Source organism: Oncorhynchus mykiss, chromosome 2 (genome assembly GCF_013265735.2).
Source record: "Oncorhynchus mykiss isolate Arlee chromosome 2, USDA_OmykA_1.1, whole genome shotgun sequence".
In the NCBI taxonomy this organism is placed as follows: domain Eukaryota; kingdom Metazoa; phylum Chordata; class Actinopteri; order Salmoniformes; family Salmonidae; genus Oncorhynchus; species Oncorhynchus mykiss.
This window is the reverse complement of record NC_048566.1, coordinates 9,434,048-9,506,136: the sequence shown is the minus strand read 5'-3', so window position 1 is coordinate 9,506,136 and position 72,089 is coordinate 9,434,048. Positions and strand designations below refer to the sequence as shown.

Here is a 72,089-nt window from a genome sequence, read left to right as displayed (position 1 = left end):
AAAAAAAAACATTCCTGACGACACAGGACTGGAAAAATGAAGATGAACATGAAGATGTGAATTCATTATTGAATGAGCCGTACACACTGTGTAAACAGGTATTGTAACATGAGTAATGCACTTGCATTAATGTGTGTACAGATGTAGGATCTTAAATTGAGCCAGTAAAATAATCCTGCAGCAACAGGAAATGTGAATTATTATGTTGAATATAGTTAATGGACATTTTGGACAGGTTGATACATTTTTCATAAGGGAAAATAAAGACTGACATTTCAAAGTGTACATTATAAACTTTAGAAGCCATTTTAAACCTCAAATACACTACAAGGAAAGTTCTCCTGCAACAGGGTGATCACATTAAGATCCTACATCTGTATGTGTGTATTTTATGTATGAAACCTGGCTGTGTGGCCTTATGCAGAAAATTTGAACTCAACAAAACTTAGACCCTGACACTACTGTAGTGGCCTACTGTAGGTCTGGGGGGAAATATACTGAGACCTTTAATATGATACATAGACCTAATGTATTTCATGAAGAAAAACAACATACAAAACAAATGCTTTCTTCTCTTTTTGTTCGAGTCATGTCATGTGGAGCTCTAAGGTATGGACAGACAGCCACCATACCTCCTGTTCTAATTAGCTCCTGTTAGCTTGTGGAGACATTCATTATTACTGCGATGAGAAGTGATGTTGGATGTTGCTGCTCCTGAGGTGTTTTTGCACAGACTCTGGTGTCAGTCTGCTCCGAGGGTTTCTTCAGGCATGCAGGCTAACATCTGGGCTGTGACCTCATCAGGGTTGTTGTAACTACGGTAACTCTCATCCAGCGTTCTATTTTGAGACTACGCCTTCTTTACTGTCAGTGTGTTAGCTTAGGATCTCTGTGTCCCAAATAGCACCCTATTCCGTATATAGTGCACCACTTTTGACCAGAGCCCAGCAATAATTAAAAGTATTCCACTGTATGGGGAATAGGGTGCAATTTGGAACACAACTTTAGTTTTGTATAATGAACAAACAAGCATAAACTCTTCTCAAAGAGATTATGAAATAAACGTCAGAATCCAACTTTTGTCCATATTCCTGCTGAGTTGGACAGCAGGCTGCCGTTAGACCACACACTTCTACCATGAAATACACCACTGTCTACACAGCAGGAACATGGTGCGGTTCGGGAAAAAGTTGGATTCAAATGTTTATTTGATAGCGAAGGACACATTTCACTTTACATTTGGTAGTAGAGTTGCTAGACAATATACACATGCCTTTTTTGACAGGAAAAAAAATTGATGTGAAGCAGGCTATATTGTGGTAGAGTTATTTTCTGTTGCCACCCACCAGAACGATGCACAACTCACCAAGTCCCACCAATACACACACTCCCGGTGTTGTCTCCCAAAGCTAGCACTGACCCACTGAGCCATCACTGAGCCATCACTCTTGGTGGTCTCTGAGGCTTGCCACCCCTGCCTTGCCAAGCCAGAAGCACCGTCTTTGAAGCTCTGCCTGGGTTGATGTTGACTTTAAATCCCCTAGTGGAGCCTGGGCCTTGGAGGGCGATGCCACTGCACTGCATGGTCCACCGGTGAACAAACGAGTTCCCCACAGGTATGCTCTGTTGCTCTATGTGGCACCACTCCCTGGGGGAAGGGGGTGTGTGTGTACGTGTGTGTTTGCACAACACAGCAGTGATGAACACACAGGGAGGACACAGAGGGCCCGCAGGCCCCCTGGGGGAATCCGCCACAGTGCCGCCAGTGTGCACGGCAGTGTGACCGAGACAGGGGCGCGGGAAGGTTACTGACGCACCGCACAACGTTGGAAAGGAAGAGGCTGTTTTTACAAGGACAACAAACTGCTTAGACAGGAGAAACACAGAAAGTGGGTTACAGCCCTCTGTGTCCAAACATAGATCCATGTGCTTGGACACACACACACACTCGCCGTGTGTGATATCCATACCCAGATTGAACCAATGGGCAGCAGACTGGGGTTGTGTCCCAAATAGCACCCTATCCCCTACATATTGTAGGGCACATTTGACCAGGGTCCATAGGACTCCAGTCAAAAGTAGTGCACTATATAGGGAATGGGGTGCTATTTGGGCATCAGACTGTCAGTAGGCTGGTCTCTTTACATGGAACAGTCATCTGTAAGGAGGGCTAGCTCCAGCTATGGAACTGTACTGCTGCCGACTAGGGAAGTCACAAGCACTGGCTCCAGAATCACAGATGTGGAATAAATAGCGGCTCCTTTCATTTACATGAATACTAATGGAGGAAAGTGGGTTAGCTAAATGAATGAACAGTCTATCAAAACACATCGGATACCAGGATAACAGAGCAGACAGGATCACCAAACCATGTCTAAATCATTTCACTTCACGTAACACAGGATCTAATAGAACTAAATGGGGGACCGTGCCAACAGCGCAGTACCTTAGTCCTAAACATTAAATGTACAATAGTCATATTTTGATTCCATGGTTTTGCCATAAAGATGTATGATGACAAATCTTGCAGCATTTCAGCAACAACAGAAAGTCTAATTAACATCTGATGATATGATCTGGTCTGTGAATTATGTCTCCAAGTTAGAGTGAATTTACTTTCCCATGTTGTTGATGAACGTTCACACAGCAAAAGCACATTCACACTGTAAAGCCCCTTAAGAAAGTTTTATGGTGCTGAAACAGGCCTTTGACAACTAACCACCTCTGGTCTCACTCAACCAAAGGCCTTCATTTACTTTCTGTTTTCAAATCTAACTCATTATCTGAAGAAAAAAAACTCCCAGCAGCCGATGAACCATATGTGTAACCATGTCCTCTCCTGTCCCACCTCAGGACTTCCCATGCTCCTCTCTGTTAGACAATCCCTGCAATTATTCTAATTAGGCCCTGGCTGAGATGGGTGGGCATGTGGAGCCATCACTAGGGGGACTTTTCACCAGGTGGTCCCTTCTCTGGTTCACTTTGTTTGAGGGCACAGTGAGCTACACTTACAGGGCGCCACGTCCCAAATGGCACCCCATTCCCTTTACAGAGCACTACTTTTGATCAGGGCTCATAAGACTTTGGTCACACGTAGTGCACTATGTATGGAGTAGGGTGCCATTTGGTACACAAACACATGTTTCAGAGCTGCCTTGTGTCTTTAGTTTCCAAGTCCAGCTCCATCACTCCATTCTGGAGGGAAAAACACAGATGAGCCGACAAGTCATTATTTCTCTCGCAGCAACTGTGAGCTGACAAGTTGAATGTCCGTCAGTGTAAATTGGCTGTGTGTAACCCCTGGCCCGGCCTGATCGGAGCAGGAGGGGAGCATGGAGCGGAGCGGGGGGGGGAGCACGGAGCGGAGCGGGGAGCACGGAGCGGAGCGGGGGGGCACGGAGCGGAGCGGGGGGGGGGGGGGGGGGGGGGGGGCGCGGGAGGGGAGCACAGAGCGGAGAGGGAGGGGAGCGCGGAGCAGAGCACAGAGGTGCTAAGGTCCTGGCACACTAACAAGCAGCGGGGAATGTCTGGGGCCGCTGGCATCGACCAGACAGAGCACACACTCTATAACTCTCTCTTATTCTCTCTTATTCTCTCTCTCTCTCTCTCTTTCTTTCTCTCTCTCATTTGCTCTCTCTTATTCTCTCTATCTGTCTCTGTCTCTGCCTCTCTCTTATTCTCTCTCTCTCTCTCTCTTTCTCTCTCTCATTTGCTCTCTCTTATTCTCTCTATCTGTCTCTGTCTCTGTCTCTCTCTTATTCTCTCTCTCTCTCTCCTCTATCAATGCGCTCTCTCTCTCTCTCTTATTCTCTCTCTCTCTCTTTCTCCTCTCTCAATGCGCTCTCTCTCAACATGATGAATTGAGGTGAATTTAGTCAAGAAGGGACAACTGGTTGTAGTTATCCTAGGATCCATTTGAACATGTGCACGTCTCTTTTCAGATATCCATTATAGCCTCTACAGTCTTATTTTACCAGAACTGCTGGCTCTCTTTCTCAGTTGTAAATCTAAGCAGATGGAGACTTGATCTAACACAGTTAGCTGCTAACACTGAAAGATAGGTGAGGATATTCCAACAGACAAATTCAACTATATAGCCACCATACCATTAGACACTAACAGTGTTAACTTGTAATACTAATAATAAAGTCATATTATCAAAATTGATTTCCACATTAATAAATTGACATTTCATTTAGATACACAGCAGCCGATCTTTGAACAGCGTCCTCCTCACCACAACATAATTCACTTTTCCCTGAGGGATGCTTCCTTACTTCATCCAGGACAAAACCATTTAAGTGCTGTCACAATTAAATGGTTCAAGTGGCATTTAATTAAATTTAAGAAGTGGGCGATTGCTGGTTAATTAAGGCTGGTGATTGCTCATTAACATGGGAGCGTATTTAACTAGATAAGACCAGATATTAATGTGCCTCATTTACTATTTGTGAAGCGCTGCATGGTCTCTATCAGGTCTAATGAAATGTGATGACCTATCACGGTGGGTGTTGAGCTAATGTTATTGCAGCACCAGACAGTCAGTCACAGGATCTGTCCCAAATGGCACCCTATTGCCTATATAGTCTACTGCTTTTAACCAGACGTAGTGCACTATGAAGGGAATAGGGTGTTATATGGGATGTACCCGTACGTTTCTGTACAGTGAGCTCTGCTGCTACTTTAAAGAACAGAGTTATCCCAGGATGCAAGTGGAGATAAATGTTCATTCGGTACAATACTAGTGAACCCAGGCCAGAGGTGCAACGTAATCAATCTCCTCACCACTGGAAGGTATAGAACGCCAATCTAGGACATTTGACTGGGAACAAGTACCTTGATTTAATGACCCATCTCCAGAAAGGAACAGATTGCTTTAGTGAAATGAAATGAATTAGCCCATGTGATTCAGTCAGATGGAGTAAGATTTGCACGTACACTCACTAATTAGTATCTCTACGATTAGCCCAATCATTTAGTCTGCAGGCCCAAACAGGTAGTTGGCACAGGAAATCATGTACTGAGGCTACACACCGTTTGCTGATGATTTGTAGCCTAGGATGTTTTTACAGCCATAGGAGCTCAGGGAAATACAGTACCAGGGGAGAGCATGAAAAAAAGACGACCAATCAGAAATCATCCAGCCCAGATGTTATTTCATGTATGTGACTGGATGAGGAACCTGCATGACGTCAGGGAGATATACAGTTGGAAACAGCTTGCTCTTGGAGCTGAACCACTTGGGCTACTGTGCTCCCCTTCACTTCACACATGGCTCTCCCAGACCACTATCCAAGAAATCAATAATACCCTCTGAACTGAAGTGCTGTGTTTCAAATGGCACCCTTTTCCCTATTTAGTGCACTACTTTAGACCAGGCCCCATAGGGTTGTGCACTGTATAGGGAATAGGGTGCCATTTGGGACACAGACCTTCAGTTCAGAGGGAACAGCTTTGACAGTCTTGGTGATCAACAGTGACAGCGTCAGCTCTGTTCAGAGGGAACAGCTTTAACAGTCTTGGTGATCAACAGTGACAGCGTCAGCTCTGTTCAGAGGGAACAGCTTTGACAGTCTTGGTGATCAACAGTGACAGCGTCAGCTCTGTTCAGAGGGAACAGCTTTAACAGTCTTGGTGATCAACAGTGACAGCGTCAGCTCTGTTCAGAGGGAACAGCTTTAACAGTCTTGGTGATCAACAGTGACAGCGTCAGCTCTGTTCAGAGGGAACAGCTTTAACAGTCTTGGTGATCAACAGTGACAGCGTCAGCTCTGTTCAGAGGGAACAGCTTTAACAGTCTTGGTGATCAACAGTGACAGCGTCAGCTCTGTTCAGAGGGAACAGCTTTAACAGTCTTGGTGATCAACAGTGACAGCGTCAGCTCTGTTCAGAGGGAACAGCTTTAACAGTCTTGGTGATCAACAGTGACAGCGTCAGCTCTGTTCAGAGGGAACAGCTTTAACAGTCTTGGTGATCAACAGTGACAGCGTCAGCTCTGTTCAGAGGGAACAGCTTTAACAGTCTTGGTGATCAACAGTGACAGGGTCAGCTCTGTTCAGAGGGAACAGCTTTGACAGTCTTGGTGATCAACAGTGACAGCGTCAGCTCTGTTCAGAGGGAACAGCTTTAACAGTCTTGGTGATCAACAGTGACAGCGTCAGCTCTGTTCAGAGGGAACAGCTTTGACAGTCTTGGTGATCAACAGTGACAGCGTCAGCTCTGTTCAGAGGGAACAGCTTTGACAGTCTTGGTGATCAACAGTGACAGCGTCAGCTCTGTTCAGAGGGAACAGCTTTAACAGTCTTGGTGATCGACAGTGACAGCGTCAGCTCTGTACAGAGGGAACAGCTTTAACAGTCTTGGTGATCGACAGTGACAGCGTCAGCTCTGTTCAGAGGGAACAGCTTTAACAGTCTTGGTGATCAACAGTGACAGCATCAGCTCTGTTCAGAGGGAACAGCTTTAACAGTCTTGGTGATCAACAGTGACAGCGTCAGCTCTGTTCAGAGGGAACAGCTTTAACAGTCTTGGTGATCAACAGTGACAGTGTCAGCTCTGTTCAGAGGGAACAGCTTTAACAGTCTTGGTGATCAACAGTGACAGCGTCAGCTCTGTTCAGAGGGAACAGCTTTAACAGTCTTGGTGATCAACAGTGACAGCGTCAGCTCTGTTCAGAGGGAACAGCTTTGACAGTCTTGGTGATCAACAGTGACAGCGTCAGCTCTGTTCAGAGGGAACAGCTTTAACAGTCTTGGTGATCAACAGTGACAGGGTCAGCTCTGTTCAGAGGGAACAGCTTTAACAGTCTTGGTGATCAACAGTGACAGCGTCAGCTCTGTACAGAGGGAACAGCTTTAACAGTCTTGGTGATCAACAGTGACAGCGTCAGCTCTGTTCAGAGGGAACAGCTTTAACAGTCTTGGTGATCAACAGTGACAGCGTCAGCTCTGTACAGAGGGAACAGCTTTGACAGTCTTGGTGATCAACAGTGACAGCGTCAGCTCTGTACAGAGGGAACAGCTTTAACAGTCTTGGTGATCAACAGTGACAGCGTCAGCTCTGTTCAGAGGGAACAGCTTTAACAGTCTTGGTGATCAACAGTGACAGCGTCAGCTCTGTTCAGAGGGAACAGCTTTGACAGTCTTGGTGATCAACAGTGACAGCGTCAGCTCTGTTCAGAGGGAACAGCTTTAACAGTCTTGGTGATCAACAGTGACAGCGTCAGCTCTGGGTTTTGGAAAGAAGCATGACAGTGGCAGAACAAAACACACCCCAGAAGCTCACAGGTTCCTGCTCCAGCTGTGGTGTTTTAACACCTCACCTCCCAGATTATTCAGTGGTAGTTAGAGAGAGACAGAAAGACACTGCATTCTCTCAACTCATTCAATTCTCTCAGGCTCACACTAACAGGCTCCATATGATCCAGAGGACATTACAACTTAATCCATGATAATATACATACCGTCTGTGCATGCATGGGGGCGGGGCAAACTCATTTGAATATGTGCATGTGTAATGAAGGTTCTCTATGTGACAATTAAGTACTGATTTCCTGGTTTAGCCATAGAAACTCCAGAAAAAAAAATATTTTAGGGTTATTTTGTATATATATATATATATATATATATATATATATATATAAAGGTTAGTTCATTTAGAGATATTTTCAGGTGGAATACTATTTACTACTGTTGTTGCATCAAGCGTTTTTAATTATCAGTCCAGTTTCCCTTGAAATTCTCCCTTTCCCTCATCAAAGAGTTGGTGTCCATTAGCCTTGTTTAAAGGACACCCAGCCCTCCCCCCACCCTCTCCCTCCCTCCCTTTGCCCTAGTGGAGGAGCGGCGAGAGTTTAGCTCATCCTCCCAGTGCCTTCTGAAGAGAATGGCTGGAGGACAGTCCCCTCCTAAAGCCAATGATTCCCACTGGCCTGGAAGGCCTGCTCTTCTCTCCCCCAACATCAGGGTCCCCAGAGAGACTATGTGCTAGCTATCTGTTTCTTCATTTCACGGTTCGTTTGTGATCACACTGACTACACCTTACTATGGTGTGTGTGTTTGTGTGTGCATGTGTGTGTGCGTGTGTGTGCATGTGTGTGTGAGTGTGCATGTGTGTGCATGTGTGTGTGAGTGTGCATGTGTGTGCATGTGTGTGTGCGTGTGTATGCATGTGTGTGTGAGTGTGCGTGTGTGTGTGTGTGTGTGTGTGTGTGTGTGTGTGTGTGTGTGTGTGTGTGTGTGTGTGTGTGTGTGTGTGCGTGCGTGCGTGCGTGCGTGCGTGCGTGCGTGCGTGCGCGCGCGTGCGTGTGTGGTGTGTGTGTGTGTGTGTGTGTGTGTGTGTGTGTGTGTGTGTGTGCTTCTCTTGAACCTGCAGTGAACAACCAGTCACAGAGTATCCTTATGGGGATATCATCCTGATGGGATAGAACACACCCAAGCACCCAAATTGAAAATGATCAACGGAAGGAGCACCCAGTTATTTCAATTTGCGGTAACTGTGATCATTTTCCAAGGGCATGGAAGCTCACAAGTTAAGCCTAGCAACACACTAGGTATTGTTTTGGTTGATGTAGTAGTATGCAATCATCAAGTTCTCCTTCTACTGAGATGTTGTTATGGGTTGGGCTGCAAGACAATGGTCACAATGCAACGATTCGTCATCCACAGTTCATCTTAGCTACTAATTGTATTGAAATCCACATTTGTTTTGACATGACAGTAATTTTATATGTCAGTATGAATATGACACAAACTGTCAATTTAGGACAAGAAAACAAATGGCATAAAAAGTTCCATGAAACATTTTCAAGTTTACTGCAAAGTCAATAAAACTCTTTCAGTCTGCAATTGAAATAGGTTTTCTAATACCAAGCCAGTGTCATCGGACAATTTCCTTGATCCAGACCAGAATCAAGATTACTACAGGATCTCAAATATAATGGTTTCAGAGCACAACACAGGGTTTTCATTGTATCACACCACAGTATAAATTGATGGGAACTATCAAATGTGAGCAAAAGCAATCGAGTCACAAATTAAAGGCATACAGTATGTCCTGAAAGAGTGGGGACAACTCCAGATACATTCCTCTTCTGTCTAGCTTTCCACGCCTGCCAGGTGGGAATGAATGACTGTAATTTCAGAGAGAGCGCGAGAGAGACAGAGAGAGGTGATGGAGGAAAGAGAGAGGTTGTGGAGGACAGAGAGAGGTGGAGAGAGAGAGAGGGAGAGAGAGAGAGATGTGGAGAAAGAGAGAGGTGGTGGAGGAGAGAGAGGTGGGGAGAGAGAGAGGTGGAGAAAGAGAGAGGTGGTGGAGGAGAGAAAGGTGGAGAGAGAGAGAGGGAGGGAGAGGTGGTGGAGGAAAAAGAGAGGTGGAGGAGAGAGAGTGTGGTGAAGGAGAGAGAGGGAGTGAGGTGGAGAGAAAGATAGTGGTGGTGGAAGAGGAGGAAGATGGAGAGGTTGTGGAGGAGAAAGAGATGGAGAAAGAGGTGGAGAGAGAAAGGGAGAGAGGTAGAGAGAGAGAGTGGTGGAGGAAGAGGAGGAAGGAGAGATTGTGGAGGAGATAGAGATGTTGTGGAGGAGAGAGAGAGGTGGTGGAGGAGAGAGATGGTGGTGGGGAGAGAGAGAGGTGGTGGAGGAAGGAGAGAGATGGTGGAGGAGAGAGAGAGAGGTGGTGGAGGACAGAGAGAGAGGGAAAAGGAGAAAGAGAGAGAGAGAGGTGGTGGAGGAGAAAGAGAGAGAGGTGGTGTAAGAGAAAGAGAGAGAGAGGTGGTGGAGGAGAAAGAGAGAGAGGTGGTGTAAGAGAAAGAGAGGTGTGGTGGAGGGGAGAGAGAGAGATGGTGGACGAGAGAGAGCGAGAGAGGTGGTGGAGGAGAGAGAGATGATGGAGGAGAGAGAGGGGGTGGAGGAGAGTGAGAGAGGTGGTGGAGGAGAGAGAGAGAGGTGGTGGAGGAGAGAGAGAGAGGTGGTGGGGAGAGAGAGAGGTGGTGGAGGAAAGAGAGAGATGGTGGTGGGGAGAGAGAGAGGTGGTGGAGGAAAGAGAGAGGTGGTAGAGGAGAGAGAGAGGTGGTGGAGGAGAGAGAGAGTGAAGGTGGATGAGAGAGAGAGATGTGGTGGAGCAGAAAGAGAGAGAGGTGGTGGAGGAGAAAGAGAGAGAGGTGGTGGAGGAGAGAGAGAGATGGTGGAGGAGAGAGAGAGAGGTGGTGGAGAGTGAGAGAGGTGGTGGAGGAGAGAGCGAGGTGGTGGAGGAGAGAGAGAGAGAGAGAGGAGTGGTGGAGGACACAGAGATGGTGGAGGAGAGAGAGATGGTGGAGGAGAGAGAGAGATGGTGGAGGAGAGAGAGAGATGGTGGAGGAGAGAGAGAGATGGTGGAGGAGAGTGAGAGAGGTGGTGGAGGAGAGAGAGAGGTGGTGGAGGAGAGAGAGAGAGAGAGAGAGAGAGAGGTGGTGGGGAGAGAGAGAGGTGGTGGAGGAAAGAGAGAGATGGTGGAGGAAAGAGAGGTGGTAGAGATGAGAGAAAGAGGTGGTGGAGGAGAGAGAGAGGCAGTGGAGGAGAGAGAGAGTGAAGGTGGATGAGAGAGAGAGGTGGTGGAGGAGAGAGAGAGGTAGTGGAGTAGAGAGAGAGATGGTGGTGGGGAGAGAGAGAGGTGGTGGAGGAAAGAGAGAGGTGGTAGAGGAGAGACAAAGTGGTGGTGGAGAAGAGAGAGAGGCAGTGGAGGAGAGAGAGAGTGAAGGTGGAGGAGAGAGAGAGAGGTGGTGGAGGAGAGAGAGAGAGAGGTGGTGGAGGAGAGAGAGAGAGAGGTGGTGGAGGAGAGAGAGAGATGTGGTCAAGGAGAAAGGAGAAAGAGAGAGCGGTGGTGGAGGAGAAAGAGAGGGAGGTGGTGGAGGAGAGAGAGAGAGAGGTGGTGGAGGAGAAAGAGAGAGAGGTGGGGGAGGTTGAGAGAGAGGAGTGGTGGAGGAGAGAGAGATGGTGGTGGAGGAGAGAGAGATGGTGGAGGAGAGAGAGAGATGGTGGAGGAGAGAGAGAGATGGGGGAGGAGAGTGAGAGAAGTGGTGGAGGAGAGAGAGAGGTGGTGGAGGAGAGAGAGAGAGAGAGGTGGTGGGGAGAGAGAGAGGTGGTGGAGGAAAGAGAGAGAGATGTGGTGGAGCAGAAAGAGAGAGAGGTGGTGGAGGAGAAAGAGAGAGAGGTGGTGGAGGAGAGAGAGAGATGGTGGAGGAGAGAGAGAGAGGTGGTGGAGAGTGAGAGAGGTGGTGGAGGAGAGAGCGAGGTGGTGGAGGAGAGAGAGAGAGAGAGAGGAGTGGTGGAGGACACAGAGATGGTGGAGGAGAGAGAGATGGTGGAGGAGAGAGAGAGATGGTGGAGGAGAGAGAGAGATGGTGGAGGAGAGAGAGAGATGGTGGAGGAGAGTGAGAGAGGTGGTGGAGGAGAGAGAGAGGTGGTGGAGGAGAGAGAGAGAGAGAGAGAGAGAGGTGGTGGGGAGAGAGAGAGGTGGTGGAGGAAAGAGAGAGATGGTGGAGGAAAGAGAGGTGGTAGAGATGAGAGAAAGAGGTGGTGGAGGAGAGAGAGAGGCAGTGGAGGAGAGAGAGAGTGAAGGTGGATGAGAGAGAGAGGTGGTGGAGGAGAGAGAGAGGTAGTGGAGTAGAGAGAGAGATGGTGGTGGGGAGAGAGAGAGGTGGTGGAGGAAAGAGAGAGGTGGTAGAGGAGAGACAAAGTGGTGGTGGAGAAGAGAGAGAGGCAGTGGAGGAGAGAGAGAGTGAAGGTGGAGGAGAGAGAGAGAGGTGGTGGAGGAGAGAGAGAGAGAGGTGGTGGAGGAGAGAGAGAGAGAGGTGGTGGAGGAGAGAGAGAGATGTGGTCAAGGAGAAAGGAGAAAGAGAGAGCGGTGGTGGAGGAGAAAGAGAGGGAGGTGGTGGAGGAGAGAGAGAGAGAGGTGGTGGAGGAGAAAGAGAGAGAGGTGGGGGAGGTTGAGAGAGAGGAGTGGTGGAGGAGAGAGAGATGGTGGTGGAGGAGAGAGAGATGGTGGAGGAGAGAGAGAGATGGTGGAGGAGAGAGAGAGATGGGGGAGGAGAGTGAGAGAAGTGGTGGAGGAGAGAGAGAGGTGGTGGAGGAGAGAGAGAGAGAGAGGTGGTGGGGAGAGAGAGAGGTGGTGGAGGAAAGAGAGAGAGAGGTGGTGGAGGAGAAAGAGAGAGAGGTGGGGGAGGTTGAGAGAGAGGAGTGGTGGAGGAGAGAGAGATGGTGGTGGAGGAGAGAGAGATGGTGGAGGAGAGAGAGAGATGGTGGAGGAGAGAGAGAGATGGTGGAGGAGAGTGAGAGAAGTGGTGGAGGAGAGAGAGAGGTGGTGGAGGAGAGAGAGAGAGAGAGGTGGTGGGGAGAGAGAGAGGTGGTGGAGGAAAGAGAGAGATGGTGGAGGAAAGAGAGAGGTGGTAGAGATGAGAGAAAGAGGTGGTGGAGGAGAGAGAGAGGCAGTGGAGGAGAGAGAGAGTGAAGGTGGATGAGAGAGAGAGGTGGTGGAGGAGAGAGAGAGGTGGTGGAGGAAAGAGAGAGGTGGTAGAGGAGAGACAAAGTGGTGGTGGAGAAGAGAGAGAGGCAGTGGAGGAGAGAGAGAGTGGAGGAGAGAGAGAGGTGGTGGAGGAGAGAGAGATAGGTGGTGGGGGAGAGAGAGAGAGAGGGGGTGGAGGAGAGAGAGAGATGTGGTCAAGGAGAAAGAGAGAGCGGTGGTGGAGGAGAAAGAGAGGGAGGTGGTGGAGGAGAGAGAGAGAGAGGTGGTGGAGGAGAGAGAGAGAGAGGTGGTGGAGGAGAAAGAGAGAGAGGTGGGGGAGGTTGAGAGAGAGAGAGGTTTGGTGGAGAAGTGGGAGAGAGAGGTGGTGGAGGAGAGAGAGAGATGGAGGAGAGAGTTAGGTGATGGAGGAAAGCGAGTGATGGTGGTGGAGGAGAGAGAGAGGTGTTGGAGGAGAGAGAGGTTTGGTGGAGAAGTGGGAGAAAGAGTGGTGGTGGAAGAGGAGGAAGATGCAGAGGTTGTGGAGGAGAAATAGATGGAGAACGAGGTGGATAGAGAAAGGGAGAGAGGTGGAGAGAGAGAGTGGTGGAGGAGGAGGAAGGGGAGATTGTGGAGGAGAGAGAGATGTTGTGGAGGAGAGAGAGAGGTGGTGGAGGAGAGAGATTGTGGAGTAGAGAGAGAGAGATGGTGGAGGAGAGGGAGAGATGGTGGAGGAGAATGAGAGAGGTGGTGGAGGAGAAAGAAAGAAAGGTGGTGGGGAGAGAGAGAGATGAAGGAGGTTAGAAAGAGTGGTGGAGGAGAGAGAGATTGTGGAGGAGAGAGAAAGGTGGTGGAGGAGAGAAAGAGAGGTGGTGGGGAGAGAGAGAGGTGGTGGAGGAGAGAGAGAGAGTTTTGGTGGATAAGTGTGAGAGAGAGGTTCCAACGACCTTCCAGTGCCACCTTCAGTCAGTTATCAAAATCCTTCAAATGACCTTCCAGTGTCACCTTCAGTCAGTTATCAAAATCATTCAAATGACCTTCCAGTGTCACCTTCAGTCAGTTATCAAAATCCTTCCAATGACCTTCAAATGACACCTTCAGTCAGTTATCAAAATCCTTCAAATGACCTTCCAGTGTCACCTTCAGTCAGTTATCAAAATCCTTCAAATGACCTTCCAGTGCCACCTTCAGTCAGTTATCAAAAGCCTTCCAATGACCTTCCAGTGCCACCTTCAGTCAGTTATCAAAATCCTTCAAATGACCTTCCAGTGCCACCTTCAGTCAGTTATCAAAATCCTTCAAATGACCTTCCAGTGCCACCTTCAGTCAATTATCAAAATCCTTCCAATGACCTTCCAGTGCCACCTTCAGTCAGTTATCAAAATCCTTCAAATGACCTTCCAGGCCACCTTCAGTCAGTTATCAAAATCCTTCAAACGACCTTCCAGTGTCACCTTCAGTCAGTTATCAAAATCCTTCAAATGACCTTCCAATGACACCTTCAGTCAGTTATCAAAATCCTTCAAACGACCTTCCAGTGTCACCTTCAGTCAGTTATCAAAATCCTTCCAATGACCTTCCAGTGCCACCTTCAGTCAGTTATCAAAATCCTTCAAATGACCTTCCAGTGCCACCTTTAGTCAGTTATCAAAATCCTTCAAACGACCTTCCAGTGTCACCTTCAGTCAGTTATCAAAATCCTTCAAACAACCTTCCAGTGTCACCTTCAGTCAGTTATCAAATCCTTCCAATGACCTTCCAGTGCCACCTTCAGTCAGTTATCAAAATCCGAGAGGGAAAAGGAGAAAGAGAGAGAGAGGTGGTGGAGGAGAAAGAGAGAGAGGTGGTGTAAGAGAAAGAGAGAGAGAGGTGGTGGAGGAGAAAGAGAGAGAGGTGGTGTAAGAGAAAGAGAGGTGTGGTGGAGGGGAGAGAGAGAGGTGGTGGAGGAAAGAGAGAGATGGTGGTGGGGAGAGAGAGAGGTGGTGGAGGAAAGAGAGAGGTGGTAGAGGAGAGAGAGAGGTGGTGGAGGAGAGAGAGAGTGAAGGTGGATGAGAGAGAGAGATGTGGTGGAGCAGAAAGAGAGAGAGGTGGTGGAGGAGAAAGAGAGAGAGGTGGTGGAGGAGAGAGAGAGATGGTGGAGGAGAGAGAGAGAGGTGGTGGAGAGTGAGAGAGGTGGTGGAGGAGAGAGAGAGGTGGTGGAGGAGAGAGAGAGAGGAGTGGTGGAGGACAGAGAGATGGTGGAGGAGAGAGAGATGGTGGAGGAGAGAGAGAGATGGTGGAGGAGAGAGAGAGATGGTGGAGGAGAGAGAGAGATGGTGGAGGAGAGAGAGAGGTGGTGGAGGAGAGAGAGAGAGAGAGAGAGAGAGAGAGAGGTGGTGGGGAGAGAGAGAGGTGGTGGAGGAAAGAGAGAGATGGTGGAGGAAAGAGAGGTGGTAGAGATGAGAGAAAGAGGTGGTGGAGGAGAGAGAGAGGCAGTGGAGGAGAGAGAGAGTGAAGGTGGATGAGAGAGAGAGGTGGTGGAGGAGAGAGAGAGGTAGTGGAGTAGAGAGAGAGATGGTGGTGGGGGAGAGAGAGAGGTGGTGGAGGAAAGAGAGAGGTGGTAGAGGAGAGACAAAGTGGTGGTGGAGAAGAGAGAGAGGCAGTGGAGGAGAGAGAGAGTGAAGGTGGAGGAGAGAGAGAGAGGTGGTGGAGGAGAGAGAGAGAGAGGTGGTGGAGGAGAGAGAGAGAGAGGTGGTGGAGGAGAGAGAGAGATGTGGTCAAGGAGAAAGGAGAAAGAGAGAGCGGTGGTGGAGGAGAAAGAGAGGGAGGTGGTGGAGGAGAGAGAGAGAGGTGGTGGAGGAGAGAGAGAGAGAGGTGGTGGAGGAGAAAGAGAGAGAGGTGGGGGAGGTTGAGAGAGATGAGTGGTGGAGGAGAGAGAGATGGTGGTGGAGGAGAGAGAGATGGTGGAGGAGAGAGAGAGATGGTGGAGGAGAGAGAGAGATGGTGGAGGAGAGTGAGAGAGGTGGTGGAGGAGAGAGAGGTGGTGGAGGAGAGAGAGAGAGAGAGGTGGTGGGGAGAGAGAGAGGTGGTGGAGGAAAGAGAGAGATGGTGGAGGAAAGAGAGAGGTGGTAGAGATGAGAGAAAGAGGTGGTGGAGGAGAGAGAGAGGCAGTGGAGGAGAGAGAGAGTGAAGGTGGATGAGAGAGAGAGGTGGTGGAGGAGAGAGAGAGGTGGTGGAGGAGAGAGAGAGATGGTGGTGGGGAGAGAGAGAGGTGGTGGAGGAAAGAGAGAGGTGGTAGAGGAGAGACAAAGTGGTGGTGGAGAAGAGAGAGAGGCAGTGGAGGAGAGAGAGAGTGAAGGTGGAGGAGAGAGAGAGGTGGTGGAGGAGAGAGAGAGATAGGTGGTGGGGGAGAGAGAGAGAGAGGTGGTGGAGGAGAGAGAGAGATATGGTCAAGGAGAAAGAGAGAGCGGTGGTGGAGGAGAAAGAGAGGGAGGTGGTGGAGGAGAGAGAGAGAGAGGTGGTGGAGGAGAGAGAGAGAGAGGTGGTGGAGGAGAAAGAGAGCGAGGTGGGGGAGGTTGAGAGAGAGAGAGGGGTTTGGTGGAGAAGTGGGAGAGAGAGGTGGTGGAGGAGAGAGAGATGGAGGAGAGTTATCAAAATCCTTCAAACGACCTTCCAGTGTCACCTTCAGTCAGTTATCAAAATCCTTCAAATGACCTTCCAGGCCACCTTCAGTCAGTTATCAAAATCCTTCAAACGACCTTCCAGTGTCACCTTCAGTCAGTTATCAAAATCCTTCCAATGACCTTCCAGTGCCACCTTCAGTCAGTTATCAAAATCCTTCAAACGACCTTCCAGTGTCACCTTCAGTCAGTTATCAAAATCCTTCCAATGACCTTCCAGTGCCACCTTCAGTCAGTTATCAAAATCCTTCAAACGACCTTCCAGTGTCACCTTCAGTCAGTTATCAAAATCCTTCCAATGACCTTCCAGGCCACCTTCAGTGTCACCTTCAGTCAGTTATCAAAATCCTTCCAATGACCTTCAGTGTCACCTTCAGTCAGTTATCAAAATCCTTCCAGTGCCACCTTCAGTCAGTTATCAAAATCCTTCCAGTGACCTTCCAGTAACATCTCACAAGGGTGCCGTAATCTTTCATTACTTTTTCCACCTATAGTTTGTCATATTGTAGAGTCTGTATGAAAGGCTGGTTTCCTAGTCTTTGTGATTAACACTGGATCTCTGTCCCGCTTCTCTGAGTGTGTGTGTGTGTTTGTGTTTGTGTTTGTGTGTGTGTGTGTGTGTGTGTGTGTGTGTGTGTGTGTGTGTGTGTGTGTGTGTGTTAATTTGTGCGTGTGTGTGTTAATGTGTGCGTGTGGGTCTTGTCAGGCCCTTTCATCGGCAGCATTAGCATTAGCAGTAAATGGGTGGCCAATGAGAGACGTTATCATACAGCAACAAATGAGCAGTAATCCCCTGTTTAAACCAGCCAAGAAAGAGGGAGAGAACAGCCCAAGTCGATAGGAGGTACTGACCGTACGGTGACAATGGAAAAGATCAACTTGATTATGATGAAGGACAGTTAGTGTTTTTCCAACATAGAAAATTACCTCAGGCACACAGATGTAGCATCCCTAATGGTACCCTATTCCCTAGACTCTGGTCAAAAGTAGTGCACTACGTAGAGAATATGGTTCCATTTGGAACGTAGTTAGAATCACATCTACCTGACCTCACATGTACACACGTTTTCCTAATCCTGAGACTATAAGGATTCAACCCTGAGAAGGATTTAAGTGGATTTCTGCAAGGTAATGTGAATGACTTGATAAACACAATCTGATCACAGTGTGTTTGACCTTTTAACCCACATCCCCAGAACCGTTTCCATTGGATAATAATCACATTTCTCTCACTCTCTTCATTGGCTTTAGCATTCCAGTCAATGTATAACTGTCTGACTCTCACGTTTAGCAATTCAGCAAGGTTGAAACGACAACGTGAGGATTATTTGATTATGATGAGCTTTAGCTCCCTCATGTGGTTACACGAGAGAGAGGTGGAGGAGTCCTTCTCCTTGGTCAGGTGACAGATCTATAACCTGCTCCTGTCACACATTTTAAGAGATCAAATTCAGCATGATATCATAATAAATCCTTGTGGTAGGAATTTATGAAATCATAGTCTTGTGATATAAAATCATGAAAATCCTTGAGTCCTGTGATATGACATCACGGTCTTGTGATATAAAATCCTTGAGTCCTGTGATATGACATCACGGTCTTGTGTGATATAAAATCCTTGAGTCCTGTGATATGACATCACGGTCTTGTGATCAGATAGAACATTAGCTGATGCACAACAAGGAAACCTCGTAATGATCCTCTTTCAATGTGATGGGAGGCAGCTGTCCGTCCAGCCATACTGAGGATGTTCCATCATTCATGAAAGGGAAGACATTCCTTCACTCTCATAACTACCTCCTGCTCTCTTGAATAGGAGTGAAGTTTGATGTACAGTATCAGTCAGAACTCATTCCATTTTTTTTTTTTTTTTTTTTTTACTATTTACTTCATTGTAGTAAAACTATTAAATAACACACATGGAATCATGTAGTAACCAACAAAATATTAAACAAATCAAAATCTATTTTAGATTTTAGATTCTTCTAAGTAGCCACCCTTTGCCTTGATGACAGCTTTGCAAACTCTTGGCATTCTCTCAACCAGCTTCATGAGGTAGTCACCTAGAATGCATTTCAATTGTGAGGTGTGTTTTGTTAAAAGTTAATTTGTGGAATTTCTTTCCTTCTTAATGCGTTTCAGCCAATCAGTTGTGTTGTGACAAGGTATACAGAAGATTATGGCAAGAACAGCTCAAATAAGGAAAGAGAAATGACAGTCCATCATTACTTTAAGACATGAAGGTTAGTCAATCCAGAACATTTCAAGAACTTTGAAAGTTTCTTCAAGTGTAGTTGCAATAACCATCAAGTGCTATGATGAAACTGTCTCTCATGACGACCGCCACAGGAAAGGAAGACCCAGAGTTACCTCTAATGAACTTATCCTCTGCAGCAGAGGTAACTACACCTCAGATTGCAGCTCAAATAAATGCTTCACAGAGTTCAAGTAGCAGACACATCTCAACATCAACTGTTCACAAGAGACTGCGTGAATCAGGCCTTCATGGTCCAATTGCTGCAAGAAACCACTACTAAAGGACACCAATAATAAGAAGAGACTTGCTTGGGCCAAGAAACACGAGCAATGGCCATTAGAGCGGTGGAAATCTGTCCTTTGGTCCGAATTTGAGATTTTTGGACCCAACCTCCGTGTCTTTGTGAGACGCAGAGTAGGTAAACGGATTATCTCTGCATGTGTGGTTCCGACAGTGAAGCATGGAGGAGAAGGTGTGATGGTGCTTTGCTGGTGACACTGTCTGTGATTTATTTAGAATTGAAGGCACACTTAACCAACATGGCTACCACACCATTCTGCAGCGATCTGGTTTGCGCTTAGTGGGACTATCATTTGTTTTTCAACAGGACAATGACCCAAAACACACCTCCAGGCTGTGTAAAGGCTTTTTGACCAAGGAGAGTGATGGAGTGCTGTATCAGATTACCTGACCTCCACAATCACCTGACCTCAACCCAATTGAGATGGTTTGGGATGAGTTGGACTGCAGAGTGATGGAGGGCTGCATCAGATGACCTGGCCTCCACAATCACCTGACCTCAACCCAATTGAGATGGTTTGGGATGAGTTGGACCGCAGAGAGATGGATAAGCAGCCAACAAGTGCTCAGCATATGTGGGGACTCCTTCAAGACTATTGGAAAATAATTCCTCATGAAGCTGGTTGAGAGAATGCCAAGAGTGTGCAAAGCTGTCTTCAAGGCAAATGTTGGCTACTTTGAAGAATCTAAAATCTAAAATATATTTTGATTTGTTTAACACTTTTTTGGTTACTACATGATTCCATATGTGTTTTTTCATAGTTTTCATGTCTTCTCTATTACTCTACAATGTAGAAAATAGTAAAAATGCAGAAAAACCCTTGAATGAGTAGGTGTGTCCAGACATTTAACTGGTACTGTAAGTACCTATTAATGAAGCTTTCAACTGTTTGCAGAGGTGTAAAAACCTTAGACATGACCCATTAATCAACATGTAAAGTTAGGGATGTGGGAGGGAGATTTTACAGTACAGGAGAAAGTATTCCATGGTTCTGTGGCATGACATGAGTCACAACCAATGATGTGCATAAACCCTGGATGACTGACAGGAGGCACTGTATTAAAGCCACAGTGCAGCCATCTTGGTACTCCTCCTCCATTGTAATTTAAAAAAAAAATGTATTCATGTCTAGATTCGTTTTTAACACGTTTTCTATTAATGCATTGAAATTGTATCATGTGCACTAAACATATTCAAATGAAAAAATACATAAAACATTTTCCTTAATTAAAGTATAGATTTTTAAAGATTATGAATGTTACTGTCCCCGCAACAACAACAAAATCATGAATTATGTCATTTTGCCCTTAATTGAAATAGTGTAGAATTCTATTCATTCCTAAAGAGCAGTGGTTCCCAAACTTTTTATAGTCCCATACCCCTTCAAACATTCAACCTCCAGCTGCGTACCCCCCTCTAGCACCAGGGTCGGCACACTCTCAAATGTTGTTTTTTGCCACCATTGTAAGCCTGCCACCCACACACTATACAATACATTTATTAAACATAAGAATGAGTGTGGGTTTCTGTCACAACCCGGCTCGTGGGACGTGACAAAGAGCTCTTATGGGACCAGGGCACAAATAATAATATAATAATCATCATCAATCATTTTGCTCTTTATTGAACCGTCTTACATATAAAACCTTATTTGTTCATTGAAGATTGTGAATAACTCACTACAGGTTAATGAGAAAGGTGTGCTTGAAAGGATGCACATTACTCTGCAATATTGGGATGTATTGGATAAAGTCTCAGTCTTAAATCATTTTCCACACACAGTCTGTGTCTGTATTTAGTTTTCATGAGGGCCGAGAATCCACTCTCACATAGGTACGTGGTTGCAAAGGGCATCAGTGTCTTAATGGTGTGATTTGCCAAGGCAGGATATTCTGAGCGCAGCCCAATCCAGAAATCTGGCAGTGGTTTCTGATTAAATAAAATCTTCACAGAACCACTTGTTGCAATTTTGATGAGTCTCTCTTGTTCAGATATCGGTAAGTGGACTGGAGGCAGGGCATGAAAGGGATAACCAATCCAGTTGTTTGTGTCATCAACCATTTTGGGAAAGTACCTGCGTAAATTGCACAACTCACTCAGGTGCTTTGCTACATCACATTTGACATTGTCCGTAAGCTTGAGTTCATTTTCACACAAAGAATCATACAATGATGGAAAGACCTGTGCGTTGTCCTTGGTAATGCAGACAGAGAAGAGCTCCAACTTCTTCATCACAGACTCAATTTTGTCTCACACATTGAATATAGTTGGGAAAAAACATCACCCAGATAGTCGAGAAAAAACAGTCGAGAAAAAACATCACCCAGATAGGCCAGTCGTATGAGAAACTCATCATCATACAAGCGGTCAGACTAGTGAAAATTATGGTCAGTAAAGAAAACTTTAATCTCGTCTCTCAATTCAAAACAACGTGTAAATACTTTGTCCCTTGATATCCAGCGCACTTTTATGTTGTAAAAATGTTACATGGTCACTGTCCATATCATTGCATAATGCAGAAATGGGGCTTTATCAAAGTTAACCATATTCACTGTAGTGTCAAAACATCCTTCAAGCTGTCAGGCATTCCCTTGGCAGCAAGAGCCTCTCGGTGGATGCTGCAGTGTACCCAGGTGGCGTTGGGAGCAACTGCTTACACGTGCGTTACCACTCCACTATGTCTCCCTGTCATGGCTTTTGCGCCATCAGTACAGATACCAACATGAGCTGCAGCTACGTTTGGCTACATACGGACCGTTAGTGGAATCTCCGTGAGAGAATAACGGTTAATGTGATTGGATGTTAATTATTTGACTAGGCTACCTGTATTTGACATTGTGTTGTTATTTCACTGAACACTAGATGGTTTAATGTTATTTTTGGCAGTGAAACAAGGTTACTCAGGCGAGGAAAAAACCTCACCCAAATGTATATCCCTGTTGAACTGTTTGAAAATGTGAAAGAAAAAACTAAATGATGACTTCTACTGGGGAAGAGACCGGTGGTTTTCTAGCCTCTCAATGGCCAATACGTAGCATTAGCAATCCAGGGTTTATATGCATCATTGGTCACAACTTTAGACTAACTATTGACTAACTATTATTGCCTTTTCTCTTCTGCAGGACAATGTAGAACCAATATCACCATCTCCTGTCTTCTCTAGGACAATGAAGCATCAATATCACCATCTCCTGTCTTCTCTAGGACAATGAAGAACCAATATCACCATCTCCTGTCTTCTCTAGGACAATGAAGCATCAATATCACCATCTCCTGTCTTCTCTAGGACAATGAAGCATCAATATCACCATCTCCTGTCTTCTCTAGGACAATGAAGCATCAATATCACCATCTCCTGTCTTCTCTAGGACAATGAAGCATCAATATCACCATCTCCTGTCTTCTCTAGGACAATGAAGCATCAATATCACCATCTCCTGTCTTCTCTAGGACAATGAAGCATCAATATCACCATCTCCTGTCTTCTCTAGGACAATGAAGCATCAATATCACCATCTCCTGTCTTCTCTAGGACAATGACGCATCAATATCACCATCTCCTGTCTTCTCTAGGACAATGAAGCATCAATATCACCATCTCCTGTCTTCTCTAGGACAATGAAGCATCAATATCACCATCTCCTGTCTTCTCTAGGACAATGAAGCATCAATATCACCATCTCCTGTCTTCTCTAGGACAATGTAGCATCAATATCACCATCTCCTGTCTTCTCTAGGACAATGAAGAACCAATATCACCATCTCCTGTCTTCTCTAGGACAATGAAGAACCAATATCACCCTCCCTTGTCTTCTCTAGGACAATGAAGAACCAATATCACCATCCCTTGTCTTCTCTAGGACAATGAAGAACCAATATCACCATCTCCTGTCCTGCCCACTGATCTAGCTGGCGTTCCAATCCATAGCCTCCTCAACTGCAGCTACAGTATATGATTGCATTACCTTCAAAGTCATTATTTAAAGATGGTCAATTAAGATTTGAAATGACCTGCATGACAATGTGGAGCTGCCATTTATGGTAAACCAATTGTTATCTGAAATGAACTGAGTTGACCTGAGAAGAACACCGGTGCCATTCAATGTGATGATGACACTGATCATTTTAAATCACCATTACGGATCTTGAGATTGGATTGCTTATTTAGACAATATGGGGTTCTCATGCAGAGCGGTCACTGGAAGCAGTTTTAAGAGGACATCCAGTCATTCACATGGGCGAGTGGTTATCAAGGTTCAGCCCATTACATTCAACAAGCCGTCATTTGGTCATGAAGTTAAATTGAGTCAGATTCAATACGCCGGTATGTATTCTATTCCATTAGGCGTTGATTATCTCAGACTGCCTGAGACCCCAATCTGCTGACTGCAGTTGAATACCGTGTCCAGATAGAACGTGCAGTGAATGTAACATCAATTACATGGCCTAGAGTTAAATTAACTTCATCACCAATGGTTTGATTCACCTTGAACACTACGGATCCAAATACTGCTGGGTGAGACTCACTTTCTTTTTCTTCTCATAGTCTTCAAACTACCCAAACAATACTCTCCTCTCTTACTTTTGAGGAGTTGTGAAGAGACCCAGTGGACAGTACTTTGAAGTGAGATATATTAAAAACCATTAGTCATTTAGAAAAACACAATTAAATCTTATTCCCCAATTCACTTCCATCAGGCAGATGCCTTTCCAGATGAATGCTGTGAGTGTGAGGAGAGCAGGGGACTCCCACAGGTTATCAAATAAGCTTTCACATAAGGTACAGTAAGCTTTATATCCTCAATAGTATAGAAGTACCTTTCCTTTATATATATATATTCATCTTTCTCCATACTTTCCTTATAAAACAGCTTTAATAACCATGTGATGTATTATGTCTTAGTGCTTTCCTTTGACCAATTGTGACATAAAAGGCTCAGGACACCAGTTATTTTTATAGGGATCGTCACTTTATTTTGTAAATAAAATATGATTTCCTTCAACGTCATAGGCCTGTTTCCGTTTCAAATGGACACAGTGTGCATACATGATACTTTTCCCATGTCCATTATTGAAAGATGTCACATTAAAATATTACATTAACAAAGAATGGTCCAAGAGAACAGCCATCATCCCCAGTAACCCTTCAACACCCCAGACACCGACAGACACACAGGTCCAATCCAGCTGTACTTTAGGACCAGGACTTTTACCCAATGTAGGCAATACATTAAATAGTGCCTATACTGCACTTTACCACAGTAAAACATCTCTATCCATCAGTAACACAACAAATACATGTGGATGTGTCATTCACTGTGTACAATGACAGACTGATTAAGTAGTGCAACGTAAAACCTCGACAGGAATGTCATCTCTTAAGACCTCATAACCTGTTATAATCAGTACCCTAATCTAATCACATGAAACGGACAGGAGTGGAAAAGTGAAGTGCATCTTTTAAGAGAAAGATTGAGAGAAGACTAGGAGCAATGTGAAAAGAAAGGTGAAGTGCATCTTTTAAGAGAAAGATTGAGAGAAGACTAGGACCAATGTGAAAAGAAAGGTGAAGTGCATCTTTTAAGAGAAAGATTGAGAGAAGACTAGGACCAATGTGAAAAGAAAGGTGAAGTGCATATTTTAAGAGAAAGAGTGAGAGAAGACTAGGACCAATGTGAAAAGAAAGGTGAAGTGCATCTTTTAAGAGAAAGATTGAGAGAAGACTAGGACCAATGTGAAAAGAAAGGTGAAGTGCATCTTTTAAGAGAAAGAGTGAGAGAAGACTAGGACCGATGTGAAAAGAAAAGTGAAGTGCATCTTTTAAGAGAGAGAGTGTGAAGACTAGGACCGATGTGAAAAGAAAGAGAAGGTTATTGCGTCCATCTTAATGCAGCTACCCAGTAAAACTATTATTTGTAGATATGGGTTCAAATACTATTTGAAATCATTTCAAGTACATTAGGTGTTCTTAATTCTGATTGCCTGCTGGCACAATGGATCCAATAGAAAAGCGCTGGCTAAACTGCAAACCCTGCCCCTCTGGCAGGTTAAAGTAAACCACACTACTTTTGAAATAAATCAAATAGTATTTAAATCCAGGTCTGATTATTTGGCACGGTGGCAACTCCACGGGAGTGCCTGGTTGCGTACATGTTGTACCTGGGGTAAAGAAGAACAGATAAAGACTAGGGGTCACATTCATTAGGCACCAAACGGAAGAAAACTGACTGAAAACAGGGAGGGACTATCTGGACTAACTTCCCATATTCATTTTCCGTTGCGTGGTCCTAATGAAAGTGACCCAGGCGTTTTCCCTAACCTGACAAGTAGAAACTCTGGGCCCTCAATGTATAACTAGGGCCTGTTTTCACCCCTGGTGAGGTCTCGTGGTCAGGAGAAAACTCCTGTTCCTACAAGACCTTTTCTGAACTAGCTACAATAGTGTTTCAGGATGCAGTTCTGTTGTTAAACAATGCTAGCACGAGAATAAATGGAGCCTCTGAAATCCCTTCTGCCTCAGAAGTAAGTGTAAGAACAGGTACATGGGATGGTTTTGGGCTGTCCTCGCTGACAGACAGCCTCCTTGGACGTGGATGATAACTGCTCATCCCTGAGTGGAGGGCTGTGGACGGTCATGGAGCTTTGTAGGACGGCAATTTGGTCAGCCAAATGACTGCGGTCACCGTAACAACCGTTCAAATAGAAAAGGAAATACAAATGAATAAATGTAGACGCACATTTCTCCTCCGTTCCTGACTGCATGTGCTGCCATAGAAACAGAATGAATAGAACGGGAGTCCCCGTTCAACTCAACGTTGGCTTAATGGGTGGACTAGCAGCCATTGCGAGTCTACCCATAGGACCAAAGCAGGAAGTAAAATATGTGCTGTGATTTGGTGATTCAACTCAATAGACATTACAAAAAGTGCAGTACATTCCATTGCATGAGCCACACCAGTTAACATCATTTGAATGAACATTCTACATAACAACAAAGATAAATCATGTTAAGAGTCCATGTTGCAGAAGAAAGGGACTTAACTGCACACATTCATTTTTTACGGTAATGGAGGTTATTCTTTACGGTCTTCATCCATAACCGTGGGTTACAGGGTAATAGTGCCAGCCCTACGTGTGTTTCAGGGGTTGGTCCACTACACTAGTGTGAATGGAGTGGAGGCTGGAGATCAACCCCTAGCCCCTCCCCACAAGCCCCTTTTCCTGACCTGAAAGGGACAGACCGCTATAACCAATATGGTGGAGATTCCATCCAGCAGGCAAATCCCATCAGGAGGCCAAGGAAGTAACTACCATATTGCCTACTCCGTTCTATTCCCTTCAGGTCTACAGGAGTGCCTAGGGAAGAGGGGATAGGGCTCCATTTGGAATTCAGCTAAACACTAAGCTCAGCGGAGGTCAAGCCCATTGGCCAATTGACCTAACCCTAACACACTCAACATTCTAGAAGACAAATTCAAAAAGTGTCAGATTTCATAATACTGCTCCAAAGTGCTATGCATGTTTTTCTATACATGGAGGTACAGTCTTTGGTCACTAATACATACGTTCATGGACTAATTCAAGTTGCACTGTCAACATGTGAAGTACCAGATCATCTTTGTAGAAAACAGTAACATGAACAACTCTAAAACAGCTAATGAAGTAATGATTGGCAGGCAGGATGTGTGTCTGTTCAATGGAAGTGGCCCATAGCTTCAGCTGCCTTGACTCTCACCACTGGGTCTGGGTCCTGGAGCAGCATGACCAGACCTGGGAGACACCACACACAGAACACAGTATGAGGTCATTGTCTTCCCCCAGGTGACATCACTCCTATGCAACACTGATCAGACAGAAGACAATGAGTATGAGGTAGGTTTCCCTGATCCCTGGTCAGACAGAAGACAATGAGTATGAGGAGCTTTCCCTGGTCAGACAAAAGACAATGAGTATGAGGAGGTTTCCCTGGTCAGACAAAAGACAATGAGTATGAGGAGGTTTCCCTGGTCAGACAAAAGACAATGAGTATGAGGTAGGTTTCCCTGATCAGACAGAAGACAATGAGTATGAGGAGGTTTCCCTGATCCCTGGTCAGACAGAAGACAATGAGGAGGTTTCCCTGGTCAGACAGAAGACAATGAGTATGAGGAGGTTTCCCTGGTCAGACAAAAGACAATGAGTATGAGGTAGGTTTCCCTGATCAGACAGAAGACAATGAGTATGAGGAGGTTTCCCTGATCAGAGAGAAGACAATGAGTATGAGGTAGGTTTCCCTGGTCAGACAGAAGACAATGAGTATGAAGAGGTTTCCCTGGTCAGACAGAAGACAATGAGTATGAGGAGGTTTCCCTGGTCAGACAGAAGACAATGAGTATGAGGAGGTTTCCCTGATCCCTTGGATCTGAGCAGGAATAACTCCTGGCCCGACATACCCAAGCACCGTTAGTGACAGTAATATCACATGGAAGGAGTACTCATCACACAGACTACTACAACCGGTCCAACAGGCCCAACTCACTGGGAAGCAGAACTAGAGAAACAGCCTACCTTTGGTCACACTCCCCATGTTGATGTGAGAAAATAATTCCTCAGGAAGATTACCCAGAAGGAAACCTACAAAGAAATAAAGGCCTTTAACATTTCATTAGATAAATATTTAAGTGAAAATCTCTACCATGGTAATTGAGAGAGAATATTTGTTTTGTGCAAACAGCTTCACTGATATTCTCTTCTTGAAAATTACAACTAATTATGACATTGATCCAATATTAATAACAGAACACTGTCTGAAAAATGACTAATACTTTTCTAACTCATGAATGACTACAAAGGGATAGCTACAGGAGCTAAGACACAGAGCAGAGCCATGTTGAGCAGGGTTGAGGTCAATTCACAAGGTAAACTAAATTCCAATATTCCTTATTGAAAAGCATTGAAGAGAATTGGGATTTCAGTGTACTTCCTGAATTGAAATGGAATAGAACCCAACCCTGGTGTTGAGGTGAAGTTGAGGAAACAGAGACATCCCACTAACCAGTTTCCCTACCTACCGATAAACATAGCAGCGCCGGCCCGAACCTCGGCCCAGTTGCTTTTGAAGAACTGGATGACAGTGATGTGGTAGAAGTTGAGCATGCCAGGGAAGTCTTGAATCTGGGGACAAATCAAAGAACAGTTCTATCATATAAAGAGAAAAATAACTAACCTTTTGTAATAGAACATTATTCAAGGTGGGTTTCCAAGGCAACTGCTCTAGTGATTGCATAGCGTGCAACGCATTTAAAAAGCTGTTTACTACAGTAGGTAAATAATTTCCGCCTCCTGACGCCAGATCTCCGCTACTGGTTTTGATGGCCGACGGTGAGGTCTGTACCAGTTTGTGGATGGTGAGTAGAGTATTACAGTATTAGACAGTGATCAACTCACAATATATTTGGTGAGGTCGTTGATGAACTCTCCGTAGTGCAGACTCTTGTCCTCGTGGAGATGGTTCTGGAACATAGTGGTGATGAGCTCTGAGCCCACCACTGGAGCACACACTCGCATGGCATACTTACACGCCTGCACAGACAGACAGGAAACAGTCTTTTAGCCTACCATCTGAGTCTCTGCACAAAGGCTGCTTCAGTTCAATCCACATGACGTAATAACATCATTTACTTATCTATGATATAAGCCAGACTATATCAGATGAATCCATGATATAAGCCAGACGATATCAGATGAATCCTATGATATAAACCAGACTATACCAGATGAATCCTATGATATAAATCAGACTATATCAGATTAATTCTAGGTATGTAAAGCACAGGACTGCAAAGAAAACTAGACAACAGGTATAGTGTACCAAACATCAAACCAGTTTGTAGAACCATAGTTCCCCAAGTCCACTGCCTGAGTGTTGATGTGAGGTTACCCACCTTGACCACCTGCAGGTTGGGGTCACTGAGGTGCAGCAGCAGGCTGACCAGTACGTTGTGGATTTGGTCTTTGAACACAGGCTCTCCTGAACCAAACTTAGACAGGTTCCCCAGGAGCATGATGGAGGCACAGCGGATCTCATCATTCTCCTGTTGGGTCAACAGTACAGGAGCGCAGTTAGAGGATCCACACTAAACCCATCATAACGTTAACACACAGCAGTAGACCTAGATAACCTTCAGAGGATCCACACTAAACCCATCATAACATTAACACACAGCAGTAGACCTAGATAACAGAGAACCTTCAGAGGATCCAACCTAAACCCATCATTTAAAAACACTGTAATTTAGTAGATCAAACCCTTCTTATCCAGAGCGACTCAGTCTAACATCCATTTATTGAAACAAGGTTGTCCTTTTCTTGATCCTGTCAACTTCTACATGATAGAAATCTGGCCCTGAGAAACTAGGAACTCAAAACACCAAATATCAAACATATATCTTGCCTTCTCTCTGAGAAGTGAAACGTAATAAGCCTAACAAATGTGTTTCAGACGTTGTAGCCACATCACAAGCATCCTCCTCAGAGGCCACTAGTCTCTAATACCCTGACAACACCGCTCGCTGCAAAATAAATGTAGGAATCCATGTTATTCAATTATTGCACCCACACTGCTCGTCTGCGTTGCCAAGGGCTAAAATAGAAGTCATTCCTATTTCTGACACAGATCGCGCTGCAAGTCCTGCCTCTCCCATCTCCTCATTGGTTTATAGAAGTAGGTACGCACGTGCCATCTCCTCACTGGTTATACCCACGTGGGTGATTGAAAGACTAACTGTTGCCGGTTGTCGTGGTAATACTATGAAACTTTAGATACCAATCATCATACAAGTTAAACAATGATTAGCCTGGAAGGAGGAGAGATGACTAGAAACAATTCGGTTGACCATTTTTATGTGTGGAGTAGAGGACCTTGTGCATTTCAGGTAAAATAACAAACTAATGTTTATATCCCAGAACAAATTAACTAGCAACAGCAAGCTAGATAAATAGGACAAATTAGCTAGCAAGTGCAAGCTAAATTGCCATGAATGTTTAATGCTTTTCGACCTGTCCCCAAATGAATGTAATTGGTTAAGAGTTTGTTTTGATATTTTAACCTGTGTGTCGTGATGGCGTTTGGTGTAGAGTGACAAAATAAATGTGTGCACGATGGAGCACGCTAGCAGCCAGTTTGGGTTCCGTGTCAGGGATTGGTGTAATTTCACCTTAATCTATATCTATCAGGTAGGGGAGTTACCAAGAGAGAAAAGCATATTTTAAGGTGCCAGACGCTAGACTTATGTCAGGAATAGTTCAAATAAGCTTAAAGACCCAACCACATATACCTCAATGACACTTGTGACATCAGGTTAAACTGTATGTCTTATGTTATTAACTACAAAAGGCCCCTGAGATAAGAAACCTATTTTGCAACCTTGCAAAGTTTCAGTAATTGTATTATTTTTTATTTATTTAACCTTTAACTAGGCAAGTCAGTGAAGAACAAATTCTTATTGACAATGATGGCCTAAGAACAGTCGGTTAACTGCCTTGTTCAGGGGCAGAATGACAGATTTTTACCTTTTCAGTGCGGGGATTCGATCTAGCAACCTTTCAGTTACAAGTCCAACGCTCTACCCACTTTATTTTGTCCCCCTACACCAAACGCAATCACGACACGCAGGTTAAAATATCAAAACACACACTGAACCTGCCGCCCCAAAGTAATAAAGTCAATAGAAGTAAGCTACTGGACATGGAATCAATGTACAGGGACCAGGATTCACCTCTATTTATTTTGATTGAACCCAAACAACCAGTTAAGTTGACTGAAAAACACATTCCCATTTACAGCAATGACCTGGGGAATAGTTATATGGGAGAGGAGGGGGGGATGAATGAGCCAATAGTAAGCTTGGGATGATTAGGTGACGGTATGAGGGCCAGATTGGGAATTTAGCCAGGACACCAGAGTTAACACCCCTACTCTAACAATAAGTGCCATGGGATCTTTAGTGACCACAGAGAGTCAGGACACCTGTAACGTCCCATCCGAAAGACGGCACCCTACACAGGGCAATGTCCCCAATCACTGCCCTGGGGCATTGGGATTTTTTTTTTTAGACCAGATGAAAGGGTGCCTCTTACTGGCCCTCCAACAACACTTCCAGCAGCATCTGATCTCCTATCTAGGGACCGACCAGGACCAACCCTGCTTAGCTTCAGAGGCAATCTAGCAGTGGGCTGCAGCAGGGTGGTAATGCTACCATGACAACAGTGGGCTGCAGCAGGGTGGTAACTCTAGCATGACAACAGTGGGCTACAGCAGGGTGGTAACCATGACAACATAGAAGTGTGTATCTGCTCAACTCACACTCTCCAGGAAGGGTTTAATCTTCATGAAGATGTAGACGACCAGCAGCTGGACGTTCTTCTTGTCCAGGTAGAGGAGCACCTTGGACAGGCCCGACATGGCCTCCAGAGTGATGCGTTTCCCAGGGTCGTCCTTCTCCTCCATCCCAGAGCTCATAGCAGCCAGCAGCTCCTTGGCATACTTATTTACCTATAAAATAGATTAAGTATAGGTTGTGATTACCTAGAGATCCATATTTGTCTGAAACATTGTTCCCCTCTGCTGCTGTCTTGGTTTGACGAGAGGGATATACTACAAAGTAGGATTAGCCAGATAACTTGCCTAAATATTCTGAAATCACTTATTTTATATAAGCTTAAAATTTGCATTTGATTCAACCAAAAACACAGTTCAGATGTCTTAATGAACCAGAAAAATCTATATATATTTTGGGTTGTTTATAAAATATATCTGGCTAACTCATTGCTCCTGCTCTGTAGTATATCCTAACCCGATCCCTCTGATATCTCTTGAAACTTCTGTTAATACATTTTGTCTGCGTAATGTTGCCACATTGAGGTAAGATTAATCAGTCATACCTTCTCAGGTGATCCTATGGCGATGTTCCCCAGCCCCCTGACAACCAGCACCTCCCATCCCCCCTCCATATGTACCTTCTCAGGTGATCTCACAGCGATGTTCCCCAGCCCCCTGACAACCAGCACCTCCCCTCCCCCCTCCATATGTACCTTCTCAGGTGATCCCACAGCGATGTTCCCCAGCCCCCTGACGGCCAGCATGCGGACAGTACAGCTGGGGTCAGAGATACGCTCCATCATGTTGTTCATCAGGACATCCATCATCATCAGCTCTGTCACCACGTGGTGGTTCAGCAACTAGCGTTACCCAGAGACAGAACAGTGGTTCAGCAACTAGCGTTACCCACAGAGACAGAACACAGTGGTTCAGCAACTAGCATTACCCACAGAGACAGAACACAGTGGTTCAGCAACTAGCGTTACCCACAGAGACAGAACACAGTGGTTCAGCAACTAGCGTTACCCACAGAGACAGAACACAGTGGTTCAGCAACTAGCGTTACCCACAGAGACAGAACACAGTGGTTCAGCAACTAGCGTTAGCCACAGAGACAGAACACAGTGGTTCAGCAACTAGCGTTAGCCACAGAGACAGAACACAGTGGTTCAGCAACTAGCGTTACCCACAGAGACAGAACACAGTGGTTCAGCAACTAGCGTTAGCCACAGAGACAGAACACAGTGGTTCAGCAACTAGCGTTACCCACAGAAACAGAACACAGTGGTTCAGCAACTAGCGTTAGCCACAGAGACAGAACACAGTGTGAAGCCGGTACATTGAGATATACATGAAGGAGACCTACAAAAGCACAACAAATGCAATGTAAACTACTTTGACTCCTGGTGACAACGGCAATTAAAATGCAATTCCTTCTAAGTATTATAATACTGTAAAGCCACTATGTCCAGTTTGACATCCTAACTCTGTCACACCTCTACAACCCCTTAGAGTGGATGTGGGCAGCCCCCCCTCCAACACCAAGTTTACCCCCCCCCCCCCCCCCCCACAAGCATCACGGGAATCGTCTGAAGTCGGTACATCCGATCTGCTAACTTCTGTCTGTAGTGTTTGAACAGTTTGGGCTACACACTAATATGACCCTCACAACCACGTACATGTCAGTTGTTTTGCTCCAGGACGCCCACAACCCTCATAAGACTAGTCTGAAGGTAGCCGTGCACCACTTTTAAAAAAAATACATGGAACTTCATGGAGATAGTTTAATGCTTAAACTAAGGGGTTAAATATATCAACAAAATGTTAGCTTAGTAAGCCGAGTTGCAGTTCTTGACACAAATCAGTGTGCCTGGAACCTACTGTACTACCACACCCTGTTCAAAGACACTTCTGTATTGTCTTGCCCATTCAGCATCTGAATGGCACACATACACAATCCATCTCAATTGTCTCAAGGCTTAAAGATCCTTCTTTAACCCGTCTCCTCCCCCAGACCTTTCTGTCCAACATGAACTGCACTAGCTAGCTAACTTAGCTCATCGCTAGCTTGGTTTGCTAGCTAGTTACAGTAGCTTGGCAAAACGGCAACATTTTCACTAACTATCTAAATTGTACAGCCAGCATTGTCTATAACAATTATGTTACAATTAATTACCAAACGTTTGGCAATTTTTTTTTTTAATGATACCATGATGTATTACAGGGTTGGATGTTGCATGCAATTTCTATTGCATTTGAATTGCTTTGTGTATCAGCAAAGCTGATGTCACTTGCATCTGCAACAGAAATTGCATCCAAATTGCTTGGTGTGACACAGGATTTATATGTTTGCAGATGTGAAGGGTCTGGATAGGTATAATCAGTGTGGTGGTGGACATTCTGCCATATTCCCTCCTTAAAGACCTACAACAGTGGGCCCTGGGCTTGGCTCACCTCACAGACCTACAACAGTGGGCCCTGGGCTTGGCTCACCTCACAGACCTACAACAGTGGGCCCTGGGCTTGGCTCACCTCACAGACCTACAACAGTGGGCCCTGGGCTTGGCTCACCTCAGAGAAGAAGGCTGTGATAGTGACCCTCTGACACTCGTAGATGTTGTTGAGACAGGGGCACAGACACTCCACTATGGCCGGGAGACGAGGGCCTGCGTGTTTGGCCATGGCCCTGAAAACAACAACACACCTCTCACACTAACTGGTACAGCATATAAGGTAGCTATACTGTACATATCATGAAGAAAGAGTTAGGGCTGAGGTTAGGGTTGAACCAGGATGTGGACATGAAGCCAGGGTCAGGGTGTACCTGGCGAGGAGGGTGACCCCGGTGATGTGCTGCTGGGGGTCCTTCATCTTGTCCCAGGCCCCCTCCTGGTCCAGGGGTTTAACTACATGGTCCAGCTGGGCCCGGGCCAGGAGGATCCGCAGCGCCTCCACCGCTACCCTGCAGACCCAGGAACACACACAGACAAAGGAGTTAAACCTTGAATAAAAATAACTACATTTTTCCTGAAGGAACTTCATTTTCACAACTTCACATTGTATGGTAACTATGATCAGTGAAACAGATACTGTCATTACCTGTACTGATAACTTCATATCGTATGTCACCAGTACTAAGTGTATATTTACATGTTTGGATGATTTCCGGTATGACATTTTCTGGGAGGTACATGTGGACCCCTGTAGGACCTAACCTCTAGTTATTTTCTAACAGTGGCTCTCCAGATGATCTAATGGAGTGTCCCTGCACTCCAGCCCGTGTGTCTTATGATACAGTATGTGCTAGCTAGCGTATGTCGTCTCCTAACCCACCCGCACACGTCGAAGCCGGCGGACAGTTTGGTGGGGCTCTTCCTGTTTGTTCCGGAGCTGTTGATGTCTTTGGGTAGTGTGACCCCCACGCTGGAGCCCAGGCGGACCAGCAGGGAGCTGAAGAGCTGGGGGAACAGGGACACCACCGCCTCCTGGCTCTGCCCATTCAGCATCATCTCCTTCAGGGCACAGGTCATCTGACACAATAGAATAGCATAGAAAATGATTGCTCAGACTTGTACATTTGACACAAATAAACCTAGCAACACACCATTACCCAGACATCTACAGTCTCATCATAGCACTCTACAACCTGCTACTCACAGCTAGAGGGTGACTGGTGGCCACCTTGGTGAGGCCTCCTCTCATCATGGACTCCTTCTTGTCCACGTAGGGCACCATGATGTTGAGCTTCTCCATCAGCATCTCCATGATCTGAGAGGCCAGTTTACTGTCTGCCCCCAGGGCAATCCACATCTCACAGCTCCAACTGGGGATCACACAGGGAGAAGTGACCATGAGGGGTAGGGCTCGCTTTGAATGGGAGGCAGTGAAAACATTTCCTCTGCTTCTACACACAGGGTTGCAAAATGTCTAACTTTCCCCAAATCCATCAGTTCTCCAGAAATACTGGTTGGAAGATACATGGAGTCTCACTCGTGTGTGTGTGTGTGTGTGTGTGTGTGTGTGTGTGTGTGTGTGTGTGTGTGTGTGTGTGTGTGAGAGAATTAACATGTCAAATGGAGAAACAAAGACAGAGGAATCTTCCTTGTTGAACAGAGGGGAGATAGAAGAGGAAGAGAGAGATGGTTCTCACCTGTCGAAGGGCAGGGGGTAGGAGATGGAGGAGAGGAAGAGAGATGGTTCTCACCTGTCGAAGGGCAGGGGGTAGGAGATGAGTGTGTTGATGACAGTCTGGAGGTGCTGTGTAGCCAGGATGAGGATGGACTGGGCCACAGACACCTTCACCTGCTCCTCACTGATCATCTGCAGACGGATGTGAAGCACCTCCAGCATCTCTGATACCTGACACACACAGATCATTTAGAGGGGGTGAATGTGAGTGAGAGAGCCAGTGAGTGAGAGAGCCAGTGAGTGAGAGAGCCAGTGAGTGAGAGAGCCAGTGAGTGAGAGAGCCAGTGAGTGTGAGAGCCAGTGAGTGTGAGAGCCAACCAGGTCTTGTAGTCCAGCTCCTCTGTTCTTCAGCAGGGTGTTGAGTAGAACACTGGAGGCTCTGGAGCAGTTAGACTGGGAGTCCACCAGCCCCTCAATCAACATGAAGATCAGAGTGTTGAGCTGCTGCTGGGGCAGACGCTTACTGATGATCTACACAGATGAGGGGAAAAGACAGACAAAATAAAGACACACATTATGAAAGCAGAGTTGCAAAATTCCAGTAACTTTCCCGAAATTCTCCGGTTTTCCAGAAAGAGTTGACCAGCATTTTGAAACCCAAGGTGAAACATAATGTGTAAATATGTTTGACTATGTAATGCTGTGTTCTCCTATCCTCACCTTGGCCAGCTCGGAGCAGGTCTTGTAGAGGACAGAGTGGTCTGGGTTGTCCATGCTCTCCCTCAGTGTGATCAGTCTCTCCACAGAGTCGTCTTTATAGTCCAGAGAGAAGCCTAGCGCCAGGGCAGGGAGACAATGAGACCAGCTGCAGCTGAGCTCCACACCCTGCAATCTCCCTCCCAGCGGAATGGCACACAAACAGAGGTGTGCTTCCCAAATGGCAGCCCATTCGCTATATAGTGAACCAGAGCCTTATGGACCCTATATAGGGAATAGGGTGCCCTTTGGAATGGAACCAGAGTTTCCCGTATTAAAGGGGCCCACAAATGGGCTGTATTGGTCGCTGGGGGAGTTAAGCTGGTCGCTGGGGGAGTTAAGCTGGTCGCTGGGGGAGTTAAGCTGGTCGCCAGAGAATAGGAAACTAAACAAAACAAGGCGTACTGAATCAGACACAGTGTGTGTGTGTGTGTAGTGGTGTGTGTTACCTTCGTAGCGTAGCTGGATGTAGAGCAGGGTATAGATGCAGTCGATGGCTGCCCTGCGGACCAGGGGGTTGGGGTCGGTGCATCGGGGGGCCAGGCGGCCCAGGAGAGAACCCAGGTTGTGGAAGGTTACCATGTTCTACAAAGACAGAACACCCAGATTAAGGCTATGGGTTGGTTCCACGTTTAAAGGGATCCTTCAGGATTTTGGCAATGAGGCCCTGTATCTACTTCCCCCACTTGTGGATACCATTTTTATGACTCTGTGTCCAGTATTAAGGAAATTAGAGGTTGTTTCGCAAGCCAATGCTAACTAGCGTTAGCGCAATGACAAAGTATATTGGTATCTACAAGGCTGCTGCTAGCAGATACCCATAGACTTCTAGTGCAGTTCACCTGTTCATCAGAGTCTGGGAAAGTAAATAAATGGCCTCATTGCAAAAATCCACAAGAATCCCTTTAACAATAAAGAAGCACTTTTATAAACTTCTATGGTTCCCCAGGAGTTCTGGATGATTTATTTCCATGTCCTTCAGTATTTTGTGGTGCTGGTACCACAAGCCCCATATTCCTACCAAATGGGCCTTTAGAACCACTGCAAACATCGGGCAGCTCATAAGATACACTACTGAACATTATGGCATCTCAAACATTTTGAAGAACACAAACACAGCTATATTTGCTGTTAGTTCATGTCTACAGAACTCAAGGACTTCAGCTAGTCAGGTCCAAATATTACCTGAGAAAGAAGGGTTTGCAGAAGTTCTGACTCACTTTGACGTGGAGGTTGTTGAAGTAGAACTCTAGGATGTGAGCGGTGGTGTTCATCGCCCTCTCCCTCTCATGACCCTGACCAGAACTCAACCACTCCTCAATGTGCTGAGGACAACCAAAGACAGGGTCAAAGTGGAGTTTAAGATCAAGGTATAAATAAGTCAACGTTTAAGCGTATACTTCTTATCACCAACTTACCTTGAATACACTCTGGAGTCCGTCTGGACTCAGGTCTCTTGCAAGAATATTCCTCAACAACTCCTGAAGAGCATTGAAGGTGTCTTTGTATAACTCCTGTGGGAAAAGCAGTAGATAGAAGCTTTACCATCTCCACTGTCAGGGTATCTGCTGGTTCTATGAAGTTGGATTGAAGACTGTTCCCAAGCATTCCCACGCATTAGAGAGGGACACGTGATCGTACACAAATGTAAACAAGGTTTGACATGATCATGTACTAGTCAATCATACCTGTTTGGGCTTCTTGTGGTCAATGTTTAGTCTACAAATTATTAGTCATTATGTTCCATCCACTCAATAAAAAAATACATGTTTTTTTTTGTTTTAATTAGCCTGCGTCTGAATCTAGGTGATGATTCCTGGGCTGCTAGGCTATTGATGGCTGAAGAATGGGGTTGCCCCATCTGTATTTGTTTAGGCTGGCCCAATGGGCTGATCATTAGCTGGATCACAAACGAAGGCTTCGATACCTATACCTGCTACAATGATACTTAATAACATCACCACCATACCACTGTGAACAAATCCTTCAAGTCACAAACACAGCACAGTAAGTGTATAAACATGTGGTCAACTCTCCACCTGGAGAACCAGGTCACTGGGTGTGCAGGCGTTTGATTCAGCACTGAGTCAGATTAACAAGGTCCTGTTGAGCAGCTGATTGGTAGAATCTGACGTGTTAGACTGGGGCTGGAACAAAAGTCCACACACCCAGTAGGTCTCCTGGAGGTATTATCCAATAATTATTATGGGATACGACTAGAACATTAGCCTACAACTAAAGAGTCTAATAAAATAACTCATTCAGTGAATCCAGGATCAAATGGCGGTACTTTGAAGCAAGGTAGCTGAGAGGGAAGGCTCCAAGACTGACTTTATCCAGTGCAAAGACATTATTATAGACATTTCATCTAACTTGTTCAGGGAATGCATGATAGTTATTCTGATGTGCAATAACAGAATAGGATCCAGAATAATCAAATATTAGTTTGATTTATTTGCCTGCATGTTTGTGTATAATGTCCTAGGCCATACACTACATAATGATACAAATAAATATGTTATGTCACATACACCAGATAGGTGTAGTGAAATGTGTTGGCTTTAAAGGGTCAGCCATAGTAGTGCGACACCCCTGGAGCTAATTAGGGTTGAGGTGCCTTGCTCAGATTTTTCACCTTGTCGAGTCAGATATTGAAACCAGCAACCTTTTGGTTACAGGCCCAACGCTCTAACCGCTAGGCTACCTGCTGCCCGAGGAAGTGGAAACTCAAAACACATTAGCTAGAGTGCTAACTCTACATATGATATTGTTGCTGGGTAGCAATGCAATTGATCCAACAGTAAATGTAACATCCTACAAAAACGTCCCATTGTATTCACCCCAGATGGTACGCTCCTCTCCGTTCCCCTGGCTCATCATCCGTTTGTAAAGTGGTGTCATTTCCTCCATCTTGACAGAAATTATTTTTACAGTATACACAAGGCTGAGACTCTACTCTTAACAGTAACAGTAGTTGTTTTAAAACAACTAAGTCTTTCCCACAATTACATTTCTAAAATGTTGCTCAACTGTCAGTATGCTCTTATCAGAACGCATCTCTCCCTTCACTCCATGTGTAAAGGGGGGAGAAGGAGCGAGAGCCAACAGCGAAACAGGGCAGATACTTTCATTTCAGGAAGCAGATTAATGCACATTACTGTTGAGCAAAACATGTTTTTACAACCAAAACAATCTGCAGGAACGTTGTGGAGCCTCATCACCAACACAAGCAAAATGTATTAGGTAAGAAGGACAATGTCTGTTTATCATCCCAGATCGGGTTGTTGTCTGATTGTAGAGGCTACCTTCTCTCCCGCGACACACACCTAACATCTTGAAAGTGCGGTTCGATTGTTATTTAATATTGCCGTTTTGTCAAAGTAGCAACAATTAAGCAGAAGCACATTGTAAAACAGTGTAGTCATCTCCGTCACATTATATAAGAGACTTAAACTGAATTTAAGGCATTTTTAGGTCTTCAAATCAGATTTTTTTTTAAATAATTTATTAATTTAAGGACCCGCGAACACCCTGTTTCATACTTTCACAAAATGGGTGTGAAGGAACAAAGTGCAGGTTTATGTTGAGATGACTGCATGTCTACACACAGAGAGAAGGTCTGTGCATACAGTATGTGTATACTTGAGGTTGTTCATGTGTCCTGAAGTTGAACATAACTATTAGGTTTCTCTATAACAGGATACATAATAAATCACTTCCTGCTTTAGTCACATGGCTTGTGACTCACCCCATGTCAATCCACTGACTATGAAATGTCCTTGATGCATTGGTTTGATTGCACTTAGGTCAAGATCAATTATACTGAATCAAGAACAAACTTCCTTTGCAATATGGATTGGTTGATTTGTATGAATAATGGTTAATGTACCTACATGTACAGTAATTCTCATTTTGCTCCCCCTCCAGGTTTGTGCACCCGTTGACTACAGCAACCCACTGACGGTGAAGAATCACAACGAGGTATTGAGATGCTTCAGATCTCACCTCTCTCTGTTGGGGCTCCAGCACCTCCTCGTCTTTTCCCCTGTCCTTGTCCGGAGTGTTCACCGGGGGAAGGCCGTACACGCCGTTCAGACACGTCCGCAGCATATCAAAGTTCTCATTCTCCGTCAGCGCCGGCTCCAGGTTACTGGGGTCAACCTGGGGTCAAGGACCAACGATGTCACTCAGTAGAGGCTAGGGTTGCAAAAACTGCCCAGGTTTTCCAGACATCCTGGTTGGAAGATTCCTGGAATCAGGAGGGAAGGAATATCCAGAATCTTCCAACCAGGATTTCTGGAAAACCTTGGAGTTTGGGGAAAGTTCCCTGATTTTTACAACCCGAGAGGAAGATGAAACACCTGACAGGCTGACATCTCTGGGCTCTGTTCCAATATGCAGCCCACTAGCACACCTCTGGGCATTAAAGGATACATGAGGTTGGCACACGTGGTCATCACAAGGTGGCGAACCGGAGTCCGCATGGCATCCGTGGGTTCTGCCTTGATAAAATCCTTCAATAAAAGGAAGATATTGAGATGGGTCAACACAATCAGAACCACTTGACTGTAGCAGCCCTTATATCATAAAGCCTTTCTAACAGCTGCCTAAGATATAACAGCTGTCATAGGCAGTCATAAACAATGTTTTACAGTTGGTGTGATCTAAATCCAGTAACATTTAATGTAACCCTCCATCATAAGGGCGACATAACACTGTCCTAACAACGACACAACAGAGTACATAAACATGACAAACACTGACCATCATGACTCCCATGAGTTCCTGCTTGCGGACGAACATGTAGCCCTGATTACGTACGACGGTGCTGATGGCCCTGGCTATGAGGCCCACACTCTGAATCAGACTCAGCTTCATGGTCAGGTCCTGACGGGGGGGTACAGCGTACACACACACAGAGACAGGGAGACAGAAACAAACAACAAAAACACGGACAGAGACAAACACACAGCTTCAGACTGTGTTCATGGCAATTGGCGATAGCAGTCCGAGGTTTAGTTTGTTCGCATCATTGTGAGCAAGACAACCAAATATTAGTTGTATAGTGCAGTCCTCAAGCATACAGACAGTCACTTACCCTGATTCTAAAGTTCCCTATGCCATTCATAAAACATCTAGAGATAGCTGGATAGCCTAGAGCAGGAACAAGGGTTTCAACCGTAGTGATTTTTAGATTTTGTTGAAAATGTCAGGGGTCCATAAAAAAAATGTTAAAAAACGTGATAAGAGCATCTCATCAATAGAACTGTTTCAGAAAATGGCATAAGAAACAACAGCTTATGGTTGGGTAAGTCACACATTCTACTGAAGATGAATTTGACTACTTTTCAGTTGGCTTAAAAATCAATGTGTAGATACAGGTCAATATGAATGAAACAATCAGAGTAGAGGGTGTATTTTTAAAGAATGATCATCCATGCCTTGATTTGAAGACTGTAAATGTCAGACAGAAATGTAAGCTTTGCGATCTGGAAGGGGAAAAAGAATTTGAACATCAAATTCCATCATCTGATTTGGCATCACAACCTAAGAGCTGGTGTGTGTCTTCGATCAAAGAGGAAACCACAAGGCCCTAGAAACACCAGTGTCAGACCGTGTTAGTAGGACATGGAGGGCATTCAGAAACACCATAGTGTCAGACCATGTTAGTGGAACATTCAAAAGCACTAAACGTTCTGAACTTCTGAAACAGAGGCAAACAAATACACTGCCTCCCATCATAACTACATGAGGTGCTGATCTTTCAACTAGAGCCATTTACTTCTAAAAGTTCAGAAAGTTGAAGCAGCAGCGTTCTAGAGAGAAGAGATTGTTAGAGGAGTTTTAGTGAGAGATACAGAGGATCCTTCATTAGGGTCCAGTCACGGTACCTTGGTCTCTATTTTAATTCCCAGAACCTGCACAACATAAAAGCAACAAGGAGTTTAATCCACAAGTGTACGCTACTAGACGAGAATATATCCCATCCCCCTAAAGAGAAGAGAATATGCTCTTTCCCCTCATTAAGAAAATGTTATCAGACTACAGTGTTCCCCAGTTAGATGGTTAACCATGGTATGGGACAGCGATACATTAAATGTCTCACAGATACAGATGAACTCAACCTCTATTTCCACATTGCAGTAAAAAGGTTAGCAAATGTTACAATGCTAGCCAACTAGCCGTAGCCAATTAAATGAGCCCTGTGTGGAACCCAAACGACTCGATGGATATAGACTCGGCTTCTTAACATTAAACACCGTGTGTGTGTGTGTGTGTGTGTGTGTGTGTGTGTGTCCAATGACCCACCCTAACCACAGACATAAAATCCCATGATCCAATTCAAGTGGACATCTGGAGGTCATAGTGTACATTGGCAGTGGCCCCTGAAGGCTGCAGTTTAACAGGTCTCATTTAACCAAGACAACTATGGAGGCTAGTTTTCAGACAGTCATTGTGATGCTAAGCATATGGCCGGCAGCTAAAGGAGAAGAACCCGAGGACATAAACCAGGTTCATCGGTAGCCATGGAGAGACAGAGACCTCCTGAATGATAGGAGTGAGACATTTGAAAGACTAAAACGTAGTGTCACTTCTCCAACTGGTTGATATAATCACACATTCCTTTCACTGTGGTTTGTGCTGTGTGGTTTTATGTACCTTTCAAATACCTCAATTATGACCCATCGTTGGTTTTAACGATATAACCACCTGTATGTAATTGTGAGCAGTGAGCCTGACCGACTGTCTGTGTACATCCCAAATTCACTATATAGTGCACTATGTAGGGAATAGGGTGCCATTTGGGATGGATCCTCTGTCTGACCAGCATCTCTTAACTCCATCAGACATCAGCCTTATCACAACTTCTGCTCTGTGAGGTCACTCAGTACCATGCCAACCCACACATGCTCACAGAACTTCTTCTCGTGAGGTCACTCGGTACCATGCCAACCCAAGCATGCTCACTGGGCCAACGGTAAAAAATAGATTCAGGAATAATGTGAAACTGCAGCTATTCTGACTACGCTAGCTGACGCTGCCATTGAGGAAAGAGAAAACACTACAAGTCGATAGTAAAACACAGTGCTATGTGGTGATCAGCAACGGGTATCGCTCAGTCATTATTTCCTCTCTCTGCAATGGGGGGGATAAATGGATGGTTGGAGATGGGAGTGGGGTTTCATTTGACTGGCCGCACCTCTTTATAGGACATGTAGGGGCATTTAACAGGTCGGTCCCTGGTGGCCTCTGTACTCTAACAGTATGGGCAGCCAAATGTAACACCCAAACTAACTCTCTTCAGTCTTTATGCTGATGAAGGCCTGGGCCTGTAGTGTCTCAGAGTAGGAGTGCTGATCTAGGGTCAGGTCCCCACGTTATTCATTATGATTTAAAACTGATCCCAGATCAGCACTCCAACTTTGTGACTATGTGCCCTGAAGGCCAAAACTGGTCCATTGAGACTGATGACAACATCTAAAAAACGATTTAAATTTGAGAGATGCTGGCTGTCTGTTTCATCCAGGCCTTCCTGACAGAGATTCCCTCGTGGGTCGAAACGTTGTGGACTAGCTTTATTAAAGGGATGTGGTGGAGCAACCAAGCCCTAGCTCCTTACCTTGGTGTTGAAGTGCTTACTGATGCTGCGGAGGATGTCTGAGTCGATGCGGGACAGGATCTGGTCCTCTGGGGCGTGGAGCGCTACGTAACCGTAACACAGGATCAACGTGCTCTTCATCTTCTCTACATCCAAGTCATTCTTGTCCTGAGGAGGTGGTAGAGATGGGAAGATTACGGTGTAGGGGCTTGGTCTCCCAGACACAGATTGAGCCTAGTAGTGGACTAAAAAGCTGTCAACTTTATAAAAACCTTCAAATATATAAATTAGGCTAATTAAAAATCAGTTTATCAATACCTGTACACGTTTCCTTTAAAATTACTTTAGCAGGGCTTGATCGAGCTTGTCTGGTGAAATGGAACCAATGGAATAGTCCCAAAAGTGCAAACTGTGCCTACTGTACCTGGCACTCCAGGCAGGCTCAATCAAATGCTCAAAGTAGTAGAAAGAAATCAACAAACTCCATAAAATCTTCAATCTGAATGTGTTAAATTGCTGACTGTACGGTGTAGATAGAACCTCCAAGGCAGGCAGACATTGCCAAGTTTGTGTTTATCCACCTACAATGAAAATAAAAACAGGAATAGCACACTAACTTTGAGCAGGCTGAATATTCCTGAGGCTTTCTTGAAGGCGTCAGATTTCCCGAAGTCGTCCAGTTTGGCCAGAGTGGCATCGAGATGACTGCTTGCACACAGCCCGATCCCCATGGCGACACCCTGGAAACCCATTACCCCACCCTATTAGCACAGTTTAATGGACACTTCAGCCTCCAATGACCAAACAGTACATCTAGATTATCATTAACACCGGCATTACAATTTCACTACCACTCTCTATTAGGCCTAAAGACTGTAAAAACACCACCATTCCCAATCATCTGGTTAAAATACAACGTAAATGAGGGGAAACTTAACACTAGACACAGATTACAGCTTAGGAAGGCAGACGTGACCTCCCTTTGAAAATAAGCAAAGGCTTAGGAGTACATGTCACAAGACTGTCTTAACTGGGCAATTCAGCTGCACAAAGAAAGACTGTTCTGCCCGGCGACGCTCTGCCTTACACAGACAATTACATCACAGGTCACGCTGAACATATGATGATAAATAAAAGCAAATGCTATCAAGAGGATCATGGCCTGACTCAAACGGGGACGAAGAGGTTTTTACCGCTCTCTCGATGGCGTCGTTGTGTCGTGCACTGATCAGCATCTCCTGTAGCTGCTTCTGGACCACTTCCTTATTGGAACACTGCTGCAGAGTCACACCAATGCACCTGTAGAGGAAACTCTGGAAAGAGCCATGAGGCCAAGACCAGAAACCTTGATAGTTTGTAGAAGACATTATTTTACTAAGATTTTGCTAAGGCTTATGAGGTTCTACCAACCTGGATACTTTGTAGAATATATTGTTTTAATAAGATTGTGTTAACGCTTATCAGGTTCAGAAGAGATCCTTGGGGTACTTTTAAATAAGATCATGTTCAAAGAGATAAATAAATAGAATGTGTTACATCTCATGGTTAGGGCCAGGAGTTTTCCCTGAACTATAAGTGGAGACCAGAGAACTTCCTGGTCAGGTCATGAAGAACTCTTGGCCCTACTCATGGTTGAAGAGAGGTTAGGATGAGGTTGTTCACTAACCTTCTCTTCCAGGGACTGGTTATAGGTGGACAGGTAACGTGTGGCCTCTATAGCCAGCTGACAGCTCCACTTGTCATCAGCTATGGCCACCAGGGACTTGGCTAGGAACTGTATATGTCCAAACAAATAATGCTGTATATCAAATCCCTTTGAAACAGAAAACACTTCTTATCCAACACTGTGTGTCAGACAGTGCATGCATCCCAAATGGCACCCTATTCCCTATGTAGTGAAATACTGTTGACCCTGGTCAAAGAGGATGTTAGATAAAGATCACCATAGTGACTTATTGACAGTGTTGTGGGGACAGACAAAGAGGATGTTAGATAAAGATGGGCATACCTGTAATAGACTCTCTTCCCATTTCTTGTTGTCTAGTGTTTCTGGGGTAGACTCTGTAAAGAAGAATAGACCATACTACTCAGACCTCGCTCGCCGGACTTCCTCCCAGACAAAAACAAAAAATAAATAAATAATAGAGCAGCAGCAGAATATTCTGTACACGTTCCAAAACCGACCAAAGAGCTAAAATGATTTAAGATGCGTTTTAATACCCTATGCTCTACTTCAATCCAAGCTATGTATTTTTATGATGGAAAGATGAAAATGGCCCACAGCTAAAAAAAATAAAAGTTCTAAAAAAAAAATATATAGCCCATAAAATATTGCCTTTAAAATTGTGAATCACTTATAACATCCCTTAACTGCAGCTGTTGTGGTAGAAGCATGCGTCTTTTTTTATGTCCGTTCTCAGTAGAATACATGGAGGAACAACTATTTTAAACCAGTGACATTAAAATGAGGTTGAAACAGCCTCCTAAACTGTCAATACTGCAGCAGCAATACAAGTCCCTCAGGGTTATTTCTGCTTTGGAGAGAGAGAGATATTATGAGCCCCAAATAGCACCCTATTCAGTGCACAACTTTTGACCAGGGTCCATAGGCACTACATAGGGAATAGGGTGCCATTTGACAAACAGACATAGCTCGCTACAGGTTATAAGACTCCGGGGTCATTGAGTTGAGGTCCTTTACCTTCCAGGTAGCTGAGGAGAGCAGGGATCTCCTTCTCCCAGAGTGTCTCAGCGTTGGGGTGGATATTAGGACTTATAACGTTCAGTAGAGACAGAGACGGTGCACCATGGCCACGACTCCGGAACGGGAACGAACCATTCACCTGAGACACACACATCCCAACTTACAGGTAAGACATAGCCTAGCTATTACTGGAGACATTGATCATATTTCATGGGGGTTTTAAATCAAGTTCACGTTTTATAACACCCACATAGCAAACTGAAATCCAGGAGCATTCAAGTGGCCTGTCATTAGGGTTTCATACTCACCAAGAGCCGCACCATCAGTATATGTGGAGAGGGAAGATTAACTGAATTAGAAAGAAGAAACAGATGAGAATAAACAAGGTTGATAGCAGACTAAGCATTATAATGAATGACTGAATGATTAACTGGCCAGGCTCATACTTCTCCCCACAAAGAGTTCAGCTTAATCATTGAAACAATGACCTTACAGTTCAGGACCCAGCTGACGCTAGTGCTTTATTTAGTGATAAATGTGGCTTCTCATTCAGCTAATCAGAACCAGACACTCTGGTCTGTCTGGCCTCTAAGAACCGACCAACAGCCCCTTAATGAGAACAAAATGGCTGTATAAAATACAGTTTCAACGAAGAAAAAAACAAAAACATTCCCAATCCCAAAGAAGTGCTGACGAGGAGTGGGCCCGGGCTGCGACCATCTAGTTTACATTAAAGGGACTGTGTGCCGAATCCCAATACGGAAACGCCAGACTGACTGAGTGGGAAAGGGAGGGAGGAAAAGACCTCCCCAGCTCAGATGATGGTGATGACATCATAATGCCTTGTTAATATTAATGTAATGTACTGTGTATGAACCTACTGTAAATGTCTACCAGGGAGGAAGGGATAGAAAAAAATACATTTCTGTTGCACACCTAGTAAATGGAGCTCCTTCTCCTAAAAGACACCTACCATGCTCGTTGAAGTCGATGTTGAAGTTGGGCTCCTGGGAGGCTCTCTTCTTGGTTCCCAGCAGCGTGAGGCTCTTACAGAGCGGTGCGGTGGCGTTGGAGTACTGACCTGGGGTCAGGTAGTACAGCAGCATGGGCCACAGGACCTGAAGACAGACAGACAGAGGGATCACTGTCAGGTAGTACAACATGGACCACAGCACCTGAAGACAGACAGACAGTCAGGTAGTACAGCATGCAAAAGAGCACCTGCCACAGATGTACAGTAATATCACAACATTGAGTTCGCCTGGTGCAATTGAACCAATAGAATAGTCACAAAAGTTCAAACCCAGAGCTCCTAGGCATGCTAAATCAAACCCAGAGCTATAAATCAAACAAAATATGTAATGTATGATTTGAACCCAATTCTGCAGAGATTTAATGCCATGAAGGCATGGTAAATCATTGTTCTCTTCAGTCTCTGTCAATGCCTTGTTTCGTAGCTTCCAGTGGGAAGTAATACAAGAGACATATCATCTCAGAGAGAGTGTTGATGTTGGGAACTGCAAAGGAACAAGTAACTAAGAGCAGAGTGATTGGCTGTAAAAAACAGACAGGGTGATGCCGTCTTTGGATGTGAGCTGGTTTTCCCCTCAAGACATCTGATGATAGGAAAATATCTGACTGAGCTTCTTTACACAAAACTCCATATTATAGCAATTCCACCCTCAGCCTCTTCTCATAAAACGGTATTATGTTTGGTGTTAAGTGTGACTTGGCTTCGATGTATTCGAAAGCCGTTTTTCCAGCAGGAACAAACATTAAAATGCTCACTGCCTCTATACCTGAAATGATTTCATGAACGACAAAATATGTTTGTGCATAAACAGGCTGATCAGATACATAATGTTAATGTGAGAGAAGAAAACAGGTGATGGATTGCCTGCCTGCCGAGAGAGAACTCTTATCTCCATGCAGTAGACTCACGTCAGTCAGGCGTCCCACGGTCGTAGTGAAGAGGTGAAGTGTGTTGTCACACATGCTCCGCAGCGCCTCATTGGTTACTTCCTCTGGGTCACTGGGGCGCTGGCCTGGACGCTGCAACAGACCAAACCCACACACAGTTCTTTAGAAACACACAGACCACCATATACAAGTCAGAGAGTAGTTTTAACTGATCCACCATCTACAATGTCATGCTAATCCCTCGCCAAGGATAATGTCTTAAGACCAAAAGGGATTGTAGATATAACAAACGTACATAGTAGGTGTCGGGGAGAGCACAGTGTTGGATGATAAACTTGACCAGCAGATCTCCTCCCTCCAGCTCCAGGTAACCATGGTGAGCCATGGCACTGATCACCTGGACAACCCTCTTCTTCACCTGCAGGGGGCAACGATAGACAGAGGTCAGAGGTCAAGCAAAACACTAATACAACACAACAAGAATAAAAATGTAGCGCCGGTTTCCTGATTAAGCATATGTTTGTACTAAAAGACATGTTATAGTCTATTGAAAGTGATTTTCAAACCAGGACCAGATTTAATCCATGTCTGGGAAATTGGCCCATAAAGTATGACATGTTTCCCAATGGAAAATGTGTTTTTTTACAGCACATGGATATGGGTCATTGAAACTGTGTTCATTTTTATTTTCTATGCCTTTTAGGAGAGAAAACGATGACAAATTGTAACAGTTTAATATTTACACGGCATGAGGTTACCTTATTGCTGTGGTCAGCCAGTGGTTGTCTGATGCTGGCCAGGATGAGAAGCTTCTTCGACTCCATAATGGATGCTAGATCACAGACAGAAAGCCTTGAGTAACATCATGAGGTCATTTCATATCAAAACAAGTCCTTTGTAAGTACCAGTGATGCTTTCAAATCCAGAGAACAGGGTCAAATAACACTAACTGCTAATGTAGTCATTTTGACTGTTCGTGAATGTATTTTATTACTCTGCCATTTAAGTCATGCACCCCCCTCCGTTCTTGACCTGCCTGAAATAAGTCTACATAAAAAGACACGGGTTGTTAGAATCTTAATATCACAAACAGAAGTGGAGTTTTGTCTAGTGGAGGGGTTAAGAGGGCATATCATTATTTGAATGGTTTTACACCATAAATTGGTGTGGATGTTTTTGATCAGATGGCACAGCTGCACTCTGAAAGGAGGCACCCGCTGCTGGCCTGTTGCTGTGTTTTACAACATGCTTGACTTGGCTGCTGTCAACACACACACACACACACACACACACACACACACACACACACGTGTTGTTCAAGAAGTGCATGGCCAACACCATGCCCAGGAGAGACTTCATCACGATTCTGGCATATGGGCTACCTGAGAGACATAGGAGAGTCAAGGCAGCAGCAGATTCCCCATGAGCCTTTGCACGAGGCAAATGCACAAAGAACAGAACCCAAGACACCAGTGTCCCCTGCAAATGACGTGTGGTGAAAAAATAAAAAAGTGGTGAAGATGTGTCGACTGTTAGGACAAGGGATAACCGCTAAATAAAATCCAACTGATGCCATTATGTGAAGCACACCATGTACAGTGGCTTGGGATTTTTTTTGTTATGTTACAGCCCTATCCTAAAATGTATTAAAGTTTTTTTCCCCTCAATCTACACACAATACCTCATAATGACAAAGCAAAAACAGGTTGCTAATTTATCAAAATAGAAAAACATAAATATTACATTTACATAAGTATTCAGACCCTTTACTCGGTACTTTGTTAAAGCACCTTTGGCAGCAATTACAGCCTCGAGTCTTCTTGGGTCTAACGCAGCAAGCTTGGCACACAGCTGTATTTGGGAACTTTCTCCCATTCTTCTCTGCAGATACTCTCAAGCTCTGTCAGGTTGGATGGGGTGCGTTGCTGCACAGCTATCTCTCCAGAGATGTTCGATCAGGTTCAAGTCCGGACTCTGGCTGGGCCACTCAAGGACATTCAGAGACTTGTCCCTTAGCAACCCCTGCGTTGTCTTGGCTGTGTGCTTAGGGTCATTGTCCTGTTGGAAGGTGAAGCTTCGCCCCAGTCTGAGGTCCTGAGTGCTCTGGAGCAGGTTTTCATCAAGGATCTCTCTGTACTTTGCTCCATTCATCTTTGCCTCAATTCTGACTAGTCTCCCAGTCCCTGCTGCTGAAAAACACCCACACAGCATGATGCTGCCACCACCATGCTTCACCATAGGGATGGTGCCAGGTTTCCTCCAGATATGACACTTGGCATTCAGGCCTAAGAGTTCAACCTTGCTTTTATCAGACAAGAGAATCTTGTTTATCATGGTCTATGAATCTTTAGGTGCCTTTTAGGAAGGAAAAGCAGCCAACAAGTGTACAGCATATGTGGGAACTCCTTCAAGACTGTTGGAAAAGCATTCCAGGTGAAGCTGGTTGAGAGAATGCCAAGAGTGTGCAAAGCTGTTATCAAGGCAAAGGGTGGCTACTTTGAAGAATCTAAAATGTAAACTATATTTTGAAAATATATTTGTTTAACACTTTTTTTGGTCACTATATGATTCCATATGTGTTATTTCATAGTTTTGATGTCTTCACTATTATTCTACAATGTAGAAAATTGTAAAATAAAGAAAAATCCTTGAATGAGTAGGTGTTCAAACTTTTGACCGGTACTGTATATATTGTAGTAAATTAGTAGTAGTGTCTATATGTATACTGTAGTAGTGAGTAGTGACTATAGGCATACACTACTGTTAGTAGTAGCGCCTATATATATATATATATATATATATATATATATATATATATATATATATATTCTATTAGTTTGTAGTAGTGTCTATATATACACTGCAGTAAGTGCCTCCTGTCCTGTGCAGACAGGCCCGAGCCAGACTAACTAGCAGTCTTACTGGAGGAGTTGATGAGGTGTCGGAGCACAGCCAGGGAGCCCATGCGGATTCTCTCATTACTGTTCTCCAGTTTCTGAAGCACAAACATGACCAGCCGGTCTGGGAAGGTGTTGGCTAGGAAGGAAGGAAGCGTATGGCACAGAGTCAGACCACTGTTTACAGTTTAAACACATTTACCTCTGAGTGAAGTCATACCATCTAAGATCTAAATCATGGATTATCTCATTACAGGAGGACATGGTGTCCATCATGTAGTTTCTCTGCAGCAGCTCCGTGTTCTAGAATAACAAAGACCTTATTCACAATGGCACCCTGTTCCCTTTATAGTGCACTACTGTTGACCAGGGCCTATAGGGTTCTGGTCAGAAGTAGAGCACTATATAGAGAGTAGGGTACCTCGAGACACAAGGAGTCCTGTATTAGTTGAAGAGGGAAAACAGTCTGGAACTCTGAATATGGTATACAGTGCCTTTGCGAAAGTATTCGGCCCCCTTGAACTTTGTGACCTTTTGCCACATTTCAGGCTTCAAACATAAAGATATAAAACTGTATTTTTTTGTGAAGAATCAACAACAAGTAGGACACAATCATGAAGTGGAACGACATTTATTGGATATTTCAAACTTTTTTAACAAATCAAAAACTGAAAAATTGGACGTGCAAAATTATTCAGCCCCCTTAAGTTAATACTTTGTAGCGCCCATCAATTTTAACCATCTTCCCTGTCCCTGCTGAAGAAAAGCAGGCCCAAACCATGATGCTGCCACCACCATGTTTGACAGTGGGGATGGTGTGTTCAGCTGTGTTGCTTTTACGCCAAACATAACGTTTTGCATTGTTGCCAAAAAGTTCAATTTTGGTTTCATCTGACCAGAGCACCTTCTTCCACATGTTTGGTGTGTCTCCCAGGTGGCTTGTGGCAAACTTTAAACAACACTTTTTATGGATATCTTTAAGAAATGGCTTTCTTCTTGCCACTCTTCCATAAAGGCCAGATTTGTGCAATATACAACTGATTGTTGTCCTATGGACAGAGTCTCCCACCTCAGCTGTAGATCTCTGCAGTTCATCCAGAGTGATCATGGGCCTCTTGGCTGCATCTCTGATCAGTCTTCTCCTTGTATGAGCTGAAAGTTTAGAGGGACGGCCAGGTCTTGGTAGATTTGCAGTGGTCTCATACTCCTTCCATTTCAATATTATCGCTTGCACAGTGCTCCTTGGGATTTTTAAAGCTTGGGAAATCTTTTTGTATCCAAATCCGGCTTAAACTTTAAACAGTATAATCGGACCTGCCTGGTGTGTTCCTTGTTCTTCATGATGCTCTCTGCGCTTTTAACGGACCTCTGAGACTATCACAGTGCGGGTGCATTTATACGGAGACTTGATTACACACAGGTGGATTGTATTTATCATCATTAGTCATTTAGGTCAACATTGGATCATTCAGAGATCCTCACTGAACTTCTGGAGAGAGTTTGCTGCGCTGAAAGTAAAGGGGCTGAATAATTTTGCACGCCCAATTTTTCAGTTTTGTTAAAAAAGTTTGAAATATCCAATAAATGTCGTTCCACTTCATGATTGTGTCCCACTTGTTGTTGATTCTTCACAAAAAAATACAGTTTTATATCTTTATGTTTGAAGCCTGAAATGTGGCAAAAGGTCGCAAAGTTCAAGGGGGCCGAATACTTTCGCAAGGCACTGTCTCGGCCTAGTACCGTACCATGTAGGTAACAGAACCAATTAATACTGATATTCTACAATTCCATTATCATTTTATATTATACAATGTGAAGGAAATTACCCAGATCTGAAAATACATAAACACTGCTCAAAAAAATAAAGGGAACACATAAACAACACAACGTAACTCCAAGTCAATCACACTTGTGTGAAATCAAACTGTCCACTTAGGAAGCAACACTGATTGACAATAAATTTCACATGCTGTTGTGCAAATGAAATAGACAACAGGTGGACATTTTTAGGCAATTAGCAAGACACCCCCAATAAAGGAGTGGTTCTGCAGGTGAAAACCACAGACCACTTCTCAGTTCCTATGCTTCCTGGCTGATGTTTTGGTCACTTTTGAATGCTGGCAGTGCTTTCACTCTAGTGTTAGCATGAGACGGAGTCTACAACCCACACAATTGGCTCAGGTAGTGCAGCTCATCCAGGATGGCACATCAATGCGAGCTGTGGCAAGAAGGTTTGCTGTGTCTGTCAGCGTAGTGTCCAGAGCATGGAGGCACTACCAGGAGACAGGCCTGTACATCATGAGACGTGGAGGAGGTCGTAGGAGGGCAACAACCCATCAGCAGGACCGCTACCTCCGCCTTTGTGCAAGGAGGAGCAGGAGGAGCACTGCCAGAGCCCTGAAAAATGACCTCCAGCAGGCCACAAATGTGCATGTGTCTGCTCAAACGGTCAAAAACAGACTCCACGAGGGTCATCCTCCAGCATGACCGGTTTGGCGGTGAGTCAGTCGTGGTGTGGGGTGGCATTTCTTTGGGGGGCCGCACAGCCCTCCATGTGCTCGCCAGAGGTAGCCTGACTGCCATTAGGTACCGAGATTAGATCCTCAGACCCCTTGTGAGACCATATGCTGGTGCGGTTGGCCCTGGGTTTCTCCTAATGCAAGACAATGCTAGACCTCATGTGGCTGGAGTGTATCAGCAGTTCCTGCAAGAGGAAGGCATTGATGCTATGGACTGGCCCGCCCGTTCCCCAGACCTGAATCCAATTGAGCACATCTGGCACATCATGTCTCGCTCCATCCACCAACGCCACGTTGCACCACAGACTGTCCAGGAGTTGGCGGATGCTTTAGTCCAGGTCTGGGAGGAGATCCCTCAGGAGACCATCCGCCACCTCATCAGGAGCATGCCCAGGCATTGTAGGGAGGTCATACAGGCACGTGGAGGCCACACACACACTACTGAGCCTCATTTTGACTTGTTTTAAGGACATTACATCAACATTGGATCAACCTGTAGTGTGGTTTTCCACATTAATTTTGAGTGTGACTCCAAATCCAGACCTCCATGGGTTGATAAATTTGATTTCCATTGATAATGTGTGATTTTGTTGTCAGCACATTCAACTATGTAAAGAAAAAAGTATTTAATAAGAATATTTCATTCATTCAGATCTAGGATGTGTTATTTTAGTGTTCCCTTTATTTTTTTGAGCAATATATATATATATACACACACACATCTCAAAAAAATAAAGGGAACACTAAAATAATATATATAGGCCCAGACAGTAATCTCTAGATGCAAGCACACAGAATGCTCACAGTCCAAACTATGATGACCAGCCCCTCATAAAATCATTCTACACGTTGCAGCCAAAAGGTCTTCAAGCCAAACTCCATAATTTGGAAGAGTAGTGAAGACAGACATGTGGCATATTGCTGCAGCAGCATTGTGTCTGTGTGGCAGGGGGACTGTTGCTTAAATCCCTCCCTCCCCAACAGGCAGCAAATGACTCCTGGATTACAACTCCACACAGTGGTCCACTGACTGGTCTAACAAAGACCAGGTCAAGGGGCCTGTTTTAGAACCTTCCAGTAGAAATAGATTGGGTAGAACAGTTGTGATTGTCATGTAGAATAAGGAATCGTGTCAATTCTATTCAACACATTTCTATCTGTAACATTCACTTAAATGACTACAACCCTGACCTCTCAATCCAATAAACCCAGAGAACAACACACACACAGATTATTGAAGAACAGAAAACCAACCTAGAATGCTGAAGCATCTCAATACCTCGTTGTGATTTTTCACCGTCAGTGGGTTGCTGTAGTCAACAGGTGCACAAACCTGGAGGGGGAGCAAAATGAAAATTACTGTACATGTAGGTACATGAACTATTATTCATACAAATCAACCAATCCATATTGAAAAGGAAGTTTGTTCTTGATTCAGTCTAATTGATGTTGATGTCAAACCAATTTGAAATTCCAAAGGCGCATAAAGGTGAGTCAAAAACCATGTGACTACAACAGGACGTGATTTATTATGTATCCTGTTATAGAGAAACCTTATAGTCAGTGTCTAGTATCACTAGCTATGCTAAATACAGAAAAACATCCTATTGACATTGTGCAAACAGCCCAGGCGGAGTGACAAGGAGCTTTGTGTGTTCAAGGAAGTCCTTTCAAATCAAATGTTATTAGTTACATCAACAGTGTGCAGCATGTGTAAAAGGTGCAGTGAAAGGCTTGCATGCTAGCTCCCTCAACATTGCATTGTACTGTGCCATCAGGGGACTGTCACTTTGCCGTACCTGCTGGTTTAGAGTAGTGAGCAGGCTGTCGATCTGCGTCTCCAGAACTCTGCTGCCCATGTTCACAGAAGCATCCAGAACTTGACACAGGCTCTGCAGGGGAGGTGAAAACAACATGAGCTGATTAGTGAGCAGAGCAGACAGTGTTGGGAAACTATGTAGACTAAAATACTGATACAGGACTCATGAATGACTGGGAGAGTAGGACTCCATTAAAGAAGAAATGCAAGTCCCAATCAACATAAATACCAGAGTGCCAGACTGCAGAGTACCCTGGTCTGAATCGGTATGTGCTTCAGTCAACTCCACAGCTAACTACCACTGTCATGCCAAGACAACCAGACATCTTGGCGTGAGAACATGACAAGCATGTAGGGGGCCCTACCTGATTGACAGGCCACTGGCAGGTCAGCAGAGTTAACTATTACACACACAGATCTGGACCAGGAAAACTGCTGAACTCTCTGGGTGCCTCACATACAGCACTTTATTCCCTGTATAGAACACCAGCAGCGGTCATTAGAGGCCGACCTACCTTACTGATGACGTAATGCTCCGTGTTCTTCTTGTACAGGGAGAGGATTGTGGGAATGAGTTTAGGAAGCTGCTCCTCCAGTTTATCATGGGCCATCAGGTGACTCATGGGTCCCACTGCTTCTGCCACCGTCAGTCGTAGCTACGGTCCCCAGGGAGAGAGAGAAACACCACAGTTAGTCCTAGATACAGCCCCAGCCAGGGAGAGAGAGAGAGAGAGAAACACCACAGTTAATTCGTAGCTACGGCCCCAGCCAGAGAGAGCGAAACACCACAGTTAGTCGTAGTTACAGCCCCAGCCAGGGAGAGAGAGAGAGAGAAACACCACAGTTAGTCGTAGTTACAGCCCCAGCCAGGGAGAGAGAGAGAGAGAGAAACACCACAGTTAATTCGTAGCTACGGCCCCAGCCAGAGAGAGCGAAACACCACAGTTAGTCGTAGTTACAGCCCCAGCCAGGGAGAGAGAGAGAGAGAAACACCACAGTTAATTCGTAGCTACGGCCCCAGCCAGAGAGAGCGAAACACCACAGTTAGTCGTAGCTACAGCCCCAGCCAGGGAGAGAGCGAAACACCACAGTTAGTCGTAGCTACAGCCCCAGCCAGGGAGAGAGCGAAACACCACACTAGGACTGCGTCCCAAATGGCACCCTAATCTCTACCGTGTACTATTTTTGACCAGATACAGCAGCATCAGGTTTGACCAGAACCCTATCAACCCTAAGGGTTCTGGTCAGAAGTAGTGCACACTATAGGGCAGGGGTGTTAAACTCTTTCCACGGAGGGCCTAGTGTCTGCGGGTTTTTGTTTTTTCCTCTCAAGACCTAGACACAGCCAGGTAAGGAGTTGTTTACTAATTAGTGACCTTAATTCATCAATTAAGTACAAGGGAGGAGTGAAAAGCAGCAGACACTCGGCGCTCCATGGAATTAGTTTGACACGTGATTTAGGGAATACAATGCCATTTGGGACACATACAATCACTGGAAAAAGATTGAATCAACTGAGTCCACATCTAACTGAAGCAGAAATCTGTTTACCAACTCAGAGACGTGGAGTCATGTTACTTCTGGCACTCTCAAACATAAAGAGAGCAGCAGTTATGCTGCAGTTACTCTGTGGCTAATCATGTCATGACCAAAAAGGAGGAATACAGAGTTTATGACCAGATTACAGATAAGGGACTATTTGTTAGCCCACAAGCCTAGACCAACCTGCACTGTGATTATGTCCTCTACTCAGAAACCACAAGAAAACATTTCTGCATAACCTTGCTGAGAATTAACCAGGCAAATATGTCCAGGAAACTCTCCTAAATGTCTTTATTCATCTGATATCAGTCCTGGCTGTGACTGTGGACCTCTCTCCTCCCTTCCCTATAAATACCAGCACACAGTCTAGGGGGTTGCGTTCATCAAGACATCCTTACAACAGAGGGACCATTGAGACAAATGTAATTAGGATAAATAAATTGGTTTCCTGCTCCTCTTAATGTAATGTGGTGTACCTTGGATTCCCTGCTCTGGAGCCAGCTGCAGTAGAGGATGTCGTAGGCTGCGTAGATCTCGCTGGAGAACGTGTCCTTTCTCACCGTTGGGTCGGGAGCTTTGTCCAGGTTGGCTAGGTACTCCAGGATACTCTCACTGAAGTGGGACAGAGCTGGGAGAAGGAGGGAAGGTCTGTAAACTGGGTCTGGTAATACATGTTTAACCATGTACAATAATAATAATCAAATATAATGCTACAGTATGTTGGACATAGTGCATCTAGTCCTACCAGAGGAGAACACCCACTTCATGTTGTCCTGCTTGGCCATGCCCAGCATTGGGAGCATGGTGCCCAAGATGGCATTGAGAAACGGCACCATACCATAAACTGTCAACAAAAGTAAGATTAGACGTTAGACTCTACCTCTATTACAATGCCAAGAGATCTCTAAGCAATTTGAACACACTGAGGGGGATAGTCTTTGTAAGAAGACAAAACTGCTTCTCGGAAGCTAGGTGACAGGACAGACAGGATACATGTCAGCAGCCTCAGTATTTAGACAGCTCTATACAATGTGCTTGACACCGTTGTGTCTGGTGTTTGCCTACCGTTGGATTCAGAGAGGCTTGCTAATGTTTGGACCACAAAAAAATGAGGCAGGATCCCTGGCTGGAACTTGCTGAGGATTTCCTCCATGATGTCATTGATGTACTTGTTTCCCACAGCAACCAGAATATTGCTGGCTGCCTGTTGCCAATCAGGTACAACATCCTGTAAAAACATGAAAACTGAGCTGTTGAATCAAACCCTGGGCCATTGTTTTCATGTAAATACAAAAACTAACAGGTACTATCCATGTGTTCAGATTGATGCAATGGCCTCAATGTTAGAACAAAGTATAACCACTGATAAATCAAGTACATTCTCAGAAGAATAACTAGAGTACATGTAATATTAGGCTAAAAGCATAGAAATTGAATGACCAACTTTGTATTTCAGATGAGACCAAATAACAATCATCAGAAACAATCTAACCTTTGATCGGGTCATTTCATCGGAGGCCAAAGAAATGATGCTTTTGATTTTCAGGTAACTGATATCGTCTATCTTGGTCTTCACAATCAGCTCAATCGTCTGCAGTATGACAACTCTGTGTCCAACGATAAGCTGCAGGAATATAAGTTTACATTGTAATTCACTTCAAAACACAGGCCTTAAGTCTACATGCATTAATGTCAACACAGTGGCCTGTATGAAAAGTCTCTCCCATACAGTACATTTCATCATCTCTTTTGTATTCGTATCATTGGTGCAGCACATGCAGAGTCCCAGTCAGCAGAGAAGTGATGATAAAGTCTCCAGCTTCTGGAAGGATGTGTGTTATTGCTTCATGTTAGAACATATCACATCCTAATGCAATCTTTTATTATTTCATATTGTTGTTGCACTGTCGAGAAGGAACCTGCAAGTAAGCATTTCATTGGACGATGTATACCATGTGTATCCCATGCAAACGACTAATACAACTCTAAAACCTTATCTCTCCAGCATTGTAAGGAAATCTGCAGCACAGAGCAGCATTGGTGCTGTCTGAAATTGCGCTTGCATCAGAGGACTATGGTCACACAGTACAGTAGCCTTCTCATATCTAAGAACCCTATCACCATCACACCTCCACTTCCCATGTTTTGAGAGTGAAAGTTACATCAAGGATGTTGACAGGACAGATAAATTGCTGAAATTAAGAGGAATGACACCTCAAAAACAGAACTAGAAATCTATGCTGTTATTCAGGTACAATGGAAACATATGACTGCCACAGTAGGTTTTAAACATCAGGCTTGTATTACAATTTTCTTGGGTCTTGGTAGTAAAAAGATTATATTAATATTGTTAACATAGAGCAATGTTTACATAGGCCAGCATTGAGCACCACCTACCTCAACACAAATACAGACACAGATAGCCTACAAACATGGGCCACATCAAGTTCAGCATAAATTGCTAATGAGACTGGGGACGTTCTATTATAGTGTTCCAGTCTCTCTAATCAACAGTAAGTGGCAGTAGTAGTGGTGGTGTCTGACCTTGGGGTGCTTAACCAGGTAGTCCTGGCACATGGACAGGACCTTGTTAGGCTGCTGCTTCCCCAGGGTCAGTATGGACTTCCTGACCTGCTCTCTGACCACTGGGTCCTTGTCATTGGCTGAATCCAGCAGGGCCAGGGTCACCTCTGACGGGGAGAGAAGACATGGAGGAGTGAGAGAATACAGAATAGACGTGGAAGAGTGAGACACAAATGAGAGACCTGGGGTCTATTCATACCACCAAACAGCATGCAAGGGATAGCCAATATCAAAAGAAGTAATGGCATAAGCACACAACTATGAATAGAGGTCACTCACGCTCCACATCTGACTCCTCCATTGTGCCTGTCTGAAGGCTGGGACTGGAGATATTTAGGATTTCATTTGGTGGTCAGAAAGGGTTCAAACTTGTTCATCTGGTTTCACCACACTGCAAAGAGAGAAAACATGCATGTTTGACATGTCAAAAGAATGTAGTCTATGGTAAAAGTCGGGCGAATGGAGAGAACACCAACACAATGTGATTATTATTCATGTGTTTAAAACGGTGAAATCTCCATTATATTCTCACTGGCGATGATGTTCAGTAACATCATGACTAGCTCAGTGGCGTCACTTTATGTGGCAACTTTAAGACTAGTGCAAACAGCCACATGACATGTCCTATGCTGGATACAAACAAACTGAGTTGCAACACACCGTTGCAGTGCATGACAAAGTAAATCAACTGTTAACTAGCTGTCAAATCATAACGAGCCTGAACCTGAAAACAGTCAGAGAGAAGTGCAGCACTTCCTTGTCAGACCAAGACTTGTTTTTCTTGGTAGGGATATTACTGTGGCTAAGTTAGCTATTCCACATGTTCTGCGCTGGTAAGTGGTTAATAGTATGGTTGTTGTCAATATGCTATAATTGAATTTGGATAAATGAAGTGTCGTCGACCTATTTTGTCTATTGCTACAGGTGACAACAAGCTAGCTCTGTTTCGGACTGAGACAGAAGGGCAAGCTCTGTAACAGAGCTCGCTAGCGGTCACCTGTAGCAATAGACAATGTGGGTCGATGACATTTCACGTATTCAATTCTAGTATATTGACAACATCCATACTGTTAACCTTATACCAGCGGCGACCATGTGGAATGATGAGCGTCGTCAAATGCAGCAAAGTAGGCTCCCCACCTTTCAAACAGCCCGTCTGACAGGCTAGCTGGATGTTAACTAACTAGCAAGCAGGCTAGCTAACGTTACACACAATTGCAAGGATGAATCTCCTCACGCGCAGTAATCCAGTGAAGATGCGATGTATATTGTCCGATACTTGGCTGACTAACTGTCTTCCACTGTGATATCGTATTTTTCCTCAATATAAAGAGAGAGACTTGTTAGCATCCAGTAGCTAGATTAGCACTACGCCACTGCAGGTTAACACCCCTAATCATGTGCGTCGAGTCAGTGTGGGCGTGACTTTGACAGCAGTTCAGCAGGTTGAATGATTTTGATCCATGTGATAGATCACTGACTGGATATCACGAGGTACGTGAGATATCACTTTTCTGTAACTTTTGCAACGTTATAGCCATAGGAAAGTAATGTGTTTTTGTGTCATGCATCATGACTTGAAATACTTTGACAATGTGTACTGGATACGTCTCAAAATCTATGTTTTTATATTCAATTTCTATTTTCTATCCAACAATTACAGCAATATTAGCCATATTACTGCGAGCATGCGCTGACCAACCAGCAAGTGTATTCACCGACATTTTCAACCTCTCCCTGTCTGAGTCTGTAATACCAACATGTTTTAAGCAGACCACCATAGTCTCTGTGCCCAAGAACACTAAGGTAACCTGTCTAAATGACTACTGACCCGTAGCACTCACGTCTGTAGCCATGAAGTACTTTGAAGTACTTTGACGTACATCAACACCATTATCCCAGAAACCCTAGACCCACTCCAATTTGCCTGAAAAGATTTGGCATGGGTCCTCAGATACTCAAAAGGTTCTACAGCTGCACCATTGGGAGCATCCTGACTGGTTGCATCACCGCCTGGTATGGCAACTGCTCGGCCTCCGACTGCAAGGCACTACAGAGGGTAGTGCGAACGGCCCAGTACATCACTGTGGCCAAGCTTCCTGCCATCCAGGACCTCTATACCAGGCGGTGTCAGAGGAAGGCCCTAAAAATTGTCAAAGACTCCAGCCACCTTAGTCATAGACTGTTCTCTCTGCTACCATACGGCAAGCTGTACCGGAGCGCCAAATCTAGGTCCAAGAGGATTCTAAACAACTTCTACCCCCAAGCCATAAGACTCCTGAACATCTAGTCAAAAAGGCTACCCAGACGATTCACATTCCCCCCCCCCCCCCCTACCCTCTCCACACCACTGCCACTCCCTGTTGTCATCTATGCATAGTCACTTTAATTAACTCTACCTACATGTACATACTACCTCAACTAACTGGTGCCCCCGCACATTGACTCTGTACCGGTATCCCCCTGTATATAGCCTCCACATTGACTCTGTACTGGTATCCCCCTGTATATAGCCTCCACATTGACTCTGTACCGGTATCCCCCTGTATATAGCCTCCACATTGACTCTGTACCGGTATCCCCCTGTATATAGCCTCCACATTGACTCTGTACCGGTATCCCCCTGTATATAGCCTCCACATTGACTCTGTACCGGTATCCCCCTGTATATAGCCTCCACATTGACTCTGTACCGGTATCCCCTGTATATAGCCTCCACATTGACTCTGTACTGGTATCCCCCTGTATATAGCCTCCACATTGACTCTGTACCGGTATCCCCCTGTATATAGCCTCCACATTGACTCTGTACCGGTATCCCCCTGTATATAGCCTCCACATTGACTCTGTACCGGTATTCCCCTGTATATAGCCTCCACATTGACTCTGTACCGGTACCCCCTGTATATAGCCTCCACATTGACTCTGTACCGGTATCCCCCTGTATATAGCCTCCACATTGACTCTGTACCGGTATCCCCCTGTATATAGCCTCCACATTGACTCTGTACCGGTATTCCCCTGTATATAGCCTCCACATTGACTCTGTACTGGTATCCCCCTGTATATAGCCTCCACATTGACTCTGTACCGGTATCCCCCTGTATATAGCCTCCACATTGACTCTGTACTGGTATCCCCCTGTATATAGCCTCCACATTGACTCTGTACCGGTATCCCCCTGTATATAGCTTCCACATTGACTCTGTACCGGTATCCCCCTGTATATAGCCTCCACATTGACTCTGTACCGGTATCCCCCTGTATATAGCCTCCACATTGACTCTGTACCGGTATCCCCCTGTATATAGCCTCCACATTGACTCTGTACTGGTATCCCCCTGTATATAGCCTCCACATTGACTCTGTACCGGTATCCCCCTGTATATAGCCTCCACATTGACTCTGTACTGGTATCCCCCTGTATATAGCTTCCACATTGACTCTGTACCGGTATCCCCCTGTATATAGCCTCCACATTGACTCTGTACCGGTATCCCCTGTATATAGCCTCCACATTGACTCTGTACCGGTACCCCCTGTATATAGCCTCCACATTGACTCTGTACCGGTATCCCCCTGTATATAGCCTCCACATTGACTCTGTACCGGTATCCCCCTGTATAAAGCCTCCACATTGACTCTGTACCGGTATTCCCCTGTATATAGCCTCCACATTGACTCTGTACTGGTATCCCCCTGTATATAGCCTCCACATTGGCTCTGTACCGGTATCCCCCTGTATATAGCCTCCACATTGACTCTGTACTGGTATCCCCCTGTATATAGCCTCCACATTGACTCTGTACCGGTATCCCCCTGTATATAGCTTCCACATTGACTCTGTACCGGTATCCCCCTGTATATAGCCTCCACATTGACTCTGTACCGGTATCCCCCTGTATATAGCCTCCACATTGACTCTGTACCGGTATCCCCCTGTATATAGTCTCCACATTGACTCTGTACCGGTATCCCCCTGTATATAGCCTCCACATTGACTCTGTACCGGTATCCCCCTGTATATAGCCTCCACATTGACTCTGTACTGGTATCCCCCTGTATATAGCTTCCACATTGACTCTGTACCGGTATCCCCCTGTATATAGCCTCCACATTGACTCTGTACCGGTATCCCCTGTATATAGCCTCCACATTGACTCTGTACCAGTATCCCCCTGTATATAGCCTCCACATTGACTCTGTACTGGTATCCCCCTGTATATAGCCTCCACATTGACTCTGTACTGGTATCCCCCTGTATATAGCCTCCACATTGACTCTGTACTGGTATCCCCCTGTATATAGCCTCCACATTGACTCTGTACCGGTATCCCCCTGTATATAGCCTCCACATTGACTCTGTACTGGTATCCCCCTGTATATAGCCTCCACATTGACTCTGTACCGGTATCCCCCTGTATATAGCCTCCACATTGACTCTGTACTGGTATCCCCCTGTATATAGCCTCCACATTGACTCTGTACTGGTATCCCCCTGTATATAGCCTCCACATTGACTCTGTACCGGTATCCCCCTGTATATAGCCTCCACATTGACTCTGTACCGGTATCCCCCTGTATATAGCCTCCACATTGACTCTGTACTGGTATCCCCCTGTATATAGCCTCCACATTGACTCTGTACCGGTATCCCCCTGTATATAGCTTCCACATTGACTCTGTACCGGTATCCCCCTGTATATAGCCTCCACATTGACTCTGTACCGGTATCCCCCTGTATATAGCCTCCACATTGACTCTGTACTGGTATCCCCCTGTATATAGTCTCCACATTGACTCTGTACCGGTATCCCCCTGTATATAGCCTCCACATTGACTCTGTACCGGTATCCCCCTGTATATAGCCTCCACATTGACTCTGTACCGGTATCCCCCTGTATATAGCCTCCACATTGACTCTGTACTGGTATCCCCCTGTATATAGCCTCCACATTGACTCTGTACCGGTACCCCCTGTATATAGCCTCCACATTGACTCTGTACTGGTATCCCCCTGTATATAGCCTCCACATTGACTCTGTACTGGTATCCCCCTGTATATAGCCTCCACATTGTCTCTGTACCGGTACCCCCTGTATATAGCCTCCACATTGACTCTGTACTGGTATCCCCCTGTATATATCCTCCACATTGACTCTGTACCGGTACCCCCTGTATATATCCTCCACATTGACTCTGTACTGGTATCCCCCTGTATATAGCCTCCACATTGACTCTGTACCGGTATCCCCTGTATATAGCCTCCACATTGACTCTGTACCTTTACCCCCTGTATATAGCCTCCACATTGACTCTGTACTGGTATCCCCCTGTATATAGCCTCCACATTGTCTCTGTACCGGTATCCCCTGTATATAGCCTCCACATTGACTCTGTACCGGTACCCCCTGTATATAGCCTCCACATTGACTCTGTACCGGTATCCCCCTGTATATAGCCTCCACATTGACTCTGTACTGGTATCCCCCTGTATATAGTCTCCACATTGACTCTGTACCGGTACCCCCTGTATATAGCCTCCACATTGACTCTGTACCGGTACCCCCTGTATATAGCCTCCACATTGACTCTGTACCTTTACCCCCTGTATATAGCCTCCACATTGACTCTGTACTGGTATCCCCCTGTATATAGCCTCCACATTGTCTCTGTACCGGTACCCCCTGTATATAGCCTCCACATTGACTCTGTACTGGTATCCCCCTGTATATAGCCTCCACATTGACTCTGTACTGGTATCCCCCTGTATATAGCCTCCACATTGACTCTGTACCGGTATCCCCCTGTATATAGCCTCCACATTGACTCTGTACCGGTACCCCCTGTATATAGCCTCCACATTGACTCTGTACTGGTATCCCCCTGTATATAGCCTCCACATTGACTCTGTACTGGTATCCCCCTGTATATAGCCTCCACATTGACTCTGTACCGGTACCCCCTGTATATAGCCTCCACATTGACTCTGTACCGGTACCCCCTGTATATAGCCTCCACATTGACTCTGTACCGGTACCCCCTGTATATAGCCTCCACATTGACTCTGTACTGGTATCCCCCTGTATATAGCCTCCACATTGACTCTGTACTGGTATCCCCCTGTATATAGCCTCCACATTGACTCTGTACCAGTACCCCCTGTATATAGCCTCCACATTGACTCTGTACCTTTACCCCCTGTATATAGCCTCCACATTGACTCTGTACTGGTATCCCCCTGTATATAGCCTCCACATTGACTCTGTACTGGTATCCCCCTGTATATAGCCTCCACATTGACTCTGTACCGGTATCCCCCTGTATATAGCCTCCACATTGACTCTGTACCGGTATCCCCCTGTATATAGCCTCCACATTGACTCTGTACTGGTATCCCCCTGTATATAGCCTCCACATTGACTCTGTACTGGTATCCCCCTGTATATAGCCTCCACATTGACTCTGTACTGGTATCCCCCTGTATATAGCCTCCACATTGACTCTGTACTGGTATCCCCCTGTATATAGCCTCCACATTGACTCTGTACTGGTATCCCCCTGTATATAGCCTCCACATTGACTCTGTACTGGTATCCCCCTGTATATAGCCTCCACATGTTGTTATTTTTTACTGCTCCTCTTTAATTACTTGTTACTTTTATCTCTTATTCTTATCCGTATTTTTTGAAACTGCACTGTTGGTTAGGGGCTCGTAAGTAAGCATTTCACTGTAAGATGATACACCTGTTGTATTTGGCGCATGTGACTAAAAAAAATTGATTAGATTTTTTAAATTGATTTGATTACACAGGAGGTTGGTGTCACAAGAACGGGCTCGTGGTAACGGCTGGAGCAGAACAGGTGGAATGGTATCAAATACATCAAATCCTTGGTTTCCCTTTGGTTCCAGCCATTGTTATGAGCCGTCCTCCCCTCAGCAGCCTGCTGTACCATCTTGGCTATTTGACATCTCTTGCTGACGGTAATAACATTAACAACAAGCCACTGGGACTTGGACAAACCCTAGAAAACTGCACTAGGGGGAGCCAGTCAGTTGGACAAGGCTCCTATATTTACCTGCTTCCAGTGCACTCCAGCCAGAGGCCGAGGCATGTGCTGTACCATTACCGTCACCTGCAAAAACACCAGCACAACCTGACAAATGTTTTCAATAAGCTCTTAGTGATGACAACATCAGCACCACTCTTCAAATTAAAAAGATCATGGCATCATGGTCGCTCCAAGAGAAGAGAGGGGGAAAAAACATGGTTTAAGGTCAAGGAAATTTGGATCCAAGGTAGGCCAATAGTCAAGGCATAGCCTAGCAACATTCTGTGGAACTCATAATGAAACTGACCTTCTTTCTTGAAGCCTTTGGAAATTGGAGAGGCAGATCAATCTAGGGCTTCATTATGAGTGTAGTGAATCACGTTTGCCTCTGTTAAAGGTGCAATGCCATATCTATCAAGATAAAATCTTGCTATACTCATGGTAAATAAACACAACTTACTTCCTCTCTTTCTCAACTATTAGGGATCTGTCCTCAATGGCACCCTATTCCCTTTATCCCCCATAGGGATCTGGTCAAAAGTAGTGCACTATATAGGGGGTAGGATGCCATTTGGGATGCTCAGTCGAGATAAAGACGAGTCATATTGTTTTAGGCATGGTGAATGTAATTACTTTCTCTCTTCCTCAACCATAAGTGCTATTGAAAGTCAAACAGGACGCATGTGATATTACATCCCATGACTTCTTCTATTCAATGTGGCACAAGTCTATCATAATAATTCAACAGCAGGAACTAAACCCAACCCAACAATTTACTGGGGGGGACTGGTCCAACTCAAGGTGTCATTGAAAGAAATGCACCCCTCTCCCCAAAGTTATAAATATTTTCACATGACCCTCCCCTTGTACTGTAAAATAAATTTAACACGCTCATAAAATTGACTCAAAATAATGTTTACAACCACAAATAACAATCACTGTAGCGACCCTGTGTTTATAACAGTGGATATCCACTTTGCTACTTCAGCATGGTTTCGTGGTACAGTTGATGCCACGCAGGGATACGGGCCAGAAGGTTTAGTGTTCGCCGACCACCACAGACGAGCTCACTCTCCCTGCCTATTTCATTACAGTACAATCAGATCCGGCAGCAGACAATAATCAGCTAGGGGGAAATTCGATTTTCAACATTTTTATGCCATATTTATAATTATATAAAATAAATGCAATGAACTTAACACAAAACAGGTTTCTGTGCCAATGCACCACACAACCAATAAACAAAGCATACCATCTCCGGGCTCTTCAATATCATGGTTTGCATTTTCAACACCACAATAGATTGACTATTCACACTGTAGATATGTCAATCTCTACAAACAGAAAATACATCCCTCCTACCTTGTAGACTTACTCAGTATCGAAGGCTTGGCTTCACAATCTACGAATGTCATTAAACTTTATGCTGTTTTGTAACAGATGTCGCTTTCCATTCATCATTTGGCTGCTGCACAGTTTGGATTGATCGATGGATTTTATTTCAGGTAATAAAAAAAATTCTAAAATGGATTGAATAAATAAAAAATCCTCAGCAATCTACACACAATACCCCATAATGACAATGCAAAAATATTTTTGGGGAATATTTTGTTAATTTATAAATAAAAAAACTTAAATATCACATTTATATAAATATTCAGACCCTTTACACAGTAAGCATCGAGTCTTCTTGGGTCTGACTACAAGCTTGGCACAGTGTCACGGCCGTGGAATGAAGAGGACCAAAGCGCTGCGTGGTGAGCGTACATATACCCTTTATTAGAAATGACGCGACAATAAACAATACAAAACAACCGTGAAGCTTAAGGGCTATGTGCCACACTGAATACACTTCCCACACTGAAAGGAGGGGAAAAGGCTACCAAAGTATGGTTCCCAATCAGAGACAAGGATAGACAGCTGTCCCTGATTGAGAACCATACCCGGCCAAAACATAGAAATACAAAATCATAGAAAAACAAAACATAGAATGCCCACCCCACATCACACCCTGACCCAGAAATAAAACGTCTCTCTAAGGTCAGGGCGTGACACACAGCTGTATTTGGGGAGTTTATCCCATTGTTCTCTGCAGATCCTCTCAAGCTTTGTCAGGATGGATGGGGAGCATTGCTGCACAGCTATTTTCAGGTATCTCCAGAGATGTTCGATCTGGTTCAAGACCGGGCTCTGGCTGGGCCACTCAAGGACATTCAGAGACTTGTCCCTTAGCCACTCCTGCGTTGTCTTGGCTGTGTGCTTAGGGTCATTGTCCTGTTGGAAGGTGAACCTTCACCCCAGTCTGAGATCCTGAGCTCTCTGGAGCAGGTTTTCATCAAGGATCGCTCTGTACTTTGCTCCATTCATCTTTGCCTTGATTCTGACTAGTCTCCCAGTCCCTGCTACTGAAAAACATCCCCACAGCATGCCACCACCATGTGCTTCACCATAGGGATGCACATCAACCATCAACTCCCTGACCAAGGCCTTTCTCCCCCGATTGCTCAGTTTGGCCGGGCGGCCAGATCTAGGAAGAGTCTTGTTCGTTCCAAACATCTTCCATTTAAGAATGATCGAGGCCACTGTGTTGTTGGGGACCTTCAATGCTGCAGAAATGTTTTGGTACCCTTCCCCAGATCTGTTTCTCAACACAATCCTACGGACAATTCCTTCGACCTCATGGCTTGGTTTTTTGCTCTGACATGCACTGTCAACTGTGGGACCTTATATTGACAGGTGTGTGCCTTTCTAAATCATGTCCAATCAATTGAATTTACCACAGATGGACTCCAATCAAGTTGTAGAAACATCTCAAGGAGGGTCAATGTAAACCGGATGCACCTGAGCTCAATTTTGAGTCTCAGAGCAAAGGGTTGTTTGTTTTTTGCTTTGTCATTATGGGGTATTGTGTGTAGATTACTGAGGATGTTTTAAAATGTAATCCATTTTAGAATAAAGCTGTAACGTAACAAAATGTGGAAAAAGTAAACGAGTCTGAATATTTTTCGAAGGCACTGTAACTCTGGTAGGTTTGAAACAGTCTTCCTCAAGTTCAACTGTCGGAGTCAATCTAAGTGACGGGGCGCACTGCCTTCATATCGTAGACCTGCAGTAGCTAAAGCTTAGTAATAGCCACACCATAACAAACCTTCACAACTGTTTCTAAACTTTATTAGGGTAATATCAAAAGTAAGTCAAGCCATTGTTAATAGGGAAAATACGAGCAGAAGAGCAAATGTAAACCTGGTAAAACTACACAACCCTCCCCTGTGCCCCCCAAAAACTCTACAACCCCCCCAATTGTGCCCCCCAAAAACTACACAACCCTCCCCTGTGCCCCCCAAAAGTACACAACCCTCCCCTGTGCCACCCAAAACTACACAACCCTCCCCTGTGCCCCCCCAAAACTACACAACCCTCCCCTGTGCCACCCAAAACTACACAACCCTCCCCTGTGCCCCCAGAAAACTACACAACCCTCCCCTGTGCCCTCCAAAAACTACACAACCCTCCCCTGTGCCCCCCAAAACTACACAACCCTCCCCTGTGCCACCCAAAACTACACAACCCTCCCCTGTGCCCCCAAAACACTACACAACCCTCCCCTGTGCCCTCCAAAAACTACACAACCCTCCCCTGTGCCCCCCAAAACTACACAACCCTCCCCTGTGCCACCCAAAACTACACAACCCTCCCCTGTGCCCCCAAAACACTACACAACCCTCCCCTGTGCCCTCCAAAAACTACACAACCCTCCCCTGTGCCCTCCAAAAACTACACAACCCTCCCCTGTGCCACCCAAAACTACACAACCCTCCCCTATGCCCCCCAAAAACTACACAACCCTCCCCTGTGCCCTCCAAAAACTACACAACCCTCCCCTATTTTGGACCACCCCTCCTCCCAGTCAATTTGGCATGAAAGTATTTTGTCTGATGTTTGTAGTAAAATATTGTGTTTGAATGCTGTCTAATGAGCTAGTTTAGGACATGGAGTTGTAGTCTCTGTGTGGATAGAGTTGTAGTCTCTGTGTGGATAGAGTTGTAGTCTCTGTGTGGATAGAGTTGTAGTCTCTGTGTGGATAGAGTTGTAGTCTCTGTGTGGATAGAGTTGTAGTCTCTGTGTGGATAGAGTTGTAGTCTCTGTGTGGATAGAGTTGTAGTCTCTGTGTGGATAGAGTTGTAGTCTCTGTGTGGATAGAGTTGTAGTCTCTGTGTGGATAGAGCCTTTGTTTGTCATTTGTATGGGAATTTATTTATTTTCTATTTAATAAACCACAAATAATCGTTTTCTGAAACAGTGCAGCTGTAGTAACAGGCCCAGACTGTATTTCTTGATATTTAAACTTCATTACACAAATTGTATATTGAAATGAGGCACTTGTTAAATGAATGTGTCAAATCCAAGTCCCACTCCAAATTCACAGGGAATATTTGTCTGGGACTGGTAGTATGTGCGTGCGTGCGTGCGTGCATGTATGTATGTATGTGTGTGTGTGTGTGTGTGTGTGTGTGTGTGTGTGTGTGTGTGTGTGTGTGTGTGTGTGTGTGACTGCGACTTTCAGGGGCACTGAGCTGTCACTCTAAGCAAACATCTCAATAGCCATGATTTGGTAGGTGCCGAGTGAATACGGATATTTCAAGAGTGATGGACATGAATCAGATATGAAATAAAATGTCAAAGCATTACTTTGACATTTTATTTATACATTTTCCAATACCACATTGCTTACATAAAGGTTTACATTTGCCAGCTAGTTAAATAATATCCTACATTCAAACATTTGCTATAGCTTAAAGTCAGTATAAACAATGAGGGTGAGAGGCCCATTAGGAAACCAGTCATGGTTAAAGCTCAATAACTCTCCGTTAAATATCGCTGCATCTGTTGATTTGGGGAGCCAACTGTTTATAAAACTCCGCATTTTCACGGCTCCAAGTCCATTAGCTCCCCGAGCCAAAATGAATGGTCTCTCCTGGCGGCCCAGTCTATCCTCCTGAGTTTTAACACAGTCCATAATGAAAGGTTTAAGGAGACAGACGAGATGGAACAGAGTTTTAGACTTTTATTAAACAACATTAAACAAATTACAGGCCAACAGGCAAATCAACCCTGTGACCAATTTTAATTAGGAATGCAAAGCATTGAGACAATATGGCCCTGTCCATATGGTGACTGAGACAGTTTGGCCCTGTCCATAGTCCATCTGGGGACTGAGACAATCTGTTCATGTCCATATGGGGACTGAGACAATTTGGCCCTGTCCATAGTCCATATGGGGACTGAGACAATCTGTCCCTGTCCATATGGTGACTGAGACAGTTTGGCCCTGTCCATAGTCCATCTGGGGACTGAGACAATCTGTTCATGTCCATATGGGGACTGAGACAATTTGGCCCTGTCCATAGTCCATATGGGGACTGAGACAATCTGTCCCTGTCCATATGGGGACTGAGAAAATCTGGCCCTGACCATATGGGGACTGAGACTATTTGGCCCTGCCCATAGTCCATATGGGGACT

General features: G+C 45.0%; 1 protein-coding gene across 5 annotated transcripts; it reads right to left on the bottom strand.

Moving 5' to 3' along the window:
- Window positions 1-23,636: 23,636 nt before the first annotated feature.
- LOC110519250 (maestro heat-like repeat-containing protein family member 1) lies at window positions 23,637-60,947 on the bottom strand. 5 transcript variants are annotated; one of them, XM_036937367.1, is made up of 44 exons: window positions 60,655-60,947; window positions 59,794-59,905; window positions 59,476-59,621; window positions 58,424-58,555; window positions 57,997-58,159; window positions 57,677-57,775; window positions 57,408-57,559; window positions 55,905-56,045; window positions 55,370-55,462; window positions 54,825-54,903; window positions 51,077-51,190; window positions 48,913-48,986; window positions 48,450-48,572; window positions 48,176-48,286; window positions 47,208-47,352; window positions 46,543-46,583; window positions 46,232-46,373; window positions 45,539-45,591; window positions 45,197-45,304; window positions 44,724-44,843; window positions 44,148-44,270; window positions 43,552-43,698; window positions 41,822-41,848; window positions 41,372-41,419; window positions 40,695-40,817; window positions 40,365-40,444; window positions 39,936-40,080; window positions 37,349-37,444; window positions 37,151-37,255; window positions 36,380-36,515; window positions 35,895-36,007; window positions 35,553-35,705; window positions 35,251-35,405; window positions 34,704-34,869; window positions 34,380-34,576; window positions 33,871-34,008; window positions 33,618-33,732; window positions 31,760-31,906; window positions 31,032-31,220; window positions 28,612-28,761; window positions 28,115-28,249; window positions 27,739-27,841; window positions 27,236-27,301; window positions 23,637-26,458 (listed from the first exon to the last, which is right to left on the bottom strand). In XM_036937367.1, exons 2-44 carry the CDS (start codon window positions 59,813-59,815, stop codon window positions 26,382-26,384), a joined length of 4,992 nt encoding a protein of 1,663 aa, XP_036793262.1. In that variant the 5' UTR covers window positions 59,816-59,905; window positions 60,655-60,947; the 3' UTR covers window positions 23,637-26,381. The 5 variants fall into 5 exon arrangements, with proteins under 5 accessions (XP_036793262.1, XP_036793267.1, XP_036793264.1 ...); XM_036937372.1 differs by having other exon boundaries at window positions 60,728-60,947; XM_036937369.1 differs by having other exon boundaries at window positions 60,752-60,947.
- Window positions 60,948-72,089: the final 11,142 nt, after the last annotated feature.

Bases quoted from the DNA above. Each gene is read 5' to 3' on its own strand.
- LOC110519250 (XM_036937367.1), bottom strand. From the start codon at position 59,815: ATGGAGGAGTCAGATGTGGAGC. The intron at 58,556-59,475 runs GTCAGACACCAC...ATATTCCTGCAG, and splicing joins ACCTGGTTAAGCACCCCAAG to CTTATCGTTGGACACAGAGT. The intron at 54,904-55,369 runs GTACGGCAAAGT...CTCCCCCTCCAG, and splicing joins TCACTACTCTAAACCAGCAG to GTTTGTGCACCTGTTGACTA.